This window comes from Ipomoea nil, unplaced genomic scaffold (genome assembly GCF_001879475.1).
Source record: "Ipomoea nil cultivar Tokyo-kokei standard unplaced genomic scaffold, Asagao_1.1 scaffold1971, whole genome shotgun sequence".
Classification (NCBI taxonomy): domain Eukaryota; kingdom Viridiplantae; phylum Streptophyta; class Magnoliopsida; order Solanales; family Convolvulaceae; genus Ipomoea; species Ipomoea nil.
In genome coordinates, this window is record NW_017618399.1 from 859,045 (window position 1) to 931,133 (window position 72,089).

General features: G+C 33.3%; 4 protein-coding genes across 4 annotated transcripts; 2 read left to right on the forward strand and 2 right to left on the reverse strand.

Moving 5' to 3' along the window:
- Positions 1-5,513: 5,513 nt before the first annotated feature.
- On the reverse strand, positions 5,514-6,901 carry LOC109147036 (probable amino acid permease 7). The gene is made up of 4 exons (XM_019294675.1): positions 6,715-6,901; positions 6,223-6,313; positions 5,766-5,980; positions 5,514-5,624 (listed from the first exon to the last, which is right to left on the reverse strand). Exons 1-4 carry the CDS (start codon positions 6,899-6,901, stop codon positions 5,548-5,550), a joined length of 570 nt encoding a protein of 189 aa, XP_019150220.1. The 3' UTR covers positions 5,514-5,547.
- Positions 6,902-24,887: 17,986 nt separating this feature from the next.
- Positions 24,888-31,912, forward strand: LOC109147037 (pentatricopeptide repeat-containing protein At2g27800, mitochondrial-like). Its single transcript, XM_019294676.1, has 5 exons — positions 24,888-25,000; positions 25,774-26,069; positions 26,623-27,977; positions 28,129-28,359; positions 31,264-31,912. Exons 1-3 carry the CDS (start codon positions 24,888-24,890, stop codon positions 27,975-27,977), a joined length of 1,764 nt encoding a protein of 587 aa, XP_019150221.1. The 3' UTR covers positions 28,129-28,359; positions 31,264-31,912.
- LOC109147038 (increased DNA methylation 1-like) lies at positions 30,085-39,526 on the reverse strand. Its single transcript, XM_019294677.1, has 9 exons — positions 39,337-39,526; positions 37,901-38,445; positions 37,018-37,120; positions 36,841-36,932; positions 36,362-36,603; positions 36,100-36,186; positions 35,709-35,808; positions 35,365-35,493; positions 30,085-30,162 (listed from the first exon to the last, which is right to left on the reverse strand). Exons 1-9 carry the CDS (start codon positions 39,524-39,526, stop codon positions 30,085-30,087), a joined length of 1,566 nt encoding a protein of 521 aa, XP_019150222.1.
- A 9,246-nt stretch (positions 39,527-48,772) lies between these two features.
- LOC109147039 lies at positions 48,773-51,924 on the forward strand. The gene is made up of 10 exons (XM_019294678.1): positions 48,773-48,913; positions 49,256-49,307; positions 49,393-49,489; positions 49,573-49,700; positions 49,785-49,872; positions 49,992-50,124; positions 50,992-51,044; positions 51,154-51,274; positions 51,483-51,647; positions 51,742-51,924. Exons 1-10 carry the CDS (start codon positions 48,773-48,775, stop codon positions 51,922-51,924), a joined length of 1,161 nt encoding a protein of 386 aa, XP_019150223.1.
- The last annotated feature ends 20,165 nt before the right edge of the window (positions 51,925-72,089 follow it).

The window sequence follows — 72,089 nt, forward strand, 5'->3', positions numbered from 1 at the left end:
TCTTCACTTCGCCACTGCGTTTGTTTGGACTGTTGCATTGTGGACTACTGCATTTTGGGTTGCTGCTTTTCCAGGTTGGTTTATTTGTTTATTATGGATGAAGGTAGGACAGTCATGGTGGTGTCAACTCCATCTAAATTGATTGATATGGTGTTAGCACCTGATGGGTCCAATTTTGGGGAATGGAGGTTTTTTAGTTGAAGTTAACCTGAGAGGTATGGGTAAAGCTGGACATTTAACTAAAACATGTCCGGTGGACCCTACTGAAGTCCAAGAGTGGGAGAAAGATGATAACGCCCTATTTTCGCGTATAATAAATTGCATTGATAGGAAAATAATCCTATCTTTACAACATTGTAAAAATGTGAAGGAACTGTGGGAATTAGTAAATAAATGGTTTAGCGGGGCAAATAATTTGAAGTTGTATTAGTTGTCTCAGGATGTTCATCGACCGTCTCAAAAAGGGCGAGACATCAAGGATTACTATTATGACTTCAAAAATGTGAGTGAGACATTGTGTGCTGTTATGCCGATTATTGATGAAGTGGATCAAATGAAAAAGCAACGTGATTAGTTGCATATCTTTAGTTGGATTTCTGGGTTGGATAAGGAGTATGATGTATTGAAATCCCAATTGTTGGGGAATAAGGAGTTGGACTCACTAGACCAAGTTTTTGCTATGGTTCAAAATGCGTCAATTAATCTTAATATTGATGGTATGTTGGAGAAACAAGTCTTTCTCTCACAAGGAGATAGTGGGAATGATAATGCCAATAGTCGAGGAGGTCGGTTTAGGGGACGGGGTAGAGGGCGTGGAGGAGGTCGAGGACAAAGGGCTTGCTACAATTGTGGCGACCCCGGTTATCTGCGCAGCCAATGCCCACAGCTCTTCGACCACAAGAGATTTGCTAATTCTGCCTCTAAACCAAAGGGAACATGGTTATGATAACTGAGGAAGAATTGTCTTTGTTTAATCAATTGAAGCTATCTTCCTCGCAGCCTCCCGCTAGTCCAGGGCCATTGCCGTCTCCTTCAGCTACCTTTGTTTAAGCAGGTAATCCTATTGCTTGTGTTTCATCCTCGTCTCGACAGTGGGTTATTGATTCTGGAGCCAGTAACCACATGTCAGGTAATCTAAGTATGTTTTCTGAATATTGTTCCTTTAAATATGGTCATACGGTTACCTTAGCAGATGGTTCGTCCACCTCTGTTTTAGGTAAAGGTAGTGTGAATGTTAGTTCGTCGTTGCCTCTCACATATGTGTTATATCTTCCAAAGTTCCCGTTCAATTTGTTGTCAATTAGTCAAATTACCCGGAACCTAAATTGTTGTGTCATGTTCTTCCCTGGTTATTGTCTGTTTCAGGATCTGTTGACGAAGAAGGTTATTGGTAAAGGGAAGGAGATTGTCGGGCTATACGTGTTAGAACACCTGTCAAAGGGTTCAGGAGGTGTCCCGGTTGGTTTGTTGGGGAGTATATCTCCATTGCAGTTGCACTTCCGGTATGGTCACCCGCCTTTGTCTGTCTTAAAGAAGTTGTGTCCGGGGTTAGAGTCTTTGTCTACCTTGCAATGTGAGTCATGCGAGCTTGCTAAACATTGTAGGCTTCATACCCTCCTAGGGTCAATAATAGAGTAGAATCTTCATTTCAATTGATTCACTCAGATGTATGAGGTCCATGTCGAGTAGTATCGAAGTCTGGGTTTAAATACTTTGTAACTTTCGTAGATGATTTCTCTAGATACACTTGGCTATACCTCATGAAATCTAGAGATGAGTTGTTTGGGATTTTTTGTAATTTCTATGCTATGGTCAAAACTCAGTTCAATAAAGTGGTACAGGTTTTACGGAGTGATAATGGGTTTGAGTATTTTTCTCGTCCCTTTTCGAGTTATATGAGTCAGAATGAGATGATACATCAGTCGTCTTGTGTCAGCACTCCTCAACAGAATGGTGTGGCGGAACGTAAGAATCGCCATCTGTTGGAGGTTGCTAGAGCCTTGTTGTTTCAAATGAAGGTTCCCAGCGTGTTCTGGGCAGATGTTGTTCATACAGCGTGTTTCTTAATAAACCGCTTACCTACAAGAGTCCTTGGGGGTCAAAGTCCTTGTCATTTTATCTATCCATCCAAACCGTCGTTCTCCCTTCCTCCTAAGGTGTTTTGGTGTACTTGTTTTGTCCAGGATGTTCGTCCTCAAAGGGGGAAACTCGATCTTAAGTCATTAAAGTGTATTTTCGTGGGGTATTCGAGTACTCAAAAATGGTATTGTTGTTATTCCCCGGATTTGGGGCGATACTTAGTCTCTGCTGATGTCTCCTTCTTCGAGAATACTTTGTTTAGTGAAGTGCTCCCTGGTTCGTCTGGGTGTAGTTCCGAGCCAGATGATTTTCTAACATACGTTGTTATTGTCCCTTACTCCGTGGGAGAGATTGAGTCTAGGCCTCCAGTTACGCAGGTTTATCACAGGCGGCCGAGGGAAGTTGACACACATGCAACCCCACCGGTTCCACCAGTGAATCCTCCCTTACCAGAATCTTTATCGATAGATCAGGATGTTCTTATCGCCATTCGGAAAGGTAAATGTTGTTGTGTTCATCCCATTCAGTCCTTTGTGTCATATACCAATTTATCGTCATCTTCACGTGCTTTTGTGTCTCAGTTAGAGTCTATTCCTGTTCCAAAGTCTTTGAGTCAGGCTATGTCCCACGATGGTTGGAGGCATGCGATGGTAGAGTAGATAAACGCTCTTGAGGAAAACCAGACCTGGGATCTAGTACAGCTTCCACCTGGTAAGGTTGCTATTGGGTGCAAGTGGGTTTATGTGGTTAAAATGAACCCGGATGGTTCTGTAGCTCGACTCAAAGCACGCTTGGTGGCCAAAGGGTACGCACAAACGTACAGTATAAATTATACCGAGACGTTCTCTCCAGTAGCCAAGTTAACTTCTGTGCGTATATTTATCTCTTTGGCAGCTTCAAGTCATTGGCCCTTGTACCAGCTTGATGTGAAGAATGCCTTCTTACATGGTTATTTGTGTGAGGAGGTCTATATGGAGCAACCGCCAGGGTTTGTTGCTCAGGGGGAGTCTAGGAAAGTGTGCAAGCTGAAGAAGTCTTTATATGGGCTAAAGCAGTCTCCGCGTGCGTGGTTTGGAAGGTTTAGCAACGCGGTTGTTGAATTTGGAATGAAGAGAAGTGCATATGATCACACTGTCTTTTACAAGCATACTAACTATGGGTGTGTTTTGTTGATAGTGTATGTAGACGATATTGTAATTACAGGCAGTGATGCAGGTGGAATCGAGGCTCTCAAGTCCTTTCTCGGAACTGAGTTTCATACTAAGGATTTGGGAGTGCTGAAGTACTTTTTGGGAATTGAAGTGGCGCGCTCTAAGAAGGGCGTATTTCTCTCATAGAGGAAATATGTGTTAGACTTGCTCGGTGACACAGGGCTGCTTTGGTCAAAACCGTGTGACACGCCCATGGAACAAAGGTGTGAAGTTGTTGGCAGGAGAGGGGGAGCCGTTTGAAGATCCATAGAGGTACAGGAGGTTAGTAGGAAAGTTGAATTATTTCACAATTACTAAGGATGGCAATGTGCCCCGTCCCTGATGGGGATCCCCGATCCCCGCCCCGACAGAGACGGGGATGGGAAATTTTTTGGGGAACGGGGACGGGGACGGGGAATATGTGTGGTTCCCCGCCGGGGACGGGGATGGGGATACCCCTCCCCGCCCCGCCCCGTCCCCGAATATATATATATATATATATATATATATATATATATATATATATATATATATATATATATATATATATATATATATAATTTATTTATATAGTTATATATTTATATATATGTACTAGCAGCATAATGTCGCCACTGTATATAAGCAGTATACTATATATATAGTTTAGTATTTTAATTTTTGAATAGATTTTAAATTTTTTTATTGTTAAAAATTACAATTATTTAAAAATTTGACTAGCAGTTGACGGGGAATGGGGAGTCCCCGTCCCCACCTAATTCCCCGCGGAAACGGGGATGGGGAATATTTTCAATTTCCCGTCGGGGATGGGGACGGGGACGGGGATGGGGGCAGGGTTGCGGGGACGGGGACGGGGAGTACACTCCCCGCCCCCGCCCCGCCCCGTTGTCATCCCTAACAATTACTCGTCCGGATATTGCGTTTCCAGTGAGTGTGGTTAGTCAGTTCATGAGTGCGCCTACACAAACTCACTGGGAAGCAGTTATTCGAATTGTAAAGTATCTGAAGGGTGCTCCTAGAAAAGGGATTCTTTACGCTAACCACGGGTATATGCGTGTTGAGGCGTTCTCTGATGCAGACTGGGCTGGTTCACTGAGTGACAGAAAGTCTATGACGGGCTATTGTGGTTTGTAGGAGACAACTTGGTATCGTGGAAGAGTAAGAAGCAGAATGTGGTATCGCGCTCAAGTGCAGAGTCGGAATATAGGGCTATGGCTCATGTGGCAAGTGAAATCGTCTGGGTGCATAACATTCTAAAAGAAGTGGGTGTTGAAGTGAAGTTACCAATAGATTTGTGGTGTGATAATTGTGCTGCCATACACATCGCGAGTAATCCGGTTTTTTCACGAGCGGACGAAGCATATTGAAGCTGAATACCATTTTATACGGGAGAAAGTGGAGCAGAAACTAATAAGCTGGCTGATACATTCACGAAAGGGCTTTGTAAGAGTCGGGTGTTATATATATGTAAAAGTTGGGCATATTTGATATCTATGCTCCAACTTGAGGGGGAGTGTTAGAAGTTTGTTACAGGGTTGCTCTCAGCTACCCATTTGAATTTCAAATGAGTGGCCAATCTTCTGTTAGACTATGTATATATAGGCTTCTCTGTACAGCTTATCATTTATTCAGTTCAATATATACATACACTTCACTACAAAGTTCTACAATATACAACCAAACCCGCCACAACATAGGTAGAAGAGAGTTGTAAAGCAAACTGCTATTGTTGACGCTTTTTTCATGGTCACCTTTTCTGGAGGAGTTTCCTTCAATGTATCCTTCACATATTCGATGTTTTTTCAATCATATAATTAATTAAACATTTCACTATCGGTTATTCTTGTTCAAGAGAAAATGTTCAATTCTCCATGATAGCAAAATTGGTGCACCTGTATGTTTAAGAAAACAAGAGAGAATGGGAAAGCAAAGGCAATTGGCCCAGTTTGGTAAAAAATTGGCCTATAGGCCAATTTTAGCCTATTTGACAACTATTAATTGTTTGATTTAGTTAAAATATCAATATAAATATTTGGTTAATTAGCTTTTTGCAACTCTAAAAGGCTAAAATTCAAAAAGCTACTCCAAGCAACTTTTTCAATTAGCTTTTTGAAAAAAGAAATTATACCAAACAACTATCAGCTAATTTACCAAACACTTTTCTACAATTAGCTAATGTTATCAACTATTTATACCCTCTAATTAACACAATCAGCTAACAGCTAACAGCTAACAGCTAACGACCATTTTACCAAACAGGGCCAATGTCTCCAAGCGCTTACGCAACTGACCATACTTTCTCAACCGCATTGTCAGAAGGCAATCCAGTAATGCTACCCTTTATTTCTCCATTCTCTGAAAATTAAAATTCGCCCAACGTGTAAGTTTAAGTGCATGGAACGCCCATCAATTTTAAAATCTGGCAAGGAAATTATTGTAAATTTCAAAATGAAGATGGTTAGGTAATGAATGATTGTTTGGACATGGATAACCTACCAATTACTTTCGCTAAGCCTAGTCCTGCTCCAATGAATGAATATGTGAAAGACACGATTGCTGCAACTACGGAGAGCCACTTTGTGTTCTGAAAATCACGAACCTGAGACACTAGAACTTGAACCGCTACAAATATAACCATATGTATTGTAGTTGAATAGCTACAAGCAGCAGCATGCCCTTCATAGTGATAGCAGTTAGACTTGAGAATTGCTCTGCACTAAAAAGAGGAATATATCACTAAAATTATCCAAAACGTACTAAGAAAACGAAGCCATCATTTCAAAAGCACAAAGTATGGCTTTATCTAGCTAGGACTAGCAGCCGATTGTTTTGAATGCTAAACTTGTTGCTAGATGAATGAGATTACATGGAAAAGCAATTCGCACGTCCTAAAAATTCAGCATCCAGTAGCTGCAAATTATTGTAAAGGAACAGCATATAACTTTTGGCATACCCGATACTACTAGCAGTGGTGATTGTATACACAATTGCAACCTTGATGAAGTTAATTTGAACAATGATGCCACAAAACCAAGCGTTTTTCTTTCATGATCATATAGAATAAAGCACGTTAAGTCATAATGGTTTAAGTTCTGTTACACTGCATATGCAATACACTCTACCAACAAGTTTGAGGGCTCTTACATTTTGTAAGAAAACATTTTCGGAGAATGGCTTGGGATTGTTCAGACTTGATAAAAGTAATAAGCTTGAACTTAGGCTTCAAACTAGATACTTATGTTTTTCTCAGATAGCAAAATTTAGGATTCAAAGTAGATACTTATGTTTTACAAGTGAAACAACTTGATCTTATACGTTTAAGCTTGTCTAAAGTTGCGCATTCACTTGTAAAACATAAGGATAAATTAGTGTTTATCCTGATCCCGAAAAGTTTTGGAGAAGCAATAGTACCAGAAAGAACTGCCAAAGGCCTAAAGTTTCATACTTTCATCAAGCTCATTATATTGCTCACCTAAAATTGACCGAACTGCATCAAGGTAAGAGCCATGGCGGATGGTGCACTCTGGGTCAGTGGATTTGTGGCAGTTGCAGAGAAGAAATGCAGAAATAAGCGTTACAGAAGCAAAACACAGCGTGGACAATGGACCTGCAATCCATCCTAGTTGTGCCATGCTCCAAGCTAATGATAGCTCTAAACCTTAGAATCACACATTAGCACATAACAAAGGAAATAAGCTATAAAAATCTAACCTTTCACTTCTTGCATAGACTGCCTACAGATTTTATTTCTTGAAATTGCTCTTCGCTTTCATCAACTAGACCTGCAAAGCAGTATACATTTAGAACTACCTCAAGGGTTTGTTCATCTGGATCACATCTTTCCTTTTCCATACAATGAGAAAAATTCTGCCTCCATCTTTTTCTGCCAAAAATTGAAAGTCAATATCAGAAAAAAAAAAAAAAAAAAAAAAAAAAAAAGGTAGAATTATCAAGCAGAGCACAAATATTATATTATATTGTCAAAAGAGCATTTTCTGATTAATATCATTCAAAAAGCTTTATGAAACAGTTTCATACAACAGATATATATTATTACCTAAGCTCTATATCTCAAGGACTCTACTGCATTCTTAGTGAGCAATGGAAAGGGAGCAATAAAATTTGATTCATTGCCATCATTTTCTCCTAATAAAGATTTGACCTCTTCAATAATTTCAGCTTCTTCTGGAGAAACATGTTTAAGCACAATCATAAGGTTTTAAAATCTGTGGATAGAAAAATGTTGGGCAATGGCAAATATAGAATTTATGAACTACAATTGATACATTGAACTGCAGCTAACCTGGTCTCAAGATATTGAAATTGTAATTCTTTTTTTCCTGTACAATCCAACCAATATAATCAACTCATCAACACTATCAATCTTTAATTCTATCAACACTTTACTCCAATGTCCAAACTTTCTCAACACTTAAAACATACTATATTGCACACTACGCCAAATTTTATCAACATTACTTAATTAATCAATCAACACATATAAGTATCAAATAACAGTGAGTGTGAGCATATAACCATTAATGTGCAATCTAACTATTAGCTTAAGCTTTTGGTTGAGATGGAGCATATGCTTCAATTTGGTATCAGAGCCAGACCAAAGGTCATGAGTTCAAATCTAAGCATATAAGCACATGCTTCAATTGTGAGAAACATAAACATAAGATTCCTTACAGCAGGGAAGCCGCCATAATCCCATGGCTCATTTATATGCTTGGTGACACAACTATTAGCTGCTAGCCTGACCTGTAGCCCAATTCAATAATTATGTTGGTTATCTATCATGTATGGATAAACGGAATAAGAGTGCATTTATAAATTGCAAAGCATGGTGATAAAAAGTTTGAAAATAAACCATTCAAGAAAATGGAAATGCATATGAATATTTATTCAACCACAGATAGTAATTATTGAATGAAAATAATAATAATTTAAGTAACTACCTTTGAGGCAATGCATACATCATCACGAATTGCAACTCTTCCCACCATAGTTACATAGTCACCTATGTTGAAAGAAGCTTAAAAACATTTGCAGAGATTGTGTAGCCAGAGGCACATTTGCATTACAAACAAGTAAACAGTGCACATTTGCATATAGATAAGAAATGAGATTTACAATAACAACCTTTAAAAGTATAAGCTACAGGCAATGGACTTACTTTGCACCCATATTTTTTTGATAGTTGCTTTAGAACATCCTCACATGTCAAATATTTAAGTTGAGAAAACATCATTAAACCACTGTTGCACAAAACCAAACCACATTGAATTGTGTATTGAAATGATGATATGAAAACACTTGTAAAACCATATTTAGCAAAAAGAATATGTATTTACCTCTGCTCTGTATACTTCTAAGAATAGGTGTCATAGCAATATAGTGTAGCATTACAGTGGCTAGCAAAACTAAGAATAGGTGTCATCCTATCAATGAAATTTTTATAAGGAAGCACGCAAATTAAAATATAGCAACAACATTACAGTGGGTAGCAAAAATAAGAATACATTGATTTCCATGATTTGAGTAACTGGTGGTAACCAGAATAAAAGCTAAACTAAGGTATTGCAAACTATACTGAGGAACTTACACTGTTATCTCAGAAAGAGATGGCAGTACAAGAGTGAGTTCCAGATTCAATCAGTTGATATATTTCAAAATTTTGAGTTGTCCCTTGACTTTTTCTGCATTATAGCCTGTGATTAGCAAGCATAAAAATTGATTCACAGAAAAAGAAATAGTAACAAGTCATGACTCAAAAAAGATACATCTATCTATCAAATGATTTCATTACTAGCTAACACTTTTAAAGATGGTGATGAGCATTATTGCGTGATGTCAATCGGCAAAACGGGCAGCTTCTCTGTTTCTGGAGCCATGAAGCAATGCAATTATGGTGAAAAGTGTGAGAACATGGCAATAGCGTAATATTAACTCCCACTGAGAACTCTTCCAAACAAATCGAACATTCCTCCTCTCCATCACTCTTGAACCTTTCTTGTTTTTAATCTCTTCCAAATTCAAACCCCTTTTCCTCCTCTCCATCACTCTTGAACCTTTCTTGCTTTTAATCTCTTCCAAATTCAAACCCCTTGGTGGCTCCTCGTCGTCCTCTTCATCCTCATCATCCTCGTCATCATTACCAAAGTATAAGATCAGACTACTCCATCATCATCATCAAAATTAGCCCGCACGCCCGTTGGTAGTCTAGCGTTGGGTGCTTGGTAGTCTAGCGTTGAGTGCAGTTCTGACTCCTTAATCTCCACAAAAGCAGTGGCTTTGTATGTACCGCCGCCATTGAAGCGGCGGTGCCCAAATGCAACTTGTTGCGCGTACACTGCGAAGATTCGTCGGGAAAGCTGGGCGCATAAGGAGGGAGACAATCCCGGCAGCCATTGACGAATTTGGTCTCAAGTCACGATACGACAACCTAGGATAATCGAAACAAGCCGCATGAGTAGCTTAACTGATTATAGAGGTGAAATTTTGAAATAATAATCAGGGATCGAATCTCACTAGCGGCAGTGTGGGAGCAACCTCTCAAAGTGAGGGGACTTCTTGTGCGCAGTGAGCACTGGTCTAGCCTCTATAGTTCATGCTCACCATGATTTACATTCTCCCAAATGCTTTGTCGGACCGAGGTGTGGGTTCATCCTTTTGGAATAAGGATAATCGAAACAAGCGTGGGAGTCGGAGCTTGTCTCGTAGAAATCAGATTTTGTTAGAAAATATTTGCAACATCAGGCACTTTTAAGAAACACGAACACATAATTAATTTTTTATATAAATATGATGCATATAACTTGAATGTATCATCATCATAATTAATTTTTAAAAACACCTTTGCTCCACAAATATAGACACACTACTAAACCATTTAAATCTTAGAATTAATTTCACTTTTAGTCCCACGACTTTTGATATTCTATCACTTTTGGTGCACAACTTTAAAATTTTTTAATTTTGGTGCCTAACTTTGTTATTTTTATCAGTTTTGGTCCTTTCGGCCAAATTGACAGCGAAATGTTGTTGGATTTTATATTTTTAGGGGTAAAATTGTCATCCTAAGGAAGCATCTTCAATATCTAAACAAAATCACTTAAAATCATATCTATAGGTGTTTGATCGATGAGAATAATGGGGAAGACGGGCAGAAACCAGACAGATCTATGGGATTTATAGTTTCAACCATTGGCAAACTCTTTTTTTCCTTTTAATATGATTTTTCTTTTGTTTAAATATTGAAGATCTTTAAATTGGATGACGATTTTGTCCCTAAAATATAAAATCCGGAAATATTTTACCATCAATTTGGCTGGAAGGACCAAAACTGATAAAAATAACAAAATTAGGCACCAAAAGTGAAAAAATTTAAAGTTGTGCACCAAAAGTGATAAGAACTCAAAAGTCGTGGGACCAAAAGTGAAATTATTCTAAATCTTATGTCCTTTTTTTGTTTGCATATTTATTCTAGATTTTTTTATCTAACGTTTCTGATCTCAACATATATCGAAATGATACTATAGTTGTGTTGTAATGAAACTATAGTGTATATAAAATGAAACTTGAAACTGAATAACAGTTTTATATATTTGAGTGTATAATGTCGAATGAAACTGTAGTTATATCGAAATGAAATTGTACTTGCATTGAAATAAAACTATAGTGTATATGAAATAACTAGTTTTTTACGCGCATTGCGCGATTGGGATAATGCCCAATGCTTTTTTTTAAATAAGTACTTTAAAGTATATTAAGGCAAGATTATATTGAAATTGTTCATGCATAGATAATTGAAGGTTGAATTTGCGTATTTAAATAGGTTGAATGGGGTGGGGGGATGTTCCTTTTTCTGTCTGACTACCTTCCATAAAATGACAGTAGTAGTCATGTAGCCTAGGAGGAATGGCCTTCTGCCTTGTTGACCTCCTAGGTGGTGTGTGGCCATGTGACTGAATAGTAGCTTCATCATCTTGAATATGAACAGAAATATTATCACTGACTGAATCATCAGTATAACCATTGGTTTCATGACCATTAGTTTCATGAGAGATAGGCACTATATCATCATTGTTGGCAATTGCCTGATCAAGCTCTTCAGTGGCCATGGCATCACTGCACTCAGGATTTCTGTTATGGTAAGATTCCAAAGAAGTTATCTCTTCTCTTAATGTGATAGGAATCACAGGCAGTGAAGGACCAGAACTATCTTCTGCAGTAGGCTTAGAAGTATCTGTTGAGCTTTGACACTTAAAAGGGAAGATTAGTTCATAGAATCTAACATCCCTTGAAACAAAAGTAGTTTTGTCATCTACATCATATAGGATATACCCTTTCACATTGGCTGGATATCCTAAAAAAAATGCACTTTCTTGCTCTAGCTTGCAACTTGTTTCTGCCTTGTGGAGTAGTGGCACCAAAACACAAGCATCCAAAAGTTCTAAGCTGCTCAAAATCCACATCCTTCCCAGTTAAGGCTTGAAATGGAGTCTCCCCATTAACAACATCAGTAGGCAACCTGTTAATGAGATATGAGGCATGTAACACACAATGCCCCCAAAACTGAATAGGTAAACCAGATTGGAATCTCAGGGACCTAGCAACATTCAATATGTGTTGGTGTTTCCTTTCCACTACCCCATTTTGCTGAGGGGTATATGCACAAGATCTCTGATGAACTATCCATTTTTCATTGAAGAAAGAATTCATAAAAAATTCTGTGTCATTGTCAGTCCTAACCACCTTGATCTTAGCAGAAAATTGAGTTTGCACATAACTATAGAAATGTTGGAAAACAGTTTTGACTTCTGATTTACTTGTCATCATGTGTAACCAAGTAAACCTGCTATGGTCATCCACAATTGTCAAGAAATAGTGTTCGCCTTTAAGGGAAGCCACAGCAAAAGGACCCCAGACATCCATGTGAATCAAATCAAAACAGTGCTCAGCTCTAGAAGTGCTAAGTGGAAAAGATGACCTCTTATGTTTGGCAAAATGACAGACATCACAAACAAAATCAACACATTTCTGACCAAGAGTATGTTTTATTCCATTCAAGGTGGGAATTTTATTAATAGGGTAATGCCCTAACCTGTTATGCCACATCTCTACTGACAAGGTATTACAATGAAAAACACCAGAATTTCCAACAGTTTTATCAATGGACTGAACCTTCTTCTTAGTAGGGGGATCATTGACTAAGTACAATCCATGTCTTTGACTAGCAAAACCATCCATTATCCCAAGCTGACCCTGAACAGCACAAGAATCAGATGCCAAGACTAGTTTACAGTTGGATTGCCTAGTCAACTTACTGGCAGAGATAATATTGAAGGTGAAAGATGGGATGTATAACACATTTTTCAGTAGAATGTTTTCATTAAGCCTAATTTGTCCAATGTGAGTAACATTGACAGTCTCATTGTTAGGCAACTTAACAGATATCCCTTCTACCTTTCTGCATATATCAAAATAATCCAAAGAACAGGTGATATGGTCTGTAGCCCCTGAGTCCAATATCCAAATACCATCTGAGCTTAAAACAACATTAATATGATGTTTGGGAGAAGAACTACCTTCATTTGGAGTCCCAATGGAGTCTCTGAAGGTTGGTTTGATTCCTGGAGCAGTAACTGTTACAGCTGCATTACTGGAAGATTGAGCTCCCTTATTCTGGTTCTGCAAAAGAGAAAGAAGCTTTTGAAATTGGTCAGCAGATATGCCTATGTCATTCATTTGGCTAATAGAAGCATTTGATGACTGTTGTCCATCCTGAGGCTGTTTATTCTTGGATTTGTACCCTGCAACCCAACCTGGAGGATATCCATGTTTCTTGTAGCATTTTTCAACTGTATGACCTAGCATGCCACAGTAAGTACACTTAGGTACATTTTTCCCTCCATTAGTGAACTTCTTTTTACTGTTGGAAGGTGCCATTGCTATTAATGACTGCTCTTCTCCAGTTTGAAGCTGGTCATTGTGAACTGCATTGGACTGAATCAGATCACTAGACTTCTGCATAACAGCTCCTTTGATCTTCCTTTCTACTTTTAATGTCATGTTAAGGACCTTTTCCATTTCTGGAATTGGATCCATGACCAGTACTCCTGACTTAATAGCATCATATTTCTCATTCAAACCTTCTAGGAATCGGATTATCTGATCCTCTTCCCTTTGTTTTCGCATCCTACTCATCAATGTGCAGGAACATTTTGGAACACATTCGCACAGAAGCAAAGGTCTTAAGGCATTCATCTGCTGCCAAAGAGCATTGCTCTTGGTGAAATACTCATTCACAGTTAAGCTTCCTTGAGTATTCTTAAAAATCTCGTTCTGAATCTCAGAGATCTTATGTGGATCTGACAGAGAGTACCTCTTCTGCAGTGCACTCCAAATGTCTGAAGCATTATCGAAGTACATTACACTTTCTGCAATGCTAGGATTCACAGACCTCAAAATCCATGAGCAAACTATCCGATTGCATCTATCCCATGGTGCGAACTGTGGATCATTCTCTGCTGGCCTCGGAATCACACCACTTGCAAGTCCGAATTTGTTTTTGACCTCCAGTGCGATCCTCATTGATCTACTCCAAGAGGAGTAGTTGAGCTCAGACAAAGGGGGTGAAACTAGACACAAGTTCGGATTCTCTGTAATATGTAAGTACAGAGGATTATCAAACTCATCATTTCGTTGTGCTTGATTGGTGGAATTCGAAGAGGCTCCTGCATTTTCTGATCCATTTCCGCCACCATCTGCTCCCATTATCACTGCTCCGGCATAGCTCCGGCGCTGCTCTGATACCATGTTGGATGAGCTTGGAACATTCACACAATGCAGGAGAGGAAAAGGGAAAACATGAATTGATTGATGGAAGGAATGAATATGAGAGAGTGTAAGTATGTGGGTGATACACATCAAGCTTATATATGAAGCTTAAGGAAGCAAAAAACGGTTATAACTAACTAAACATGTGAAAGGACAAAAAAGCCCTTAGAAGGACTTAGGCTCCTGAAGGATGTTGCTGCTATGCATGCTACTGCTTGTGTTACTTCATCAGTGACCCAAATCAAAAGTGTACCCCACTAATAATTGTACCACAAAATAGCTACTTAAAATGCCATTTTAATGCTATTTTTCCAACACTTTATATATTGCACTAAATCCATTTGTTTTGTGGTTTGTTTCTTCCATACTCATCATATTTTGGTGTTCAACATTAATTAGATGCTTCACAATTCTTAAACACATTTATTTAAGAGTAAATACTCAAAATCGTCTCTTGACTATTAACTTTTTTTCTCTCTATATTTTCTCTAACTATTGTAGCACAAAGAGTTAATACCCTACCCCATCATCGGAGTTTGATCCTGTGACCTTCAAAGAGTCACAAAAATGGTATCTGAGCACAAGATATTTGGCTGGTATTAACTCTTTATTTAAAATATAAGCTAAGAAAGAAATGTTCCTTAATATAAGGGCAGAGAAATGCGGCTTTGTAATACATCAATTGTGGTTTTTAAGAATTTCGGGTGTAACTTATATTCATTGAGTGATTATAAATGAATAAAATGATGTAATTTCATATACTTGATTGTAATCAAATAGTAAATGCATGCCCAATTAGAGTTACGTGGGAATTTTAGAAGAAATGTATAGTATTATAATTTTTTTTTTTTTTATGATTTATAGTTAATCTTTTATCACTTAAAATATTGGAGAAAATCAAAATATTGTAAGATTTTAATTATACTTATTATTATTATTATTATTATTATTTTAAAAATAAGAACTTAATGCATTAAATCGGAAAGAATACAATCAGCAAGATAAGGGAGAGGGTCATCAAACCACCCTCCGCAACCTGACATAGAAACGGCTTCCTAGATAACTGGTCTTAGATTCGTGTTCAAAGACAAGTAGTAAACCTTTCTCTTCGATCTTTCTATATTGAAAGTCTTTCTTTTATAAGTTTAAGCTTATTATTGGTCTATATATCTTATTGGACAACTCATTCTCTTTCAGTAAATAAAATTAATTTTTTAATATTATTTTCTAACATTTAATTAAATAAAATAAAATACATATTAATAATACATATTTTAAATAAAAAAAATACATATTAATAATACTTAGGAGGAGTACATTGTAGCTAGGAACTTTAAATATTTGGAAACAATGTCTAAAAAAATAAAATTAGTTTGAAAGTTTATAAAAATACATTGTAAAGTTCTTATAATAAAATTCGTTTTCTTTAATGTTGCCCCAAAGTGTTTAATTAAATAAAATAGGAAGCATCCTATCCTATATATAATAAAGTTATATGGTCTTGTGAAAATTGAATGTTGCATTTAATTTTCACAAGACCATTTGGTTTTAAGATGTGAAAGTCTTGTGAAAATTAAATGGGCTTTAAGATGTGAAAATTACTTTAAGATGTGAAAATTAAATGTTACATTTAATTTTCACATCTTAAAGCCAAATGGCTTGAAGAAGCATGCATGCAACCCTCAAAGTTCATAAGTTTGAAATTAATATATAGCATAGCTATGTGGCTTAATATTTAAGATTGTTGATGTGCATATTAAGGACTACGGAGACAAAGATGCGTTATTCGTGGATTCATCGGATACTATCCAACAACACTCTCCAACTTAATTGACGTGAAGTAGGCTTAGTAACATTAAGATTATATTCTCGAATTATTAGTTCTCCTCTTTTATTGATTACACACTTAATTCGATAGTATTTGGAAGAAAAAAAAATCAATGTTCTAACTAAGATTGTGATTTTGGTCTTTAAAGGTCAATTGTATGTTGCTACATCTAGAGTTAGAAATCTCAAAGGTCTAAAAATTTTGATCCGTGGTGACTCTAAAATTGTAATTCAATTACTATTGTAGTTTACTAAGTTCTTAAAAATTTATAATATTAAATACTATGTACTAAATTTTTAATATAGTTTAAGATTTGTAGTAATCACCCACCTTAATATTATTTTCATTGTAAATATATTTATGTTCATAATTTTATCATAGGAATTCACAAATAATAATTATTAAATAACAAAAATTTTATATATGAATAAACCTTATATAGTGTATATTTTTATAACATATTTTCCGTACATCGCACGGGACAAATACTAGTATTAATAAAAGCGTTAGAGTAAAATGTTTTGTTTCTACATGTTTAATTTCTTAAATAAAATAAAATAAACATTGATAAACAAATGTTATAGTAGAGGGAATAAAACTTGCAGTCGTTATATCGTGCACCGCGGTGCATAATCGATTATGCACCGCTTGTTAAAACGGTGTCATTTCTGCAGTTATAACAGAGTGACACTACAGTGTGTCTAAACTGATCGACACTGTCTCACGTATTATTTTTATATTATCAAATGAAACTGCAGTTATATCAAAATGATACTGTAGTTGCGGTGAAATGAAACTACAGTATATATAAAATGAAACTGAATAACATTTCACATATTTGAGTGTATATTGTACAATGAAGCTGTAATTATATTGAAATGATCATATAGTTGTGTTTTAATGAAACTATAGTGTATATAAAATAAATTAAATAACATTTTCACATATTTGAGTGTATAAATATTGAATGAAACTGTAGTTATAACGAAATGAAACTGTAGTTGTGTTGAACTGAAACTGCAGTGTATACAAAATGAAACTGAAGAACATAGTTATTTTTTGCGAAGATTCTGTTTCTTTTCATTAAACAAAACGACGTTGTTTTGATGCGCGATGCATGATCGATCATGCACCGCGGTGCACGATATAATTTGCGATAAAACTTGTCAGAAGTTCAGAACACAAGGTGTCCCGTAAATTATTCTGTGGACCCAGGTCCACCTTGTAAGGTGGATCCAGGTCCAAATGTTTACAATTTACACACTAAATGTTCATAATTTACCTTTTTAAAAATTCACAATTTGTATATTACGAACACACAATGTTAACATATATGTAATTTATTACCTTGTTTTGTATTAACAAGTCCTTTTCAAATATCACAGTCGCACAATATTAACAGATTAGGATTTGATGACCCTGTATTGTATTCATCAGAAATTCCTTTCTACAACTATTATGTGTTTTGACTAAGAAACGCAATTTATATATATTCTAGAAGTTCACAATTCCAATATTAAAAAATACACAATTTATATATTATTTATGACTAGGATCCACCTTGCGAGGTGGACCCTGATCCATGATATAACAACTCAAGGTGTGTCTTAACTATAGTTGACACCTTTAAGTCTGTACCAGACTCAGACTAATCCACATTCGCACCATGCAACCCAATTAAGAGACAAAGTACTTAGCGAGGTGTATTCAATCATGACTTTTGTAGAGTTTTAAAGACTTTTAAAATGATAGATTTTAATAAACTTTGATTGACTTTCATAGAGTCGTTCAAAACTTTTTAAAACTTTATAAGACTCTATAAATGTCTATATGAAAAACATTCATAGACTTTTATCAACTTTTTTATTTTAAAAAGATTACAAAAGTCATTGAAATTCTAAATTGGATACATCTTTACAAACTTTCAATGATTTTGATTCTTATCATTTATAATTTTCTTATAGAACATTTATAATATATCATAAAATTCTTCTTACTATATAGTACTTCACCCACATCAACATTCTCAACATTATTATTTTTATCCATAGTATGCTGAGACTTATATGCTAATAATTACTTTTATATATATATATATATATATATATATATATATATATATATATATATATATATATATATATATATATATATATATTATTAATAAACATCAATAAAAAAAAACTATTTCATTCGAAATTCATAACAATATTGAATAATAAAATTTATAATAAGAGAATTGATCAAATAAAATATTTAAAAATATAATTATAAGTTGCATAAAATAATTTTAAAAAATATAATATTAATAATATATATAAAAAATTATACTTGATATATATATTGCTAGGCATCACACAAAGAACTATTATTTGCAATAGCAATTTTAGACTGCGAACAACAACAAGGTGCTACTGTTTGCAACTCCAAATTGTTGTTGCGAACAGTAGTTCGCTAGTCACAGTAACATGTTGTCAAAATATATATATATATATATATATATATATATATATATATATATATATTACGAATATAAACATAAAAAGAATAAAAATTAAAATATATAAGTATTTATATGAATATTATGAAGCATATACTAAAATTTGACTATGAAAATTTTACTTTGTTCATGTATTTAGGGAGAATTAGAGAAAATTAGGAATAAAAAATTCATAAAAAAAATAAAAATCAATATAAACAAGCAATAATGAAGTAAAAATAATATTATTTTGAATTTTTAGAGGAAGATTGCAAAGTTTAGGAGAGAGAAAAATTGGTAGAGTTTAGATATGAGGAAAATATAGGATAATGAAGAAAAAAATAATTTTATTAAATTTAGATAGGTTTATAAAGTTTAAATATGGAGAAAAAAATAGAATTTAAATAGAGAGAGAAAACATTCAAAGTTGTTAGAAAGAAAATTTTGAAATCTTGGGGTTGATGATTGGATTTCAACTATTTATATTTGAGAAGGAAAAGTCTACAAAAATCCTAAAATTAAAAGTCTACTAAAGTTCATAAATTGTTGAATACCACATGACTTTTAAAGACTCTTTAAAAGTCTTAATTGAATACCACATGCACGACTTTTAAAGACTCTTTAAAAATGTTGATTGAATACTAGCTGACTTTTAAAGAATCTCTAAAAGTTTGAATTGAATATCTCCAAACTTTTAAAGTTCATAAAAGGAAAATTCTATTTGCACAACTCATTTTGCTATTTACACCCCCTATTTAATAGGTGTAGTAGCTTTATAGGTGGTGCAAATAAAAAAGTGTTATTTGCACCACCTCATTAAATGTAGTCAAACATTAATCTTTATTTTTTTTATTTAATAATCAATCTCTTTTTACTAATAATAATAATAATAATAATAATAATAATTAATAATAATAATAATAATAATAATAATAATAATAATATTATTATTATTATTATTATTATTATTATTATTATTATTATTATTATTTAATGCCTAATTATTTTGTGCAATATCTTTTAAGTTTTTATTTTCAATGCATATTTTTTTTAAGTTTATATTTTCAATACATCTTTTTTTGTTCAATAGATATTTTTTTTAAGTTTATATTTTCAATGCTTATTTTTGTTTATATTTTAATTTTAAATAAAGAGAAATAATAATTAATTTTGTTATTCTAATATTTTTTTATAACTCAAATTTGTTGTATACATTATTTTAATTAAATTGATTTAACTATACATTGAAATATAAAATGATTACTAGTGATATTTGAAATGAATAAATATAAATTGATTTTGTACCTATCTTTTTATACTGTAAATACTGTAACAATTTTATAAAGATATATGTGGGTTAGAGTTCTAACAATTTTGATGTAGTTAAAATTCTATAAAGATATGTGGGTTAGAATTCTATTGAGACTTTGAAATGTAAATTGATTTTCTACTTATCTTTTTATACTGTAAATACTGTAACAATTTTATAAAGATATGTGGGTTAGAGTTCTAACAATTTTGATGTAGTTAAAATTCTAATCATAAAATAAGTGGAGGTCAAAGGCTTCTAATCATAAAATAAGTCTACTGCATGCCTTCCTACACTCTTTCTATTTTGAATTTTGTATTTATGGTTGTCATTTAGTCTCTGTATAATAGTTTCCTACAATTGTGTATTCTTTGTAGTATATATTGCTCTATGTACTCAATATTACTCAATAAATTAAATTTTTTACCTATCTTTTTATACTGTAAATACAATAAATTAATTAATTTACAACTATATTCACAACAAATTAAATTAATTCAATATATAGATAGACTCACCAGTCACCCAATAAATAAAATCCCAAATTCAGTACTCTTTATACTATAATTTTCTCTCTTGAAATAGAACAAAGAGATTTTTATTTAGTCAATTGAGAAATCATATCTAATTTAAATGAGTCCTAATTACCTAGCAAGCAAGAACAAAGTGGCTTAAAATACAAATAGCAACACCCATAGAAATAAATAACAATTCATTAACAATTCAATTCTACCTATCTTTTTATACTGTAAATACAATAAATTGCATAATTTACAACTATATTCACAACAAATTAAATTAATTTACAACTATATTCACTAAATTGATTAATACTATAATTTTCTCTCTTGACATGGAACAAAGAGATTGTTATTTAGTCAATTGAGAAATTATATCTAATTTAAATGAATCCTAATTACCTAACAAGCAAGAACAAACTGGCTTAAAATACAAATAGCAACACCCATAGAAATAAATAACAATTCAAATTCAAATAACAACTTAAAATACCTCATAATGTCCTTGACTTTGATTTTGATCATTGTAACTAAGTAACTGGCTTTGATTCTGATTATTGTATCTAAAAAAATCTTCTATCCAATCATCCATGACTTATAGATTGTGTGATACATATACATAACACACACCCCACATATATATAGAGTCATATGAGTCCAATTTGTATTCTCTGCCATCCAAATTATCAGTAATTTCATCTCACAAACATCAATATTGACTAATTGTTTTAAAAAATATGTATTGAAATTATAAACTTAAAAACATGTATTGAAATTAGAAACTTAAAAAAATGTATTAAAATTAGTAACTTAAAAAAAAATGTATTGAACAAAAAATATATATATTGAACAAAAAAAAAAGATGTATTGAAAATAAAAACTTAAAAAAAAATATTTATTGAAACTTAAAAAATATTGCATAAATAATGGCATTAAAACAAACAAAAACAAAACAAAAAACAAAAAACAAAAAAAAAACAAAAAACAAAAACAAAACAGTGACTGGGTTCATTTTTTTTTAAATAAAAATAAAAATTAATGTTTTAATTAATTAGGTTTTGAATTAAAATATTATTAATTATACCTCATAAATGAGGTTTCGTCAAGGTGGTGCAAATAGCAAAATAAATTCTTATTTAGCTATTTACACCACCTATGCAATTATTAAAAGTTTTCACCTTTTTACAATTTCAAGATATTTTATATCCACTTTTGGTCAAAGGGTGGTGCAAATAGCAACACCCTATTATTAATTACACCTCATAAATGAGGTTTGACCAAGGTGGTGCAAATAGCAAAATGAACCCTTATTTGACTATTTACACCACTTATGTAATTATTAAAAGTTTACACCTTTTTACAATTTTAAGATACTTTATACCCACTTTTGGTCAAAGGGTGGTGCAAATAGCAACACCTTACTCTTATTTGACTATTTACACCACTTATGTAATTGGGTGTTGCTATTTGCACCACCCTTTAGTCAAAAGTAGGTATAAAGTATCTTGGAATTGTAAAAAGGTGAAAACTTTCAATAATTACATAGGTGGTGTAAATAGTCAAATAGGGATTCATTTTGCTATTTGCACCACCTTGGTCAAACCTCATTTATGAAGTGTAATTAATAATTTTTTAATTCAAACTTTAATTAAGAGAAAATTGTACTTTTTCCCCCTAAGTTATATACTTATAGTACTTTTTACCCCTGAATTATTCATGTTAGCATATTAGCTCCCTCAATTATTCTAAAAGTGACGATCCCCCCCCCCCCCACCCCCACCCCCCATGTATTAAATTGACATTTCTACCCTTAAAGTAAACATTTTATTTATTTTTCTTCTCTAAACGTATAGATGACCACGGTTTGGTTCTAACTAAACCGGACACTATAGCAATCGAATTAAAAGTTTCCGGTTAAGGGAAAATTGTACACTTTTTCCCTCTGAGTTATATGATTATAACACTTTTTTCCTCTTAGTTATTTGTTTATCCACATTTGCTCCATCAATTATATTAAAAGTGGCAGGTTTTTTCCATTTTATGTTAGGTGAACATTTTTGCTCTTAAAACTAAATATTTCATTTATCTTTTCTTCTCCAACAAATTATTGTTTATGTGTACGGATGATTATGGTTCGCTTCAAACAATTTTTTATTTTATTGCCAATTCTAAATTTATTTATTTATTTATTTATTATAAATTCTATTTCTTATTTTTAAAATAATATAAATTTAATAATTATTTTATTTTATTTTATTTCATTTTTTCGGTTCTGAATTGTAAGTATAAGAAAATAAAGTTATGTTGTGGTTTCACAATTAGTTTTATTTATCCTATATTTTCTTAAACATTTTTAACCCTAAGAATCTAAGCTCTACTCCCAAGGTTCGGACCTATGATCATTTATTTGAAATGGTAATTGAAATGTCATCATATTACATCATATTACAAGATAGTTGGCTCAATCATATTATATATAATAATTATATAAAAACCAATTGTTGTTAAATCAAAGTAGTTGTAGATTACTAGTATATATGTCATCTAAAGAAGGTGTGCATTCCTCAAAAAGAGAGAAATCAAATATAATCTTAGATATAAAATCACACTCCAAAATGCCATTGGAACGTAATGGATTGTCAACTTCAATATGACAGCGAAAGCCTAAGAAATCAATATTTTCCCCCCTTTTTAACTGGAATGAAGTTCGGAAGAGTAATATATAACACGTGTGATTGCAAATTAAAACAAGAGTAAATACCCAAAATGGTCCCTCGACTATAGCTAAATTCACAAATTGGTCCTCGACTTTCAATTTCAACCAATTAAGTCCTTAACTTTGTAATTTTAACACAATTTGGTCCTCTGTCTATTTGACCGTTTGTTGACTGTGATTTTTGATGATATATATGTAATTTCATGGTCCATCGTCAGTTTTTTAAGGTTCCGGTTGCATTTCCAGACCGCACTGTTACATTTGAATCCACTGCCGAAAGCAATCTACCAAATCCGGTCGCCTTTCTTCATCCTCCCTTTGGATTCAATGTAGTTGAGTTCAAACCAGAGCGAAGAAGACGACGTGTTTCCGAACCGGTGCAACGTCATCCTGGAAGCCTCCACATGCTCCGACGAGAGCTGAAGGTTCTTCTGGAGATTGTTTGATCACGGTCAACAAACGGTCAAATAGATGGAGGGCCAAATCGAGTCAAAATTGCAAAGTTAAGGACTGAATTGGTTGAAATTGAAAGTCGATAACCAATTTGTAAATTTAGCTATAGTCGAGGGACCATTTTGGGTATTTACTCTTAAAACAAACTCCCTTTGGATTTGCTTACGATTCAGAACCGAAAAAATAAAATACAATAAAATAATTATTAAATTTATTTTTTTAAAAAAAATAATAAATAAAATTTATAATAAATAAATAAATTTTGTACTGGCAATAAAATTAAAAAAAAAATTGTTTGAACTCAACCGTGACCATCCGTACATATAAACAATAATTTGTTGGAGAAGAAAAAATAAATGAAATATTTAGTTTTAAGGGTAAAAATGTCTATCAAACATAAAAGGAAGAAAACATGCCACTTTTAATGTAACTAGGAGGCAAATGTGGATACATAAATAACTAAGAGGGAAAAAATGTTAAAAGCATATAACTAAGGGGAAAAAGTGTCATTTATAATAAATATTTGTTAAAAAATAATGTTTGACTAAAATTAATGAAGGTGGTGCAAATAACAATTTTCTATTTACACCACCTAAAAGTTATCACACCTATTAAATAGGTGGTGTATATAGCAATTAGAGTGGTGCAAATAGAATTCCCCATGTAATTATTAAAAGTTTATACCTTTTTACAATTTCAAGATACTTTATACCCACTTTTGGTCAAAGGGTGGTGCAAATAGCAACACCCATATGATAAGTCACACTTCTTTTTTTTTTTTTTTTTTTTTTTTTTAAACAAAAAAAACTAATTTGGCACTTTATATATTGCACTAAATCTATCATTCTCCTGCATGATTCCTTTTGTGGTTTGGTTCTTCCATCCTCATCATACATTGGTGTTTTGAACATTAGTTAGTTGCTTCACAATTTGTAGAAACATTCTAAAAAATGCTCTCAAATATAACGGTAGAAAATATATACTTTTAATAATTAACTTTTCATGGATTATTATAATCTATTTCATATGAAATATTGGAGAAAACCAAAATACGAAAGATATTTGTGTTAATGTGTTATCAGCCGTAATAGCGTAATTGGTTAGAGCCAGCTTTCTTTTAATACTAAAATTCTAATTGGTTTAAGATTAACTTAGAGTTTCCCAATCATACTGAAATCGTTAAACATAATAACTAGCTAATACTATATAAACCCTTGTTAGATCGGAGATAACATTATTCATCATTCTTCAAGCTATTTAGATCATTCTTCAAGTTGTTTAGATATAATAATTAATCATATTTTTCAAAGTTGCTACATTGATCTGGTTTAATTTCAGAAATATGGACTTTACAATTCTATTCGTGTTTATAGGTATCATTATAGCTTTTCAATTTATTGTGGTTATTCTTTACTACTTCCACTTCTCTCACGCCGATGATTATAATGATGATATGAATGGTTTCAATTTATGGAGGTTATCCTTTCCTGCTTCTTCCACTTCTCTTCTGCCGATGATAATGATTATAATGATGATACTGATGGTGGTGGTGGTGGTGATGATGATGATGATAGCGATGATGAGTAGGTATACGATATTGTTTCTAATTCTTAGTTAGAAGTTATTAGATTTGTACTAATTATATTAATAGATAGATTTTATTATTACATTTGTTTCATAATTGTAGTTGTTATTTTTTATAATTCTATTCTTAGAAGTAATTCATGAGTTATCCTAGATTTGTTTTATGAATATTTATTGGAGTTGAATTTGAATAATTTGTTTGCAAAATACTTATTACTATATGTTTGATCAAATTTAAAAACAGCTGATATTTATTTTGTACGTTTTGTTATGGTGCTCATATCAGCTTCCATATTTAATTTGATGCCTTTAAAAAAAGTAAATGGAATTAATGGAGTGATTCAGACATGATCAGATAAGGATGCATGTTATATGTAGCTATCAAAGAAGTTAGCAATCTTTCCGGGTTGGAATATATAGTGGGAAAAAAGGGTTATGTGAAAAGTTGGAACTGAAAAATATTCAATTCTGGAATTGAGGGATTGATTTCTGAAAAATTAATGTTCGAGACTAATTTTTCGGATGAAAAATTAACTCTTTAGATGGTTAAATTGTTCGGAATGGAAAACAACTCTTCGGATGGTGTTAAGGTTCCAATCATAAGAATTAAGATTGCTTCATACTCTCAATGATCGAACTAATGATAATTTTTAAATAATATATCAAATATTAAAATTTTAATATATTACAAATAAAATTTTAAAAATTAAATATTCAATTACTAAAAATAAACATTAATTATACTAAAAATGAGGGTAAAATGAATAAATAGTTGTTCAGGCGACCAGTCCTCTCTGTATTATGTATTCTCCGATCTTCTACGCAGCTCTTCAGTATCCACGGCTTCAACCTTCTACCGCATAACCCACATTCAAATTTCAGCAACCATTCAAGCAAACTTCAAGGAGAAAGCCGCCGGACCACTCCGTCTTCACGGAATCACAGCCACACCGCCGCAGGATCGCGGCGGCCTTCGCCGTGTATTTGTCTCAGTCAGCAGCTCCCTCGACCGCCGTCCACTTCGACTAGTCGTAAATCCTACAACAGCAGCAGCTTGCAGCTCCTCAGGTTCGAACCTCTACCCTACTTCAGTAAATCCCTAAATATTGTATCAAATTTTCTTATTAAATTTGTCAAAAATGGATTTGTGGTATTTATTTAGAATATATTAATATATATGATCATAAATTCTTAATTGGTGAATTGGCTAATTGTGAAGTGTTAATGCTTATTTGTAAATTATTATATCTAAATAATTGGCTAAATAAGCTCTTGTCAAACCGCCTTAATCCTAATTTAAAATTTTTTAAAGATCATAATTAATTTGTACTCAGTAGTTCAGACCTGTGACTTTGTCTTCAATCTCTATCATCTTCCCCTCTGAGCGTAATTGTGAGCAATTGTTTACCTTTCGCATCAGCAGTAGCTAGAAAGTCCATATCATTCTAATTCTATCTTTGATAGTTTAGGTTGAAGTTTCATCCAACACCTAAAAAAGCATTATTTTGTATTCTAGATTTCTAGCTGTCAAAGTTTAGTTAGCAATTACTCCGTAATAGTATTTATCTCATTCTTCAGAAGTTTTCTTGATAAATTTCTATTCATTTTGATATGCTCTCAGTGTTTAGGCATTGCCTCCAGCTGTTATGCTCCAGTAAAGTAACCATGTATCGGGGTATGGTAATAGCAAATCATCCAAATGTATGTGTTTCCTTGATCTCCACATGTGAGAATTTATTTATAAATGTCCATTCCCATTACTCAAGTACATGCCATTTTCAGCGGCAATTACACAATTCGTCAAAATCTGTAACGCTTTTGGCGAAAGAATGTTTTAATGCATCTATGATAAACTTTATTCCAGTTTCTTTCTATTCTTCTGATGCAATCCGACGCCTGAGGGCCCCCCCAACAAGGTCTCTGAGAAGGAGGATGCGCAAAAGAGCTTTGGCTGCTGCCAAACCTGTTCTTGATGAATCCTGGGTTCAAAGGGCAATATCTCAACTTCCACCTAGATTTACCCCTGAGGAGCTGTTGAATGTCATGAATGTAGAAAAAGATCCTTTGGTGTGTTTAGAATTGTTCAACTGGGCATCAACTCAACATAGGTTCAGGCATGATGCCTCAACGTTCCACATAACCATACAGAGGCTTGGTGCAGTGAAAATGTATCAGGAGATGGATGATGTTGTCAATCAAGTGCTTGCTGTTCCCTCTATTGGTTCTGAGGCACTTTACAATACTATGATATACTACTTCACAGAAGCTAGGAAGTTGACTAGAGCTGTAAATATATTTAAGCATATGCAGAACAGTAAGAAATTGGATTGCAGGCCGTCAATAAGAACTTACAATATTCTTTTTGCTGCACTTTTGAGTAACGGAAAGAATTCTTATATAAGTCACCTGTATATGGAGACCACTCGTAGCCTATTTAAACAGATGATTAATGATGGGGTTGAACCAGATATCTTTTCCTTGAATTCTATGATAAAAGGATATGTTCTTTCACTTCATGTGAATGATGCTCTGAGGATATTTCACCAGATGGGTGTTGTCTATAAGTGCCATCCAAACTCTTTTTCCTATGATTATCTGATCCATGGATTGTGTGCACAAGGTAGAACAAAGAATGCCACAGAACTCTGTGATGAAATGAAAAGGAAAGGATTTATTCCCAGTAGCAAATCTTACAACTCACTGGTGAACGCTTTAGCTTTGGGTGGAGAGGTAGAAAATGCAGTAAAATTATTGCGGGAGATGAATGACAATCAACGATCAGTTGACTTCATTACGTACAAGACAGTGGCTGATGAAATATGCCGGCAACAGAGTGTACATAATGCTATGAGTTTTTTGAAGGAGTTGCATGACAAGGATCTTATCGATGGCCATACTTACAAGAAGCTTTTATATGAACTTGAAGACAATTATCCCAATTCCCAAGACAAGCGTGGGCGTGGAAAATTGTTATAGGTATTGTACCCAAAGTGACTGTTAGTTTTCTTTAGCAGGAACGCCACTGGGTTGAAATACTTTATGACACAGTTGAGAAATTGTGAGTAAGATATAACATATATTGATGTATAACAGATAACTAATGATTTTGTTGATAATCCTCTGGTAGCGGTGGTAATGATTCCTTTCTTCATGAAATTCTGCCAACTAAGCCACTAGGTTCATCTGTAGACTCATTAGAAAATCACTTTACACATCTCAAATGGTGTTTGAACTGAAGATTGGATTTCATTAGGCTTGGTGGGTTGCGGTTCAAAGTGGTCCTGCAACTCGTAATGGGTGGAAAACAGGCTATCGTTTGCAATCTAATGATGGTGGCTTGGATTCATTGGCTAGCCTGGTATGTCTCTTCATTGCCTTTGTTGTGTTTGAGTTCTCATGCCCGTTTAGATATGCATTTTATGGTGCGCCACTTATTAGTTAACTATTTTTTAAACTACTTAGTTGTATGTGATTTTTTGCTGTTGTGGTAGGACTATGACTATATATATGGTATCAGCAATTTCAAGAGTTCTGATATAGCTTTTATTCTATGCCTACCCATATTTATTATTCTTTAGATTATTTTAAATTACTCTTACTGAGGTGAAATACTTCATTAAGCTGTGTGGTGTTTGGATGTGATCTTGCAGGACACATTAAAATCTGACTTTTGATAGTGTGGTAAAAATTTTCTATCTTTTTTAGTACTATTCATTAATGTCATTTAAAATCTGAGTTTCATAGTATCAATTAGTAGTATTATGAGCCTTGTGTAACGGGTGTTAAATAATAGCACTTTCTATTATTTCTCTTACTTTATCCATAACTACACACTGCCATATACTAGTATTTTTTATGCGCGATGCGCAAAAAATAGGTGCCCAATATTTATACATTATATTAAAATTTTAAATTTATTTAGATTTTAGATATTTAAATTATTCTAAATAATAATAATAATAATAATGTAAATCATTTTTATAAATTTGATATTTATATTTATGTAATAATTAAACATATAACTCAAATATTTAATGTGTATATATTATTATTAATGAAGAAGATAAGAAAATATATGGTGGATGCCTGTGTATGGTAACAATAATGGAAAAGATAACGGAAGTTATAACGGTAGGGGTATGTTTGTCCAAAATATTTTAATGTACAACCTTTATAGCATAATGTACAAAAAAACTTAACGGAAAAAACGGACATAAATCAGGGGTATAACTTTCATTCACATTTATTATGTTTTTAGATTAGATTTTTAGATATATATATATATATATATATATATATATATATATATATATATATATATATGCTAAACACAATGTAGAAGACGGCCCTTCACATTCCTACTTTACTATCCATGACCCTTCACATCCCTTTGGCTTTTCATATGCCTTGGCCCTTCATATCATCCCTACTTTATTCACTTCTAACACTCCCCCTTAAGCAAGCTGGAGCATAGATATCAATCATGCCCAGCTTGTTACAAATATATCACATGAGCCATAGGACTTCACATCTTGAGTCATAACCTTCGAGATCAACACCCATGTCTCGAACCACTTGAACAATCTTCAAACCACGCTGTGCCAAATCAGTCCACAGTTCAACTTGTTGCACCAACAAAGCTTCCACGAAGCCAAAATCAGGCCAAACACCACAGCGCACTGCGCACCTGCCACTCACACCCCACACCGGTATCAACACTGCTTAACACCACAGTGCTCCTGCCTCTTGCACCACAAGCCATTATTAGCGCTGCCTAACACCAGTGTTTTTCTTGTTTTCCTGGTGCACACAAATTGGTTCATCTGGAACAAATTCTTCTTCAACCATCGGCCTCCCATAATTGCCGTGGCATATGCCAGGTCCGCACCCCTCCTGGCATTCGTGTTGCCCATCACTACAGCACCCCGGACTGATTCACAATGAACAAGCTGGACTGACTCAACTCATACCAAAATATGAGACTAATCCTATGACCCATAGCCCAAACAACATATAAACTAAACTTAATAAGGCCACAAATTATAAAGAAACAACACAAAATAACATAAACCCTACTACCCAATTATTCTTTCTCCTCTTCTCCAAAAGCCAAACCACCGCCTCTTCCTTTGTATGCAGTGGTGGTAGTAGAAGCAGTAGCCTGCACAAGTAGCAATTTTACAGCAGAAACAGCAGCAGCACAACTGTCACAGGCTTGGAGAACACCAAAATCTCTCACTCTTCACCTAGGTCGACTCTCCTCTTCACGGCGAAACTCCCGGTGGAGTCGCCGTCTAAAAAGGTCGTCAGAAAAGGCCTCACGCGCTCTCACGCGTCGGCGCGTGGTCACTGGAGCTCTGGTCAGCGGCGGCGCGTGGAGGCTACGTTGGTCGCTCCCCTTCCTCCGGCGGCGTCGCCTCCTTGCGCCGATCAATGCCCAATAGGCTCTGATACCATGTTAAATAATAGCACTTTCTATTATTTCTCTTACTTTATCCTTAATTACACACACTGCCATATATATACATGCTAAACACAATGTAGAACACCCTTCACATCTGTACTTTACAATACATGGCCCTTCACATCCCTTTGGCTTTTCATATGTCTTGGCCCTTTATATCCATACTTTATTCACTTCTAACAATGGGCCTAGAATCCGGCCCAGCGTCCGTGTGGCATCCCGGGGCCTCTCCCACCTTGCGGACCAGCCTTACCCCTCATATATGCTAAAGTGGTTTCGCCCTACCATGGGCTCATCAAGGAAACGACAATAGCTCCCGACCAGTTGTGCCCTTCAAATCACCTCGGTCCCCTTCATAGTCAAGTCCAAGACTAGCACAAGCTCCCCGAACTTAAACGGATCGGCATGCCTAACTCGGCAAGACCTTAGCATCTAAGGCAGAACAACCCTTGACGTTATTGTCGCCCCCTACCCATTTTATGGCAAGCTAGCCAATTGGCCCGTTCATTCATTGGGTCTAACACGGTCACGCAAACGGTGCGTGACACTCGGCTCAGATAGCTCTGCAAACAAACATTATTCACATGTGTGATACGTAAGGTAATGAAGATATATACTTAAAAGAAGATGAGCATTATAATGATAAACAATCATCACCCTTCTATTTTTCAGAAACATGATGTGCATTCATGTAGGGGCCGAGTATGCATGCTTGGTGACTTGAAGTTCATCATTCATGATATAACTAGCAAATATATGTATAATGTCTGAAACAATAAAATTTTATCTGTGTTTCAGTGGGAACTGATACAGTGTTCGCGTATTGTTCGGCATCACTGCTTTGGATGAATGGCAATAAATCCAGTAAAGTCGAGTCCAGAAAGATCTGATGGACCCTTTCTCTTTTCCTCTGCAACTTTGTTGGTTGTGTGAGAGCTTGGATTGTGTGGAGCTAAGTTGGTTGTGATAAATTACATATCTTGTTGAATGCTCTCCCATAAACTTTTTGGTGATCCATATCTACAAGTTGCCATGTTTCTATAGATGATGCTGAGAAACATTTTTTTTGGAAAATACCACATGCACTCCCATTTCTTACTCCCAACTTGTACTTCCTTTCACAAATTCTTGATGTAGACACATTCTCTGGGACCCACATGATGAAAATATCCAATCTTTGCTTGTCATGTCATGGAATAAAAGTGAGGGAGTAAAATTTGGATGTACATGTAGTAAAACTTTTTTTTTTATGCCTGAAGAGTGATAGAGGATACCAGTCGTTGGAACTGGCCATAATCCTGAGCACTTTTTACTAATATGCACTATGTGACGTTTAATTTTAAATTATTTACATTGTTGCTTATTATCACAATTGTAATAGTAATGGTGATATTCATTCATTGACTATTCGGTTGTGTTATATAATAGGTTTGATTGTGTTATATAATACACTGTATATGTGCCGTTTTGAAAATTGAGGGAAAATACAGAAGGATGTAAATCATACCTTTGCTAAGAGCCCCCTCACTTTGAGAGGTTGCTCCGGTACTACTGTTGGTGAGACTCGATCCTTGATTATTTTTTTTCAAATTTCATCCCTATGACCACTGCTTATGTGGACAACTTTTTTTAGGCAAATTATGCTATGGACACATTGTACATTCATAATTTCTATATTGTACATTCATAATTTTTATACTGTAGATTCATAATTTCTAAACTGTAGGTTCATAAAATTTATAATGTAGATTCATAATTTCTATACTGCACATTCATAATTTCTGTACTGTAGATTCATTATTTCTTTAATGTAAATTTAAAAAGTATGAATGTACAGCGTGTCCACCATGTCCACCATGCACATGGTGGACACGGGTCCCAGGCATAACGCTCCATTTTTTAAAATCATATTAACGTACTTAGCGGGCTGTAGCTATTGATGTATTCATCTGGTCAACCAATTGACTCTAATAATTCCACCCTCATGGTAATTCAAATCTAATTGAATACAATCATAATTCAAATAAAATTGAATACAATCAAGACCATAACATGTAAACATTTCCCTATCCTACGGACCTATTAATCTTTTAGCAACAACACATTTTCAAAGAATCTGCTATATAATCAAGCATTAATCATACACAATATAAAGCAAATCTTCTAACATAACTATCACAACCTAATGAGTTCAAGACACTTCTTGACTTTCAATGAAATCTGCTTCTTCTTCTTCATTATCGGACACTTCTTCTTCATCAATTGCTCCTTCAATTCATATTCAATTAATTAGCTAAGCATAATTTCAACTAAAATGTGGTGAAAGAATCCATACCCAATAGGCAATTAATTAGTTTAAATTTTATTATTTTCATTTAATGGAAGCCTAAATAATCAAAATACCTCTTGTTAATGTTTGGTCCATTTGTTGCAACGAAGGAGGATCTTTTGCAGTCTAAAAGCGTCACGGAACATCAATGTGTTGTAGTTTATTAGCTGTTTCTTTGTTTCATCATCCAATACACCAAATTCATACTTTTTCTTCCAACTTTCTTTCTTTTCTGGTGTAGATAGGATGATTAATTTTTCGATATTGGGGTAGCAAAGTTCCTGCATAATATATATATCACCGCTATGCATGTTATATATGTTGAGAAATCAAAATAATTTTATTATTTACAAAAAAAAAAAAAGAAAAGATTCGTATAGAAAAATAAAGGTGTTAGCTTGGTCATACGGAAGCACGTGCAATATGCGTGTATGACGAATTACTTTAAGCGGGAAAGGAAATTAAAAGTAAATTACTTATAAAAATATAATTTTAAAAAGAAATTAACTTACATATTCAATAGCAATCATAAATTTTCTACACATCTCTTTATGTCTATGAGTAAAATTGGTAGCAATAAAAGGCATTTCATAAATCCTTTTGTCATGGATCCTACTATAAATTTAATAAACATTATATACTTAATAAGCTAAGGAGAGAAAAAAAGGGGAGGAAAGAAAGAAAAAATGAGAAAAAATAAAATCTTTTAATTGTATTAACGTACTCAGTGGGCATGTGTAGTGCACACGCCTACTGAACGTTGGGTGCGTGCGACAAGCACTAGCACCTCTATCTTCTTCTTCTCTCTCTCTTTTTTTTTTTTTTTTTTTTTTAATTAATTATAAATTTTTACGGGGTCCTCAAAAAACAAAATTTCTACAGCAATTTGCTGTGATGGATTGGTATTACAATTAATTATATGGTAATTATTCATTATATTACTTGATATTTTATAGTAATTAATATATTAAATAATTTTCAATAGTATATATAATAATTAATTTTTACTCTAAATTAATCAAAAAATTAATTTTTACTCTAACTTTGCATCATGTGGCAAATTTAGGAGGAAAAAAAATAGGATTACTTTTCATACCCATAAATATAATTGGATTACCTAAATATTAAACCTAATTACTTGTATTAAAAAAAAAAAACTAATTACTTACGTGTAAAAAATTTGTTTTAAATAACATTTTCTTGATTAGCTTTACACCTTTGTTGTATTAAGATACAACTTTTGAGAAAACATTTGTCTTCATATGTTCTTCATATGTTCATTTTTGTTTCAATTACAGAAAAATCACAGACAACTATGGAAGCTACTAGAATGTATTACTATTCCTAGCTGAAAGAAACCATACGAGTGGATTATAGAGTAGCTTCCTTAAAGCAACTACAATAGTTACATTATATTGTTCTGATTAGGTTTGTGTCCAACAAGGAGAGAGAAGTGGGAAAAAAAGAAAATGAAAAATATCACAGTCAAAATAAATTAAAATTTTATTAATTGTATTAACGCACTTAGCGGGCATGTGCATTGCACGTGCCCAACAGTAGCTACTGGTGTAATCATTTGGTCAATCATTTGACTCCAATTCGACCCTCATGGTAATTCAAATAAAATTAGAAACAATCAAAACCATAACATGTAAACATCTCCCTATCCTACTTACCTATAGTAGGAACAAGAATGTGTAGTGTGGCTCATATGTGCTCTACTCTTTTAGCAACAACACATTTTCAAAGAATATGCCATATAATCAAAGCATTAATCATACACAATATGAAGCAAATCTTCTAACATAACCTTGCATGATCACAACCTAATGAGTTCAAGACACTTCTTCTTGACTTTCAATGAAATCTTTTTCTTCTTTTTCTTCATTATCAAACACTTCATCTTCTTCAATTCATCAATTGCTCCAATCCTTCAATTCATATTCAATTAGCTAAGCATAATTTCAACTGAAGTGAAAGAATCCATAGCCAATAGGCAATTAGTTTAAATTTTATTATTTTCAATTTTTTTGAAAACCCAAAAATCCAAACTTCATATTAAAGCAACGCTGAAATAAAAGATGGGGGAGAACCCTCCCTGTACATAGACTCAGACTGATCACTAATTGCCTTTGCCAAAGCATGGGCAACCAATTCACAAAACGACTAATATGATAAAATTCTAAAGAAACAAAAGAACTACGCAAAGAAAGACAAGAATGAATAACAGAGCCAACATAAGTTCTATCAATACGATCCCCTTTTAAAGCTAGCACGAACTAAATTAAGACAATCAAAACCACCCGTATCACCTCCACACCTCAAGCTTTGATCCAGGAAAGTGCTTCCTTACTGCCCCCAGAAGAGAATTATAAACACAGTCCAATAATGGTCCATTAGTTGCTGTCACAAACACCCCATGCCTGTCAAATTAACACGCCCCATACGCTGCCTTAGCCGCTGCAGCCGTGAAACCAGCATCAAAGCAGCAGTAGTAGCTTAATGTTTGGTCATTTGTTGCAAGGAAGGAGGATCTTTTGCAGTTTAACAGCGTCATGAAACATCAATACATTGTAGTTTATTAGATGTTTCTTTGTTTCATCATCTAATACACTAAATCCATATTTTGTCTTCCAACTTTCTGTCTTTTCTGGTGCAGATGGAATGATTAGTTTCTCTATATTGAGGTAGCAAAGTACCTGCAAAATAAGTATATCACCGTTAAGCATGCCATATATGTTGGGAAATCAAAATATTTATAAAAAAAACATTCATATAGAAAAATAAAGGTGTTAGCTTGGTCATATGGGAGCACGTGCAATATGCGTGTATGACAATTAATTTAAGCCAGAAAGGAAATTAAAAGTAAATTACTTATAAAAATATAATTTTAAAGATCAATTAAATAACTTACAGATTCAATAGCAATCATAAGTTTTCTACACATCCCTTTGCGTCTATGAGCAGAATGAGCAGTAATGAAAGGCATTTCTGCAATCCTTGTGTCATGAATCCTATAAATTAAAACAACATTATATACATAAAAGCTTCAACATTTTAATTATTTGATATAACATAGCTTGAACCAAACACTTCTAAAAACTTGAAGGGGAGGAGGAATGAGATTCTCATTAATATGATAAGAATTTCGCATTGTGTAAAGAAACTCCGCATGCATTCCCTTAAACCAAATAAGAGCATATATGTTCGAATGTTCACATTTCAGAGATTATATTATGTGATATACTATGAATCAAATTGACACATATAACAAATATATACCATATATGTTTGATGATTATTACCTTAGAGCTGCAACACAAACTATTTTCCCATTTGTTTCCAAGACAGCGGTGTAGAAGCCTTTGAAGTCAATTCTATTGAAATTTGAACTGCAAAAGTTTAAATGATGAAACAGAAGGTGTCTATCACTATATATATATATATATATATATATATATATATATATATATGTCAATATAAGTCATAATTCAAAAATGAAATTTATTTTATAACTTTAGATTCATGATGTTATAGAAATTTTTATAATGTCTAGCTAGTACATACCCACAGTTGTAAATGACATTTTTGATAACGTTAATTTTTGTGTAGCTATCAAAAACTTGTCCGAAGGAATCCTCCATTAATCTCCAGGCAACAGCGAGCTTGGAGTGACAAATTGTTCTTTCATAATCTTCATCTATGTACACTCCGTGCTGATGATCTAATTGACGGAGTAAAGTCCATGAATATCCTTCTTCCAATTCATTCTTTAATCCTACCAATGTTTTCTCCAGTTTCTCAGAAACCTTATTTGCAACAAAAACATAAAATATATCATTAAAATCTTAGTTTTAGACCACAAAACATTATTAGTAGTAGTTAGTCTCTTCATTACAACTTATTTGACCTTATGATACAATGCAAACATTTTAATTTGCCCACATCTCACAATACACTTATCTTTTTGTAGAATCTATATATATATATATATATATATATATATATATATATATATATATATATATATATATAGGAAAGCTCACCTCTATGCAATTCTGGTCACAGTAAAGAGCATGAGAGAGCATGTTTAGATCAAGTTCTCTTTCTTCCAACCCTTGACAGCACTTCAAATGATCTGTTCAATAACAATGAAAATTTTGTTTAACTTATAATTTTGGTAATGAGAGTAAATCAAACATTGACTTAATTTAATTGCTTACATTTCCTGCCACATTGATGACATTTGTTCATCAAATCATCATCCATTTCTCCACAGAACTTGCAGATACAATATGGACAATACCATGAACCCTCTGGAACCCCCTGAAATTGGTGAACAAAAAAAGAGTTATTTGCTTGGTGTTTTATAGGATCAAACACTTACGACTACGCCAAAAGTTACTAGTAATGCTGGACAACTATCACATATTCAAGAACTAGGGTGTTGGACTACCCTTTACCTGCCTCCGCCCAACAATTCTCCTAGTCACATGATGGACTCGACCCTTTACCAACCTCCACCCAATAATTCCCTAGACATATGGTGCTGGATTTGGCCCTCTACCACCAGCTTTCGTCCAACAATATAATTCCCCTAGCCACATGGTGTTGGACTTGACCCTTTAACAACTTTCGTCCGGCAATTCCCCTAGCTACATGGTGCTGGACTTAGCCCTTTACCAGTCTTCGTCGAACAATTCCCCTAGCCACATGGTGTTAGACTTAGCCCTTTACCAGCGTTCGCCCAACAATTCCCCTAGCCACGTGGTGCTAGACTTGGCCCTTTATCAATCTTAGTCCAACAATCCCCATAGCCACATATATAGTGTTGGACTTGAGTACTTGACCCTTTACTAGCCTCCGACTGGCCTACAATTCTCCTAGTCACATGGCGCTGAACTTGGCTCTTTAATTACCGGCCTTTGTCCAACAATTTCTCTAATCACATGGTGTACTGTTGGACTTGACCATTTACTAACCCCAGACAATTCCCCTCAATACATGGTGCTCGACTTGGCCCTTTTTGGCTTCCGCCCAACACTTGAAAACGAGATAATAAGAGTAGAAAGAAATAATATTTGTTTTGGATCTCTATGATCTCACCGTAATATCCATGCAGGGCTGATGATAGGTTGAGCTACAGCCGTCGCAACAGAGGAGATCACCACCAATGGCGCAAACAATGCACCCAGCATCATGCCTATCCTCTGCACTGATAAACTTCGTCTCACGATTCTCGCGCTCACTAGGATCACGCAACGCCTCATCCATACACGACAACATAGATTTTCGCGAACTACCTGCGGCGACGAGGATTCTGTCGTAATAACGCTCTTGATCCGACGAGGTTCCTCCGGCGTGAGCGTGAAATTCTTGAGGTGTCAGTGTTTTTGTGCAGCAACGACACAATATCCCCTCCCTCTTTATCTTCCCTTTCTTCTCTATGTTCCCATCATCCATAACTTCTCCGTTTTCTTCAACTGTTTTAGAGTCAATGAGCCATGAAAGGATGGTTGCAGGTTTCAAAGATGACGATGGCCTGCTGATATTCCTCCTACAACGGACCCTTGGAGCTTCAGGTGTCGTTTCATCACAGTTTTCACTCGCGGAACGGTGGCGCTTGCGTCTCACGTTAGCAACTGGTGGCTCTGCAGAAGAAGGTGCAGTGGCAAATGAAATATATATTTTAATTAGAATATGAATGGATAAAGCTTCAATAATATAGCATCATGTCATTTAATATAATAATATAATATGAGTTGATACCATCTGAGGTCCTCCGAGTATAGTGGTCTTGCCACGTTTAATCCTAAACTTTCAAACTCACCATCTGTGGTCCTTTGACTTTCAAATTTAGCCATTCGTGGTCCTAGTTAACCACCCATGGTCCTTCAACTATTAAATTTTAACCAACAATGGTCCTTCCAAAAGGACCATGACTGGTTAAATTTCAAAACTTGAAGGACCATGGGTGGTTAACTTGGACCATGAATGGTTAAATTTTAAAGTCGAAGGACCACAAATGATCAATTTAAAAGTTTAGGACTAAACGTGGTAAAACCACTATACTCGGAGGATCTCAAATGGTATTAACTCAATATAATATATATCATACCAATTGTATATATATGTTCGTATGAGACAACTCTTTTTTTTTTTTTTTTTTTTTTTTTTGGGTAATTAAAAAAAAACCTATAATATGAGACAAGTTTGTCATATACTTATGTCACTTTAATTTTTATAATGTTACTCTCAATTTGTAATTCATTTTTATTACTCCCTACTTAGACAACATCTGTTCAATCAATAAAATCATGATACTGCGGCACAGACTTTGCGCAGTGATTTATTAGTAGGCACTAGACAATATTTGAAAGAAGAAATCAAGGTGTGGGGTTATGCCCAAACTTACATAGTAACCCATCAGTAAATACATAGGTCATCATCACATCAATATGATCAAAATACTAATGTATTTATTAAAAGACATTCCAGAAAATTCATATTTTTAGTGATAAAATATACACAACCTTATATACCTGATGTTTGTTCTTGATTAGTATCCCTAATGGGAGGAGGATTAAGGTTTGAATAATGTCTTCTAGACGACAACCTTATTAGTTGATAATCAGGGTCTTTAGTTCTGTCATCATCAGATGATGATGAGTCATTGGATGACACTCTACCACTTTCCCTTTGTTGCCTCCCTCTACTTGAATTCTCAGCCATCATATATTGCTTTCTATATCTGCTTCAAATCAATTAAACACACAAAAAAAATGGTAAAAATTCATTCACTAAATTATAAAAAGGGAGTAATTGCACTTTATATCCCTGAGTTATAAGATAATTGAATTTAGTTCATATGTTATAGTATCACAACTTTTAGTTCTTGCTGAATTGTCAATAAAGTGACGTTTTCAGACCTTCTATGTCAAAAATTTACTATTATTATTCAAAACAAATAATATGATTTTACCTTTTACTTCTCTTTTTTCATCAAACCGACACTCCAACTTTACCAATCACTTGCTAGATAGAGTTGCAAAAATAAATATTTTTGACAAATCCATTAACAAAAGGATCAAAAGCGCCACTTCATTATATTGACAAGCCAAGAATAGAAAGTAGTGATGCTCTAAAGAAGTACAACAAAATGTTTTTACAAATCCATTAAAATATTTATATATGTAGAGTGAAGTTGGAATAGATTACCAATTAAGTGTGCAGCTAATCCATTTAATTTGTAAACCATGTACAACAATTCGTTTACACCATTGTGAGTTTTGTGCAGAGAAATTTAAAAATGATGATTCACATATCTATAGATATCAATAATAATATATTCAAATCATAAAAGAAATGATGGTTATCAATAACGATTTATATAAAAATTCATATCAATTTTACAAACATCAAGTCAATTGCTACATTTGCTGATAGATATCCATTTAAAATAATCAAAAGATTGAAAATTTCACATGAATAAATAATGAAAAGAATCACAAACTTTAAAGACCTATATACTTACTCAAGAATCACCGTCGTCTACTATATGTGTTAGGGTTTTACCGGCTAGGAATAGGAGTAGATTGCAGTAGCTCCTTTAGTTGTCCGTCTGCGATTTTTCTGTAGTTGTTGAAATAAGAATGAAAAAATGGAGAACAGGCGAAGACAAATATTTTCTCAAAGGTGTAAAGGCGCGTCCGTCTGCGATTTTTCTATAGTCGTTGAAATAAGAATGAAAAAATGGAGAACAGGCGAAGAAATATATTTTCTCAAAGGCGTAAAGGCGCGTCCTTCTGTGATTTTTTTGTAGTCGTTGAAATAAGAATGAAAAAATGGAGAAAAGACGAAGACAAATATTTTTTTCAAAGGTGTAAAGGCGCGACGATAATCAAGAAAATGTTATTTAAAACAAATTTTGTACACCTATCTAATTATGTTTAATATTTAGGTAATCGAATTATATTTGCGGGTATGAAAAATAATACTAAAATTTTCCCTCCTAAATTGTCCTCATGATGCGAAATTAGAGTAAAATTCATTTTTTGATTAATTTAGAGTAAAAATTAATTATTATACAATTGATAGTTATTTACTATATTCATTAGTATCTAATATATATATATATATATATATATATATATATATATATATATATATATATATATATATATATATATATATATATATATATATATATATTAGTATTTTCGTACGTGCGTTGCACGGGATGAATTGTTATAATATTTTAAAAATATTTAGATCGATATATAATTGTATAAAATATAACATCGAATATTAAATAATATAATTGAAAAATTGAGTTGTACCGATTCTGTTTTCTGATGTTATCATTGCTTGAATTCGAGCAAATAATTGCCAATTAATAGCTAACGTGTAGATATACGCATTCAGTGCTGCAACTTTAGAGATTTTATATATCAGTGTTTATGATTTGTATTAATTGGGCTAATTAGCTCATTGTCTAGCAACTCAGTTATAGAAATTATTTATACGGAATATATATATTTTTTATGTAGATATATAGCAATTTTGTCATCTTTGTATATAAAAAAAAAACATAATATCACTGTCTTGAATTACACATTATTGAAAATCTCTTTGTAGAGGACATTGGTAGTAGTAACAGAATTTTATCCATCCTCGTCTAGAGTTAAAACCATCAGGATGGGTGACTCGGTAAAAAAGCCACATACAATTAACCATTTAACCGTGATTAAAGATTGTTTTTTTTTTTTTTTTTTTTTTTTCAGTTATAACTCAACGTGAGTTAGTGTTTGACCCTGACTTTTGTTGATAGTTATGGCATATGCGAGCATCAACGTGAATTGTTTTCGTTAGAACTTGAAGTGCAATCTCGTCTCAAAAGGGTGAAAGATATTTTAATTGAAGATTTACTTTTATTAATAGTATAAATTATTATTTCCTTATAAAATTACATAGAATTTCAAATGGATTTTCCCATTTATTACACAGAATTTGTTTCTGTTATTCTCACAACTATAATGGTCTAATTATTCTCAGAATTTGATAACCATTTTGACTTTAATCTGTGGTAACAATTCATTAGATATAGATATTAATTTGGGCAGGAATGTGAAAGAGGAGGATTTTACTTTTACTAATAGTATAAATTGGTGTTAATAATAATTAATAAATTATTTCTTTATAAAATTACGCATAATTTCAAACAAATTTTTTCATTTATTACGCAGAATTTGTGTCCATTATTTTCACAATGATAATAATTTAATTATTCTCAGAATTTGGTAACCATTTTTTATTTTTATGTACATATTGACTTTAATCTATGGTAACAAATCATTAGATATTAATTAATTTTCATATAAAATTTTGTTACCAATTAAGCTTTATTAATTTTGTACTAATTAATTAATATTCATATTAATTTGGGCTAGAATGTTGTAAAGAACGATTTTACTTTTATTAATATTATAGATAGATTAATTTCATTTTGAAATCATTGGTTCACATATTTCAATTATTTATTTTTTACTTTAATTATTCTCATTGTAATCATAATTGATATTGCAATAATTGATTTATGATATTTATCAAATTGAATATTTTTTTAAATATAAAATTTTCTCATTTTAGGGGTTAAAATAATATTTTAAAATTATTTTTATTTTTAATATATTTTCCAGCAACCCAAACACTCACTTAGTTTCGCATAAAAAAACTGATAAAGAAAAGTCATTTAACTAAAGAAATTAAAACAAATTAAACTAAATCTAATCATGCTATATTTATTTCTAACTGTATATTAATTTCATTTTGAAATCATTGGTTCACATATTTGAATTATTTTTTTTTAATTATTCTCATTGTAAACATAAATGATATTACAACAATTAATTTATGATATTTATCAAATTTTATTTTTTTTAAATATAAAATTTTCTCATGTTTAGGGATTAACAAATATTTTAAAATTATTTTTTATTAGTAAATATTTTTATTTTTAAAATATTTTCTAGCAACCCAAACACTCCCTTAGTCTCTATAAAACACTGATAAAGAAAAATCATTTCATTAAGAAAATAAAAACTAATTAAAGTAAATCTAATCATGCTATATTTATTTCTAATTGTATATTAATTTCATTTTGAAATCATTAGTTCACATATTTGAATTATTTATTTTTTCTTTAATTATTATAAACAGAAATTATGATATTTATCAAATTGTATTTTTTTAAAATATAAGATTTACACATGTTATGAGGGGTTAAAAAATATTTTAAATTTATTTTTTATTAGTATGTATTTTTATTTTAAATTATTTTCCAGCAATCCAAACACTCCCTTAGTCTACCATAAAAAAAAACTGATAAAGAAAATTCATTTCATTAAGAAAATAAAACTAATTAAAGTAAATCTAATCATGCTATATTTATTTGTAACTGTATATTAATTTCATTTTGAAATCATTGGTTCACATATTTAAATTATTTAAAAAATTCATATAATTAAGTTGATTTATTCCACCAAGACCACGTGGTCTAATGGTACCCAGGTTGGACTTTCATTTAGAAGATTGTGAGTTCGAGCCTTAATGGAGGTGTTATTGACTTTCTGATTACTGTATTGTAATAGAGACAGTAGCATTAAAAAAAAGTATGAAAATAGTATTTCATATATATTTTAATTCTAAAGATATGAATAATACTAACTAAGAGAATTGTACTTAGAAATCAATAAAAAAAAATGTAAATTCTAAATTTTGCATTAATAAACTTAAACTTTAATTGGACACATTTCCTTATATGAGTGTATAATACATTGTATATACACATAATATTTATTAATATGTATATAAGAAAATTCAATTCTATAATATAATTTCATTAATTATAATTTATATTGATAGATATATTTATAATTAAAAATTATATTTAGAAATTTAAAAAATAACATTTAAATTTTGTATGATTATTATAGTGCATAAGTGTATGTATATATATTTTTAAAAAATTATAAATATTCATGTTTTGTTAACTTTCTAATTTCATTTATTTAATTATATTTTATAGTATATTAATTATAATTTAATGAAATTGTCACAAATATTTTGAAATCTTATATTTCTCAATTTCATTAATTATATTAATTATAATTACCAAATATTGTGGAAATTACTATAATAATTTTATTAATTATATTAATTATAATATTTGTTCTCTTCCAATATATAAATACATTGCCATAAAATTACCATAATAATTACACAAAAGAAGGAAAGTAAAATTATGAGAATAATTACCTTTAATAAAAATTAGGAAATTATATTAAAAATTAATTATATATTAAGGTAAGTATAATTTATTTTGTACCAATAATATTATATATACATTAAGTATAAAAACTATATATGTATACAAATTATCATAATATATAATTACACCGAGAAAGGTGACAAGACATAATTATTAGACAATAATATTAATAATTAATTATTAAAGCAAGTATAATTAATTTTGTAGTAATACTATTATAAATTAACTGTGTGTATATATATATATATATATATATATATATATATATATATATATATATATATATATATATATACTTTTAATTCTATTTTGATAAGCATAGTCTGTGTATATATATTCATTATTAAAAAGGAGATATAATTTAAAAAGTAAATTATTAATTTGATTGCCTAATATAATTGTCATACTAATTGATTCCATGCTACTATGTATAATTCATATATTTGAAAACTTTTTAAAGCTAAATACCGATTAATTACCTTACTAATTAAGATAATTTTTAGTCAATCAATATTTAATAGTACTAAAAGTATTATTTTAAATTTTTATAAATAAGGTATAATATTATTAAACCAAAATAATTAAAAATAATGTGTACATATTACCAAAGATTTTATAATAGTAATTTTTATTACCTAATAGAATTTGTCAATTATTAAACATTATTTATGGTAATTATTGTATGACATTTAATGCTAAAATTATTAGATAGAATTTTTATAATTAAGGTATATGATAACAGAAGTTATAACGGTAAGGGTATTTTTGTCCAAAAATTTTTTATAGTACAACTCTAAAAGCACAATGTACAAAATGGTTAGCACTAAAAACATGGAAATAACTTTATTGCCTCTTATTAGTGTATACTAGTTTTTTTTACGCGCTTTGCGCGAATGAAATAGTGCCGAATGCGTATTTTTGAATAAGTATTTCAAAGTATATCAATGCAATATTATATCGGAGATATTCATGCATAGGTAAATAAATATTGAATTTATTTATTTAAATCGGTAATTTAAAGTATATAAATGCAAGACAATATATGAGAGATTGATTTTATTGTCACTAAAATAAATGTTTGCAACTTTGTAATAACACTAGTCTAAATACTTAGTCTAAAAATAATAGTCTAAATAAATACAAATTTTGGTTTAAATTTCTCTAATTTTTCTTAATTCTCTTTTGGGCTGGGTTGGGAAAAATCCCAACCCGTATGGAAAACGGGCCGTCCCGTCCCGCCCCGTATTCTTCCAGCCCGTGACGGGCCAGCCCATATGGGACGGGCTGGCCCGTATTGACAGCTCTATGGGTAGCATTGTCATTGTCTTCATCTTTATTATTATTATTATTATTTTTTTATTGGCAGTGTGTCATGTGCAATTGGAATACTGGTGATATCATAGATGTATTCATCGTGCAATTAATGAGATTATGGTGTAGGAAGCTTTAGATTTGCCTTGTTGTGTATATGATGAGATCTTAGTTGTACTATTAACTCTTTATCTTACAAGCACCTATTGATTTGTGGTAGTGATAGTTTTCGCCCTACATGTTTCATGCGTTGTGAGATGTGTGTGTAGTAGGTTATCACGTGAAAGTATTGAACAAAATATTAATATTTATTATATTTGTATAAAATACTTGGTAAATAAATGTATAAAATATATTTTGTATTATAACTTTAATATTTAATTACAAGATAATGTAAAAATAAGACAATGTAGAATAAATTAATAAATTTGAAGGTAATGAATTTTGAATTCTAGAAAATAAAGATAATATAACTAATGAAATTATATCTCTTTTTAAATATTTTATAATGTATATAACCTATCTAATTATGTTTAATATTTAGGTAATCGAATTATATTTTCGGGTATATGAAAAGTAATACTAAATTTTTCCCTCCTAAATTTTCCTTATGATGCGAAATTAGAGTAAAATTAATTTTTTGATTAATTTAGAGTAAAAATTAATTATTATACAATTGATAGTTATTTACTATATTCATTAGTATCTACTATATATATATATATATATATATATATATATATATATATATATATATATATATATATATATATATATACATACACACACACACACACACACACACACACACACACACACACACACACACATATATATATATATATATATTTAAATATTTAGATCAATATATAATTGTATAAATTATAACATCGAATATTATATAATATAATTGAAGAATTGAGTTGTACCGATTCTGTTTTCTGATGTTATCATTGCTTGAATTCGAGCAAATAATTGTCAATTAATAGCTAACGTGTAGATATACGCATTTAGTAGTGCAACTTTAGAGATTTTATATATCAGTGATTAGGATTTGTATTAATTGGGCTAATTAGCTCGTTATCTAGCAACTCAGTTATAGAAATTATTTATACGGAAGATATATTTTTTATGTAGATATATAGCAATTTTGTCATCTTAGTATAAAAAACAAACATAATATCACGGGCTTGAATTACACATTATTGAAAATCTCTTTGTAGAGGACATTGGTAGTAGTAACAGAATTTTATCCATCCTCGTCTAGAGTTAAAACCATCAGGATGGGTGACTCAGTAAAAAAACCAAATACAATTAACCATTTAACCGTGATTAAAGATTAGTTTTTTTTTTTTTGTTTTTTTTTTTCCAGTAATAACTCAACGTGAGTTAGTGTTTGACCCTGAATTTTGTTGATAGTCATGGCATATGCGAGCATCAACGTGAATTGTTTTCGTTAGAACTTGAAGTGCAATCTCGTATCAAAAAGGTGAAAGACATTTTAATTGAAGATTTACTTTTATTAATAGTATAAATTATTATTTCCTTATAGAATTACATAGAATTTCAAATGGATTTTCCCATTTATTACACCGAATTTGTTTATGTTATTCTCACAATTGTAATGGTTTAATTATTCTCAGAATTTGATAACCATTTTGATTTCAATCTGTGGTAACAATTCATTAGATATAGATATTAAATTGGGCAGGAATGTGGAGAGGAGGATTTTACTTTTATTAATAGTATAAATTGGTGTAAATAATAATTAATTTAGAGTAAAAATTAATTATTATACAATTGATAGTTATTTACTATATTCATTAGTATCTAATATATATATATATATATATATATATATATATATATATATATATATATATATATATATATATATATATATATATATATATATATATACTAGTATTTTTGCACGTGCGTTGCATGAGATGAATTTGTTATAATATTTTAAAAATATTTAGATCGACATATAATTGTATAAATTATAACATCGAATATTATATAATATAATTGAAGATTTGAGTTGTACCGATTCTGTTTTCTGACGTTATCATTGCTTGAATTCGAGCAAATAATTGTCAATTAATAGCTAACGTGTAGATATACGCATTCAGTGCTGCAACTTTAGAGATTTTATATATCTGTGTTTATGATTTGTATTAATTAGGCTAATTAGCTCGTTGTCTAGCAACTCAGTTATAGAAATTATTTATACGGAAGATATATTTTTTATGTAGATATATAGCAATTTTATCATCTTTGTATAAAAAAAACATAATATCACTGTCTTGAATTACACATTATTGAAAATCTCTTTGTAGAGGACATTGGTAGTAGTAACAGAATTTTATCTATCCTCGTCTAGAGTTAAAACCATCAGGATGGGTGACTCGGTAAAAAAACCACATACAATTAACCATTTAACCGTGATTAAAGATTGCTTTTTTTTTTCTTTTTTTTTTTCTAGTAATAACTCAACGTGAGTTAGTGTTTGACCCTGACTTTTGTTGATAGTCATGGCATATGCGAGCATCAACGTGAATTGTTTTCGTTAGAACTTGAAGTGCAATCTCGTATCAAAATGGTGAAAGGCATTTTAATTGAAATATATATTTTAATTAGAATATGAATGGATAAAGCTTCAATAATATAACATCATATATCATTTAATATAATAATGTTAATTATAATAAAGCCATATGGTCTTTTGAAAATTAAATGTTGATATTAATGGTTAAATGTTGGTATTAACAACATTTAATTTTCACAAGATCATATGGTAATGGTTAAATGTTGGTATTAACAACATTTAATTTTCACAAGATCATATGGTATATATATATATATATATATATATATATATATATATATATATATATATATATATATATATATATATATATATATATATATATATATATATTAAAGCAAAACAATCGGAGCAAAAAAATCCTGCCCAAACCGAACGTCGATGTTTTGGACAAAGCCGCTAAATTTATTGTTTTTGCTTCGGAAAACCAAAGGTCTACGCAGTATAATACCTAAAGTATATCGAAAACCTAATTTTTTCAAAATATCTACGACAGATCATTCTCCCATCCAATGGGATTAGAGAATGTATTTAAGGCAATCAGTTTTTCATATGGGACATTGAGCCCACGAACCCATACCTATTCTCTGGGCATTTATTGATGATGATGATGATGATCAATAACGAAAGGTCATCAGACCTTATATATACAACACATATACAACTACTGAATACATTCGCAATCTCCCTCTACAACAGCCTCTCTATTCTTCTTCAATAACAAAAGATGTTTGTCCTTGCTAGCCAGATATCTCCGATGAATACCAGGCAGGCTCTTAGACTACGGGTGGTGCGAGCATATCAGATTCCTGAGAGAAGTGATCCATCGAAGTTTAGATCAAAAGAGATTGTTTTTCATGATGAAGAGGTAAGTACTCTTTAAAAATAGATAGACAGTCGTTTTACTTATACAGTTCGTATTTTTTTCCGATATTCAAACAGAGATTATATATATTTTACAGTCCCTATTTTTGTTATTTACACATACACATGGGTCCTTCTTGCATGCTCATATACCCAAAGAGTACGTGGAAAAGTACCTTAGCAGTTTTGATGAAGGTTCAGTATATGCTATAAAAAATTTTTGAGTTATCACCAATTTTTACTCATACAAAACCAGCCCACAGAAGTACATGATAAAATTTAACTATCAGACTATGGTTAAGGATTTAAGCATGTGAAATTTCCTATGAAAATGTATCGACTGAAGACCTTTAGAGAGATCAAGTCTAATGAAGGCCTTGATGAGAAAATCTTATTTGGTAATCAGTGCTCTCATTCAATCTATGGTTTCTAATTATTTACTATTTTGTCTACTATTCTATATTCTAAAGCATTATTTTGTAGATGTTATTGGCCGAGTGATTGAAATACACTGCCCACAGGAGAAACTAATCAATGGCAAGAACTCCAGGCTGATTGACTTCACCATTGAAGATACTGAGTACTACTGAATTCCAGTACCTATGGTTTATTTTCTATTTTAGAGATTTCTGAGTTTCTAATATATTTTCTAAATATTTTTAGTGGAATACAACTAATGTGTACTTTGTGGGATGAACACGTAAGCAAGATTGAGGCATTCTACAATTCTACTACACAAGAGCCATTATTGGTGTTGATACAGTTTTGTAGGGCTAGGGTGTGTCTAAAAAGTAAGTAGATTAAATCCTATAACTGCTCCTAACTTATTCACCAATAAGCCTTTCTAATGTGTATTAGAACATTATTTCCTAAAGGTGGTGATGTCAAGATTTGTAGCTCCTATGATGTAACACAGCTGCTTTTCAACCAAGAATCTCCCCCATTTGAGGAGTTCATGAAAAGGTATTTGCATTCTTTTTTTTTTTTTTTTTTTTTTTTTTTTTTTTTTTTTTTTTTTTTTTTTTTTGCAGCTGCAATTTTACATTTAATATTAATTCTGATTTTATGTTATCATTTTACAGTATTAGCCAAGAACAGACTCCAATGCGCAGTATAATTTCCCAGTCAAGTTTTAAGGAATGTAGCTCCTATTCAGTTTCCCTATCTGCTGATATGGAAGTTCGTACTATCAATGACATCTACAGAGACAAGGAGGTAAGACTGTTTTAAGGGATGTAGCTCCTAAGACTGTTAAAACAGCAAATGATTATATTAACCTAAACATTAGACCAAACAATTCGTATAATGTTTAGATTTTATAGATGGAATTTCCAATTAATAATATACCTCTGTGTCTTTACTTTGTTGCAATCCATGTCGCAATCCATGTTAGTACAGAGTTCTGACATGTTTAACCTGCAATTAATGTAAAGCATGAGCTACATAAATAATATCACAAATCTGCAGCCCTCTATAGTATACATTAGACCCAACACCTTTAAAATGTTTAGAGGTTATATATGGAATTCTGCCACTTAATAATATACCTCTATTTCTTTACTTTGTTGAATCCATGTCTTTAATTTGTTGCAATCCATGTTAGTACAAACTTCTGGCAGGTTTAACCTGCAATTAATGTAAAGCATGAGCTACATAAATAAAGACACAACTCTGCACCCCTCTATAGTATAGAGTTAAAAATATACCTCTATGATATTACTTGATTGCAATCCATGCTTTCAGTTCTGCTCAAAGTTGCACAATAGATCCAATTTCTTTGCTGTTTAACCTGTATTAGCTAATAAGCATGAGATGGAGAAATAGTAACACAAATGTGGTGTCCTATATAACTTATTCATATTAATCAGTCCACCAGTGTGTACTTATCTCTTTCAGGTCTGGTGTTAATTGTTTTGGTAGCAAATACCACCTGTTAACCCACAAACCTGCACAATCAAACACATATTGATGGTTTAATTAATGTTAGATAAAAATTGATGGGAAGATTTGTACTAAATAATCACACATATACTGATTTCGGCTATGTTATAAACTCTGTTAACAGTCAAACATATTATGCAGTTTGGCGATTTTTGGGTGGCAGCAAGGATTGTATTCATTGATGATCCAGAGTGGTACTATGCTTCGTGTAGAACAAAGGGTTGCAAAAAAAAAACTGAAACTCAAAGGAAAGTGGCTATGGTGTAGTACATGTGACAGAAATTGGGGTGACGGGACACTCAGGTACAGAATTAAGGTTAGGGTTGTGGACTTGGATGGCAATGCTCCTTTCCTTCTATGGGACAGGGAGTGCCTCGATCTACTTGGAATTAGCGCGGATGATCTGAAGGATACCCATACTAAGGTACAAAACTATATTTCAATCTTAGCTAGACTATTAACTTAGTATTACCTGAACCAGATAAGTTGTGTTTTCAAATACTGTTTCACATATGGTATATAGGAAAATTAAAATCTATACTAACTTTTTATGTAGGGAAGGAAGGGTCTACCTAAGGAGCTCGAGACTCTAATTGGACAGAATCTCCTATTTCGAATTGCCGTTCGCAAAGAACAGTTCCAGAATTATCTCAATGCATGCTTTCCCTGTTATGAGGATCATCACTGATGAAAAGATTGTAGAAAAGCATTGCCCAGAACTAATAGGAGTAAGGGACAGGGATCTCAGCTCAAAGTTGGAGTTGGAGCTTACAGATGAGGACCTATGGGATCTAGAGGTATACTTGGGGTTACCGAGTAACATGTTGTACCAATTAGTTTATAGTTTATTATTATTGGTGACTTAAACATTTTGAACTTCTGATTTTGTAGGAAACAGACCAAGCAAATGAAGCTGAAAGTCCACTCCAAGTTGTTGCACAGAGACTCAATGCAGAGAATAGTGTTGAGAATGGAACAATCAAGAGATCACTAATCGATGAATTTTCAAGCACACAAAGTTCAAAAAAAAGCAAGGAATGTGTGGTCAAGATTGAGAAGGAAGCAGATGTGTAATGATTTTAATGATTGACAATGTGCTCTATTGGACTCTTTTTTGTAACAATGGTTTTTATGTTGACATTTTGGTGACTCACTCAAACAGCTAGACTGAAACTTTCAATCATTTTGGATTATATTCGTAGATCATTGTTTTTTTATGAATTCTCAGAATTTGTTCCTAGGAGCTGTTATGGGTACTGGATTTGTTATATTCCTTTTACAGATTTTTTTTTCAGGGAGTGGGGCACAATGATGGAAAATGAATGCAGATGTATGGTAAAAGACGTCAAGAGATGGCTGACATGACAGAAAAAAATGAAGAAGATGGAAGAGATATCACTAAAAATGGAAAGTGATGGCACATAAATCACTTGAAGATACAGATAACATCTAGCAAACAGACCATCAAATTGTATTTGTAGCGAAATGTAATACAGGTAAAGGACTACTTTTTAGATGCACAACATTATTGTAGATTAATGTAATGTCATTTTTAATGGTAAAATATTATTCTATATTTTCCAAGCTCCAGCTAATAATTCAAATCCTCCATTTTGTGCCATAATTAACAATTCCCTTACATTAAATACTAACAGCAAATCAACTCATTGTCATCCAAAATTAACTCCACAAATAATGTAAACAGAATATCAAATTTTAATAGTGTATAGAAACCATCAAAAGTAATAGTGCACTCTAACTTGAAAATTTGAATGTAGTATTAAAACAGTACAGTTGCAACCCTTGCTGACTATGCAACACCCTTAGAAGTTTGATAAAGTAAAAGTAATTAAAATAGTTTTAAAACTAAGTGCTTAAACATATTTTGTTAATGAATATATAGATTTTATTCCAAGTAGGCATGATTATACCTGATTATGCACTTACCAGCCTCTGTCATCTTAAAGCTCACTTCAAAGTCCTTTTAAGTGAACTTCCAGGTCCTTTCTGCATGTCCTTTTAAGTGAACTGCCAGGTCCTTTTAACTGAACTTCCAGTTCCTTTATGCAACATTTGCTTTATAGCATCCTACCTGCAGTTTAACCAAAAAGTGATTGATTAAAAATATTAATGGCAGCCACATCGTAGTCAATTTCTAACACATGTATTAAGTTCACAAAGTTAATTGTGGACTCAGTGATGAATAGTGAATTACCCTTTGAATTCACCAACTTTGTGATTAGGAAGCCTCCTAATTTAATGTTAGTTGAGGACCGTTGGTGTAGCAGCTTACCTGCAGTGGCCAAATAGTGAATTAAAGAGATAACTCATTATATACACCATCTAATTTAGTAACAATGAAAGGGTATTATTGTTGTTAATCACATTATATTGAGCATTTCTAAGTCTATTAAAAATTATCTTTGAGCCGTGCTTAGTAACTATTTGGCCAATAGTCTTGACAGCTTCTTTGTCATTAGGAAGACTACTCAAAGAATTATAGTTGAATACAGATTGTGTATATCAAAACTGCAATTGGAGAATTTCAATTCACTGAATTAAATCTTATAAACATCACCTAATGTACGAACACTGAAAGAATATTATACTCAACCTAAAGAACATTATATTAGAGGATTTGATAAATGTAAAACTTATCTTTTGCCCCAAGCGTAACAACCTCTTTAGTACAATTCCCATTATGTGCTAAAAACATATCACAGCATCTATTAAGTCTGTGCTCTATTCCACTCAGGGTCATCCAGTTAATAGTTGCTTTTGATGTGAAACCCAAAGCAACTTATTGGCATAAAAATTTAACTCCCTGACATTAGAGCACCCAACTGTTTGGTACCTGGAAAACAACATATATTAAACAACATATATAAAAATTTAACTCCCTGACATTAGAGATAGTAAACATTATTAGAATCCAAACAAAGTTGTGAATTCTAGTTGGACAATGAAAAAACAAGTAGTCAGAATATCAATGAGCTAATATATTGATGGCACATTGCATTAAGTAGCTGATCAAAACCTGTTGGTCCCAAAAGAGGTAAGGTGAAAGTCTAGAGGGGGGGGGGGGGGGGTGAATAGACTTTCAAACTTTTTCACACAGCACAACAATTGCTAAAACAGAGATAAACCAAAACTCATAACTAGATTGTTAGAGTATGGTGCACATCGGAAATAATTAAACATAAAGTGTGTGTGAAATTGTGTGAGCAGTATATCTTCGTGAGAGCAAATATATAAAGAGCGGTATGTAAAGAAAGCAGTAAAGAACACAAGACAATTATAGTGGTTCGCGAGGTGGTGTAATCCTCCTACTCCACTTGCTCTTTTCTCCAAGAGCCAATTCACTATATCTACCACTCCTTGGTTCCAAGATACAATGAATTCCGTGATCTAGTGCTTTGATCACAAAGCCCGCACTAATCACGCCCAGTGACACCACACTGCTGCTTCGGGTTTCACGTCGCCGCGCTACTATCCCAGGATTTCACGACTCCGCGTTACTTTCCCCCCGTCTTCCACACTCCGGTAGAAACGTATCCCGTGATCTGGTGCTTTGATCACCAAGCCCACACCAATCACGCCCAGTGCCTCCGACACTGCTGCTTCGGATCTCACAGCTCCGTGTGACAATCCAGGATTTCACAGCTCCGTGCTACTTTCCTCCCTTCTCTTGTTTTGCTCCAAAACAAGTGTTGTCTTGCTTCCAACTTCTGAGACTCTGTAGTTGATCTTCAATGATGCGCAGGTCTCTTTGATGAAGATAAACACTCTGGAAAGATTTCTCCTGATAGCTCTGAGTGTTTTCTCTCTTTGAATATATCAAGTAAAGCACTTGATATTTTTGCTCTGCTTTGCTCTGTTTAAGAACTCTCTGAATATTTTCTTTGAAGCTCTCTGAGTTCTTTTTCTCACACTTGAAGATTTTAGCTCTTAGAATTTTAGCTCTCTGCTCTTTGCTCGTTGTTCCCCTTGCTTCTTCAAGTCTTCACATCTTCATCATTTTATAGCTGGTAATGAGAATCCGTCCGTTGAAAAGAGACGCTCTCATTTTTGAAATCTTGTATCTTTTGTTAGAGATCTTATCTTATCTTCTGCAAAAATGTCAGAAAGAGATAAGCTAGCCGTTTGATGGATCTTCTTCTCCATGTAAATGAGCTCCCAAACTTCATCTGATATTCCTCTGGTTTTACGTTGAGTGGAAATATCTGGGTCTCAGTTTTGGTGTAGAATGGCTTCTCTGATTAGCTCTGAAGTGGTCCTTGTATCTTTGGGATTCAAAAATAATCTTTATTTTAATCCCATACTAGTTAGACTAGTATTTTCCTTGTGAGAATATTTTTCACTGTAAGTTCTGCTTCATCTTCTTCATTCTCACGTCTGGGTGTTCTCAGACTTCAAACTGGATTTGAACTTCCACCCAATTTGAATTTCTCCTTTGTAATTGACACCCAATTTCAATTGGCTTTGAACTTCCACCCAATTTGAATTTCTCCTTTGTAATTGACACCCAATTTCAATTGGCTTGTAATTGGCACCTAATTTGAATTTCTCCATTGTAATTGGCTCCCAATTGATTTTGACTTGCAATTGGCTCCCAACATCTCTTCTCAATGTTGACTTCGAAATTGGACTTCTCTTTGAATTTCATCTCAATTCAATTGCTCCTCAATGTCTTCTTTTAATTGGTCCCCAATCTGAATTGCATCCCATACTACAACTTGAATTGGCTCCCAATTTCAATTTCTTTTAATTGGTCCCCCCTCAATGTCTTCTTTTAATTGGTCCCCAATCTGAATTGCATCCCATACTACAACTTGAATTGGCTCCCAATTTCAATTTCTTTTAATTGGTCCCCAATCTGAATTGCATCCCATACTACAACTTGAATTGGCTCGCAATTTCAATGTACAATTCTACCTTGGCTCCCAACTTGAATTGATTCCATTTGAAACTTGCTCCCAATTTCAATTTCCCGAACTAGCTCCCAATTTCAATTAATTTTAATTTCAACTAGCTCCCGATTTCAATTAATCATACTTTCAGAGAATTTCTCTGAAACTGGCTCCCAATTTCAATTGCTTCGAACTAGCTCCCAAGTGAAATTGCTTCCCAATTTCCACTTGTAATTGGCGCCCAAAGCTTAAACTAGCGCCCAACTCCATCAGATTAATTTAATTTGAATTCTCAAATTTTACCTTGTAAAATTATTAATGGTGAGTTTCGAACTTGAGCCATTTCAAATAATATATCAAGCATCATCCACTTCGTCCATACAGCTTTTGATTAAATCTCCAATCATATTTGATGTACTTCTTTCTTTCCATAGATGCTTGATCTCCAAGTCAATTTCATGCATTCTTCCAACATTAATTTTCTTCACGAAAATTCTTCTGGGATATCTTCTTTGAGTAGTAGCGACGTGAATATTGTATCATTCATCTTCTTCTTCAATTTGTCATTTTCTCCAGACAAATTCTTGATTTTCGGCTTGATATTCTCTTCTTCCAATTTCATGCATCTTCCTCTGTTTTTCTCTTTTGATAATTAAATAATTTCCCGATCATGGTCTAAGACTCTACTAGACCTATGAAATAAAATTGGGGGATCTACAAATACAAATTTGGCATATCAAAACCATTACACTTTATTCCTAACAATTTCCCCCCTTTTGATAATGCCAAAACCTATACTCAGTCATTGGCTTTAAGTCTTTGAAAAATAATCTTTTTGCTCAATTTTATTTGACAAAGCCAAGATGAGTTTAACAAATGGTTTTCTAGACACAATCAAAAGAAACTTGTGAATTAAATTTTTAGACAAGCTCCTAAACGCATCTTGAATTATTTTTATTTTGATCATCATCAATTTTTAATTTTGTCGTGCGTTTGACATATTTCTTGTCTTTTAATTCACGAAAGTCTAATTACATTAAACAAATAAAATTAAAGACTCAAAATAGACCATGGGAAATTATTATTGATATATTTCGAATTTATAGAGAAAAACGCAACAGAGGTTCGAAAATAGAGAATATATCAGCTTAAGAGAATTTTCAGATTACCTTCTGGGTTTCTTCACACCAAAGTCTTTCTTCAAAATTTCCTTGACATGTTCTCTGAGCTTGAAGAAATCATCTTTGAACTTCGCATTCTGAAATTTCTTTGTAAGCTGTCCGGCCATATAGTATCCATAAGCTTCTTTGATATTGTTGCCCGGAAGAACTCCGTTTTCCCACCATAAGACACATTCTTCGAAGCTTCTTTCTTCTCCAAGATTCATGCCCATATTTCCAGTGAAATCTCTTAGTTCATACCACATCTCGGTTCTTTTCCTTTTGCCTTCTTCTTCTTTATTCTTTTCCGAGATCCATTGGGCTTGATCGGCTGCAGGCCATTTCTTGATCATGCTTGGTAAATTTTCCTTGGTCCATATTGTTGTCTGAGTGGCGGTACCCTTAGAGCATTCGAGCCAGCCACGCTGTTCAGCAACCTTCGATGTACTTGTAGCAAGACTAGGATTCGCGAACTGAGCAAAACCAATCTGAGATGGTCCTTGTGAGGATTGTCCGCGGCTTCGGCCTCTACCTTGAGTAGACACTACTGGCTGTTGTTGACTTCCAAGAATAAATTCTTGTTGTTGCAAAGCCAAGTGACTGAGAATTTCTTCCCCTCTTTTGGCGTTATCAACCAAAAATGCAAGGGTCTTAAAATCTCGGTCTTGGTTTGCCTTCACAGTTTCAACACTGTTGTGCGTTTCAATTGAAACGGTTTGTACGTTGTCAAGCTTGTTTGTTGTAACTGCGAGTTCAGCTTCAAGTTTGTTGATTCGGCTTTCTTGATCTTGAATCGCTTTGATTTGTCTCAAGTGACGTTCGTTGTGAATCTTTTCAGCTGCTTCACGCTCCTTCTTCATGAGCTGAAGTACTTCAAGTAAGCCTTTTGTCAATTCTCTTTTTAGAATTCTTTCTGCTTTGTCAATATGGGTCTTCAAAATATTTTGATGCTCCATTAATTCCTTCAGATTGACTCGTGTATCCGTGTGTTGTTGATCTAGCTTTTGGTTTTGTTCAACCAATTTTTCTCCAATTGTTTGACAAACAACATCACTGGATTCGGCCACTTTGGCAAATAAGGATGAAAATATGTCATCTTCTTGTTCATCCATCTGCACAAAATTTTGAGGGGATCCGAATGGACTTTTATTCGGATCTGTGAGAATAACTGTGTCAATAAGTTGCATCCCTTCTTCTTCAGGTGATTCGGCTTCTTGATTGAGATCACCAATTTCTTCTTCTAAGACCTCTGTTCTTGTGTAGTTCTCTGTAAATAAATCTTCATTTTCTAGAACAGGGTCCATGATGTGCATGGTAGACTCGGTATTGTGTACTGGCAGTACACTGGATAATTGCTCCATGTTCTCAATAGCAACTTCAACTGCAACTTCCACTGGTATATTTCCTCTTAAATCTTCTGACACTTCTCCTCTTAATTCTTTTATTCTTTTATCCCTTTTGTAGCCATAATATTTTTTATTTCTTTTATTATTTTTATTATTTTATCTTCCTGGCTACGAAACTTTTTCTTCTTTTTAAAGGACTTAGGGATTTTTCATTTTGCAGGAGAGACAGAAAGATAGAGAGAGACAAAGAAAACCAGTAGCAAAAACATCCCTTTTTCATTATTTATCTCCTTCTTAGGGAGAAAGAGAGGGATAACATTTTTTTTTTGGAACACATCACATATTCAGGCTTCATCGATAGAGAGACCAGCACTGTGATCAGTCTCAAGATCAGCATGCGGTGGAGACGGAGAGCTTGATTTCACGGCATAGACTAATCCGGGTTCCATTGAGAGTTGAGCAGATCGCTTGAAGCTGCGGGTTAGAGGACGAGAGGACAGTGGTGATGGCGTTGAACGTCGTAGCTGCACTGCTGAGACCTTCGGACTTCTTTGAACTTGATCCTTGGTCGGTGGTTGTCCTTCCTCTTCTTCAGAGAATAGGATGAGAGGATCGCTAGGTGTGTCTCCAACTTCATGTCCTCCATTTGCAGCACGTCGAGCCCTCAGCATCGCTTGTCTTGCTTGCTCGGCCACTCTCCTGGAAGATCTTCTCTTTTCTTGATTCTTTGGAGTCATCGAAGCCTGCAAAAAAAATAGATACAAACAAAAGAAATCTCCACACAGATTTGTTTGCTTCAGGTCCTAATTTATAGGCCTAGGAAGGTGCTAGAACCGTGTGTCCTAATGATGAAGAGGTTGAAAGGTTTTCTCTGGATATAGCCGACGTTTGGTTTCAAGAGGTGTGATGAGTGCTTTCGTGACTCTTCATTGGTCGAGAAAGCGGTGGATGTGATGGGTAGCGGTTTCTAGGAGATTTAATGAGGGATTAGGGTGACGATTTGAGTGAGAACGAATCGGTTGGGAAGGGTGCTGATATAGGAGAGGATTATGGGGGGGGGGGGGGGGGGTTAGGTTGGGTGGAGGTTTAGAAAGGGTAGGAGTTTATGGGTGGAGGTTTGATGCCCAATTAAACTCTAATTTTCCTCCTTTATCTCCTGATTTCCTTCTCAAAATCGTGTACCACAAACATAATAATACTCAAACATCTCGTTAGTAGCAAAAATTGCTCCACAAATAATTAATCACACATACCAAAATATTAAACACATATACACGGCATTCCTAATTAAAATACATATAATTTGGAAATTAACACAATTAACACACATATTCCTAATTTATAATTAGAAACAACATTATATAAAATTTTACATCCTAAAAACAGATTTTAGAAACGAAAAATATTAACTTAAAGCATTTTAACACATTATATCATATATATGCACGAAACACATAAAACACGGTAAATCACATTAGGCACATATATAATTAAACAAACACGGTAAATCATATTTTAGAGCAAATTGTTCATGCAAAAAAAAGTTAGTTAATTTACAGAAACATGAACACATACTCAAAAATTGATTAACACATTAAAACATGCAATTTTAAACAGATTATCAAATAAATCACGAATTGCATATTTCATGAAATTAATTTGCATGGCATATGATCTCACGTTAAATAACACATGCAAAAACACAAATAAATTTCTAACACATATTGCAATTTTATCACATAAAAATTTCGAATAAAAACATGCATAGAAACACATAAACAATTTATCCATGTAAAACAATTAATTTTGAGCACAAGTATCAATTTAAATTGAGAGATTAAGATCAGTGATACTTAGCTCATTTCGATCATTCCCAACTCGTGCCTTAAGGTTGAAAATCTCGTTTCGCATAAAGGCTTCGTGAGAATATCAGCAACTTAGTTTTCCGTAGGGATATATTCGATCTTCAGATTTTTCTTTTCAACGTGATCCCTTATGAAGTGGTGTCGAATGTCGATATGTTTGGTTCTTGAGTGAAGCACCGGATTGTGAGTGATAGCGATTGCACTAGTATTATCACAATAAATACTAACGTCATCACAATTTACTCCGTAATCCTTCAATTGTTGCTTCATCCACAAAATTTGCGCACAACAACTTCCTGCAGCAATATATATTTGGCCTCGGCGGTATTAGTTGCGATGGAATTTTGCTTTTTGCTGAACCAATAAACAAGCCTTCCCCCCAAGAACTGGCATGTCCCGGAAGTGCTTTTTCTGTCTATTTTGCAACCTGCAAAATCCGCATCTGAAAAACCTGTTAGAGTAAAATCTGTACCTTTTGGATACCACAATCCAACATTGATTGTGCCTTTCAGATATCGTATGATCTTCTTTGTTGCGGTGAGGTGGCTTTCTTTTGGATTTGCTTGGAATCTTGCACACACTCCCACAGCATAAGAAATGTCCGGCCTGCTTGCAGTAAGATATAGAAGTGAACCAATCATTCCTCTATATTTTGTTTGATCGACATCCTTTCCATCTTCATCTTTGTCTAGCCTTGTTGATGTGCTCATTAGAATTTTGATTGATGATTTTCCATCAAGGCCAAACTTCTTTATCAAGTCGCGGGTGTACTTTGCTTGATTGATGAATACTCCTTCTTTCAGTTGTTTGACTTGTAAGCACAAGAAGTAATTCAATTCACCCATCATGCTCATTTCGAATTTATTCTGCATAAGCTTCGAAAATTTCTCACACAAAGAATTGTTAGTGCTTCCAAAAATAATATCATCAACATATATTTGCACTAATAAAATATGATCACCATCTTGAATTCTAAATAGAGTTTTGTCAACAAGGCCTTTGGTGAATCCACAGCTTATCAAGAACATTGACAAAGTATCATACCAAGCTCTAGGTGCTTGTTTCAACCCATACAATGCCTTTTTAAGTTTGTAGACTTTATCACCTTCGCCTTTTACCTCAAAACCTGGGGGTTGTTCGACATAAACTTCTTCTTCGAGTAGACCATTCAAGAATGCGCTTTTCACGTCCATTTGATAAACAGTGAAATCTTTGTGTGCGGCGTAGGCTAGGAAAATTCCGATTGCTTCAAGTCGGGCTACCGGTGCAAAGGTTTCATCAAAATCTATTCCTTCTTCTTGAGAGTATCCTTTTGCAACGAGCCTTGCTTTATTCCTAACAATCACGCCTTCTTCGTTTGCTTTGTTCCGGAAGACCCATTTGGTTCCTACAACATTGTGGTTCGGCGGTCTTGGAACAAGTTCCCAAACATCATTTCTTTTGAATTGATCGAGCTCCTCTTGCATAGCATTTATCCAATCCGGATCATTAAGAGCTTCATCCATTTCTTTCGGTTCAATCTGAGATAGATAACACGTGAACAATGCTTCCATGGTAGATGATCTTGTTTTTAAGCCTTCATGGATATTCCCAATAATTAATTCTGGAGGGTGATTTTTGAGCCATCTTAAATCTGGTTGAAATGGGTGCATGGTACTGGGTGGATCCATTTGTTGTGAATTTGCAGTGTTGGTTCGAATTTCATCAATTAAATTGTCTTGAAATTGATTACCAACATCACATGCAATTTGATCATTAATTGGATCACCAACTTGTACTGCATCTCCATTCCCACGTGAGGCATCACTCCCAAAATTATTATTTAAAGAATTTCCAACTTCTTCTGGGTGAGGGATGGGATTTTCTAGAGAATTAATTTCCAACTCATCCATTCCCTGCAAAACATCATCTTCACACGTATCATTAGTATCACAAAAATCAATATGACACTTGTTACCATTTTGTGCAATTTCTTCGTCTAGAGCGTCATTTTTGATTTGTGATTTTTTATCAAATACCACGTGTATGGATTCTTCAACCACCATTGATCTTTTATTCAGAACTCTGTACGCCTTGCTGGTAGCTGAATATCCTAGAAAAATTCCTTCATCTGCACGCTCATCAAAAGCTTTTAGATGCAATTTATCATTAATATGAATAAAGCATTTGCATCCAAAAATATGAAAATAACCAATATTTGGTTTTCTCCCTTTATATAGCTCATATGGCGTCTTCTTGTACTGCTTATGGATCATGCTTCGATTTTGCGTGTAGCAAGCAGTGTTGATAGCTTCCGCCCAATATCGTTTCGGGAGACCGGCAGCACTAATCATCACTCGTGCGGCTTCTTTGAGCGTCCGGTTTCTTCTTTCGGCAACACCGTTTTGTTGCGGTGTTCTTGCGGTAGATGATTGATGAGAAATTCCATGTGAATTGAAAAAAGCTTGTATAACTCCATTCACGAACTCGGTTCCGCGATCCGTTCGTATTTTTGATATTTGCAATCCTTTCTCATTTTGTAGTTGCTTCAACAGCTTCGGTAGAACTTGCTCAACTTCATTTTTCTTCTTGAGAAACACGGTCCAAGTGTACCTGGAAAAATCATCAACAACAACGAGAGTATATTTCTTACCACTTACACTTATTGGATCAACCGGTCCAAATAAGTCCATATGTAGTAAGCTTAGCGGTCTTGACGTTGACTCATGTGTCTTTGATTTGAATGATGATTTGATTTGCTTTCCGCGTTGGCATGCATCACACACTTGGTCCTTCTTGAAGATAATATCTGGCAAGCCTTCTACTAGATTCTTCTTTGCAAGCTGATTGATAGTCTTGAAGTTTAAGTGGTTGAGCTTTCTGTGCCATTCCCAATTAGCTTCATTCGAATTTCTGGCCATTAAGCACACTGAATCTTTGCTTGTGCTCCAATCAACAACATACATATTCTTTCGCCATTTTCCAGATAAAATAATCTCATTTGTGAGCTCATTTTTGATTAGGCAATTATCTTTAGAAAATTCTACAAGATAGCCTTTATCACAAAATTGACTAGTGCTCAACAAATTAAATTTTAATCCTTCAACGAAAGAAACATCTTCAATCTTTAGACCATTTTTCTTGATTGTGCCAACTCCTTTTGTAATTCCATAATTTTGATTTCCTCCGAATATAACTTTTGGTCCATCGATTTCTTTGAAATTCACTAGATATGATTTATTTCTAGTCATGTGGCGTGAGCAACCACTATCGATGTACCAAACATCCTGCAAAAAAGATTAATTAACTTTAGGTACCCATACTTGCTTGGGTCCTTTACTGTTAGTGATTTTTGGTAACCAAACCCACCTTGATCTTATTGAATTAAGATGAGGCGATTTGTAACCATAAGAGACACGATAATCATAACTCACATTAGAAAATATTTTTGGCGCCGGGTTTTGAAAATTATTTTTATATTTTGGCACCTGGGAAGAGAATGGTTGCTTTGGTCTATAAAAAGTATTACATCTATTGCACAACCAATCTTTTTGAGTGGGATAAAATCTCCCAACTTTATTTCTAGAAAAGCTTCCCTCTTTTCTATGAAATCTTTTTGCACTTGACTCTTTGGCATATCTTTGCTTGTAGAATTTTTGTTGTTTTGCCGTAGTATAAACTTGTTTCGGCCTTTCAACATTCAACTTTGCGTTTGATTGATAGCCAAGTCCTTGTCTCATTGTGCTATTCTGACTTTTAACAAATTTTACCACTTGAACTTTATTATTTAAAGTAGTAGTAGAATTAGTCAAATATTGAGGGGTTTGAGAACATGTGGAGTCATAACCAATTCCGGTTCTATCTCCTGATGGCTTTTGCATGCTCACCATTTTATCTATAATTTTAGACGAATTAGTGAACGTAGCAATAGTAGCTCTAAGATTATGTTCTCTAACCTCTCTTACTCTACACTCTTCTTTAAGATGAATATTTTCATTCTTCAATTTACTCACTTCAAGTAAAGCATCTTGCAATTTTTTATTCATTTCTTCTTTTTCAAGAATTAGAATATTATTGCGCTCCTTGAGTTGAGGATGAGTGAGCATAATCTCTTGACAATCTCGCATTAGATTATCAATAGATTCACGAGAAAAAGAGGAATTAACAGAATTGAAAGAATTAGAACTTACCTCTTCTTCCTCTGCTTCAAGAGCCATAAGACAATCTTCACTTGTACTCAACTCCATTAGCTTGCATATTAGCGCCGTATCATCATCCGAATATGAACTTTCATCGCTCGATGATGAATCCTCCGAATCATCATTTTCGTTTGGTTCGTTGCCAACGAGAGCTTTTCTTTTGTCGCGCTTGAACCTTTTGCTTTCGGATTTATTTGGCGTAGATTCAACATTTTTGCCTTGATACTTGCTAACGATCGGATACGGACAATTTATTTTAAAATGTCCGGGTTTGCGGCAATTGTAGCACAAATCCTTATTTTCTTCGACTTTTTCTTCTTGTGTTATGCGAGAGATGAATTTTCCACGAGCAGAATTTTTGTTTTCGCATAAACCTTCTAAACTTTTTGACAAAAAGAGCAAACTGTTCGTCAGTCATAAAATCAACATTATTTTCTACTGACCTAGAGGTTGACGGTTGTTCGGCCATTAGAGCAGCATTTCGAGCTTCATGAACATCATCATCTTTGGCCTTCATTTCGAACTCATATGCTTTTAGATCACTAAATAATTTGTCTGTTGACAACATTCTTAGATCTCGGTGATCGCGCATAGCCGTAACCTTCATATCCCATGCAGATGGTAAGCCTCGTAGGATTTTGAGATTAATTTCTTTTTGGCTAATATTTTTGCCAAGATCACTAATCTCTCCAAGAACTTTGATCATTCGAGCTTCCATGTCTGCAATACTTTCATTTGAGAGCATCTTGAAATCTTCAAACTTCTTCATGGCGATTGTGAGCTTATTGTCTTTTTCTTGTTCATCTCCTTCGCCAATCTTGATGAGAGTTTCCCATATTTCTTTCGCAGTAGCACACTTTCGGATCTTCGGAAATATTGTATCATCAACGGCTTTGAATAGAATATCCTTGGCAATATTGTCAAGATTATTCCGCGTTCTATCGTCGAATGTCCATTCCGGTTTTGGCTTTTGTACGTACTGTGGAGCATCCGGGGATAGGACAAACGCCGTATTGATTTTTAATATTTCTATAGGGCCAGTGGAAATAACTTCCCACATTTCATCGTGTAAAGCCGATAAGTGTACCTGCATACGAACTTTCCAATCATCAAATTTATCAAGTGAGAATAATAGATTTTGAGCTAAATCTTTCTTCATCATCATCACGAGAAATATGAAAGATTAATCCAATTCACACACTTTGTAGAATGGATCAGCCTAGCAGTAAAAAACAGTTAACCCAGTTGGGTAACGTGTTTAAATACCAAGGGTTGGTATAAACTGACTCAAATAGGCTACAGGCTCTGATACCAATTGTTGGTCCCAAAAGAGGTAAGGTGAAAGTCTAGAGGGGGGGGGGGGGGGGGGGTGAATAGACTTTCAAACTTTTTCGCACAGCACAACAATTGCTAAGACAGAGATAAACCAAAACTCATAGCTAGATTGTTAGAGTATGGTGCACCGCGGAAATAATTAAACATAAAGTGTGTGTGAGATCGTGTGAGCAGTATATCTTCGTGAGAGCAAATATATAAAGAGCGGTATGTAAAGAAAGCAGTAAAGAACACAAGACAATTATAGTGGTTCGCGAGGTGGTGTAATCCTCCTACTCCACTTGCTCTTTTCTCCAAGAGCCAATTCACTATATCTACCACTCCTTGGTTCCAAGATACAATGAATTCCGTGATCTAGTGCTTTGATCACAAAGCCCGCACTAATCACGCCCAGTGACACCACACTGCTGCTTCGGGTTTCACGTCGCTGCGCTACTATCCCAGGATTTCACGACTCCGCGTTACTTTCCCCCCGTCTTCCACACTCCGGTAGAAACGTATCCCGTGATCTGGTGCTTTGATCACCAAGCCCACACCAATCACGCCCAGTGCCTCCGACACTGCTGCTTCGGATCTCACAGCTCCGTGTGATAATCCAGGATTTCACAGCTCCGTGCTACTTTCCTCCCTTCTCTTGTTTTGCTCCAAAACAAGTGTTGTCTTGCTTCCAACTTCTGAGACTCTGTAGTTGATCTTCAATGATGCGCAGGTCTCTTTGATCAAGATAAACACTCTGGAAAGATTTCTCCTGATAGCTCTGAGTGTTTTCTCTCTTTGAATATATCAAGTAAAGCACTTGATATTTTTGCTCTGCTTTGCTCTGTTTAAGAACTCTCTGAATATTTTCTTTGAAGCTCTCTGAGTTCTTTTTCTCACACTTGAAGATTTTAGCTCTTAGAATTTTAGCTCTCTGCTCTTTGCTCGTTGTTCCCCTTGCTTCTTCAAGTCTTCACATCTTCATCATTTTATAGCTGGTAATGAGAATCCGTCCGTTGAAAAGAGATGCTCTCATTTTTGAAATCTTGTATCTTTTGTCAGAGATCTTATCTTATCTTCTGCAAAAATGTCAGAAAGAGATAAGCTAACCGTTTGATGGATCTTCTTCTCCATGTAAATGAGCTCCCAAACTTCATCTGATATTCCTCTGGTTTTACGTTGAGTGGAAATATCTGGGTTTCAGTTTTGGTGTAGAATGACTTCTCTTATTAGCTCTGAAGTGGTCCTTGTATCTTTGGGATTCAAAAATAATCTTTATTTTAATCCCATACTAGTTAGACTAGTATTTTCCTTGTGAGAATATTTTTCACTGTAAGTTCTACTTCATCTTCTTCATTCTCACGACTTCAAACTGGCTTTGAACTTCCACCCAATTTGAATTTTTCCTTTGTAATTGACACCCAATTTCAATTGGCTTGTAATTGGCACCCAATTTGAATTTCTCCATTGTAATTGGCTCCCAATTGATTTTGACTTGCAATTGGCTCCCAACATCTCCTGGTGCTCCAATTACTTCTCAATGTTGACTTCGAAATTGGACTCTCTGAAACTGGCTCCCAATTTCAATTGCTTCGAACTAGCTCCCAATTTCAATTTCTATGAAATCGGCTCCCAAGTGCAATTGCATCTCAATTGTCACCCAAGTGAAATTGCTTCCCAATTTCAACTTGTAATTGGCGCCCAAAGCTTAAACTAGCGCCCAACTCCATCAGATTAATTTAATTTGACTTCTCAAATTTTACCTTGTAAAATTGTTAATGGTGAGTTTCGGACTTGAGCTATTTCGGACATACAGCTTTTGATTAAATCTCCAATCATATTTGATGTACTTCTTTCTTTCCATAGATGCTTGATCTCCAAGTCAATTTCATGCATTCTTCCAACATTAATTTTCTTCACGAAAATTCTTCTAGGATATCTTCTTTGAGTAGTAGCGACGTGAATCTTGTATCATTCATCTTCTTCTTCAATTTGTCATTTTCTCCAGATAAATTCTTGATTTTCGGCTTGATATTCTCTTCTTCCAATTTCATGCATCTTCCTCTGTTTTTCTCTTTTGATAATTAAATAATTTCCCGATCATGGTCTAAGACTCTACTAGACCTATGAAATAAAATTGGGGGATCTACAAATACAAATTTGACATATCAAAACCATTACACTTTATTCCTAACAAAACCTTTTAGTATTCCAAAAGCAATTATAATTGCCATTTTCCAATGACAAAAGCAATTAATTGACTACTTTAGACCTATATATTCAACAATTACATATTATTAACCTCTGTTGAGCACCACACCTACACAAATCCTATACTGGGCAATTCATCTCCCCTAGAGTACATGAGGAAACTTACATCTTCAACTACAATTGGTTCGAAGCGCAAGCATCCCATCAACAACCAAGGTAAATCTATTGACTTCTATCTTTATTCTACTATTCGGTCTTAGTTTATACAACTATTATATGATTTTTTAACTCTACTAAAAAGATTAAAAACGATCTCAACCAATATTAACGGATTGTATGTGTTATCGAAACACAAAATTAATCGCACAAAATAAAACTCATCAGATAGATTTCCAAGTTACCAAAATCGAGATGCATGTCTACCATATTAAGTTGAGATTTACAAATATAGTATATAAACGAGACTTAGATATGAAAACTTAGAACAGTTAGGGTTAGAAATCAATACCGAATTTTTGTTGTGATTGTCCACATCGTGTGTTTGAACAGCCGCTTCTCCAAAATGGTTGACCGCCTGATAACATCGCACACATTTCTGTTCACCTGGGAGATCCCTAGCTACGCATGCACTCCGGCGAACATTAGGTTCACCGGATTCAACTCTATGCCACGATTGACACTAGGAAAACTCCGATTTACTGCTTTGACACTACTATAAACACTCAGAGTGGTAGTAGTTTTGAAAGCTTTGGGTGAGTGAATGCTTCACAGTACCATCCTCTTCATCGTGAATCCATAGCCAAGAGATAGGAAATGACCGTCGAGAAACGATTAATACCTTAATTGAGTCTCACAATTGAACCCTAAACCCTTTATCATGTCCATTTTTAGTGAGAGAAACCACCGTCATTCACCGGCGACTTGGCTCACAATGGAGCCTTCTAGGAGATTAGTAAAGTGACTCCTTCTGCCTACATCACGGTGTGATTGCCAAAACAGTCTAATAATAATAATAATAATAATAATAATAATAATAATAATAATAATAATAATAATAATAATAATAATAATAATAATAATAATAATAATAATTATTATTATTATTATTATTATTATTATTATTATTATTATTATAAAATAGAATTAAAACAGCCCAGAAATTGTTAACTTTCAAATATATTATTAATAATATTAATAATAATATTATTATTAATAATATTATTAACATTTTTATGTTTATTCTTCTTATAATAAGTATTATAATTGTTTGAATAACATTAATCTTCATCATTAATATTCTTATACTAATTTGTTATTATTGCGATTTGTTAACATCAAATGTTTATAACAATACATGTTTATAATAATTATTATATTATATAATATTAAGATATATTATATTAATGTTTAGTATTATTGTGAAATAGTAAAGTATTAATATTAGTTTAATATTAATACTTTAATTATAATTAGGAATAGAATCATTCCGTATGTATCCAAAAAATTGAGGTACCAAACATATCATGTATGGTTATATCATTGTTTTTTTCCTTTACAGAGAATGAGAATTGTACTGTCATGGATGCATCGTACATGTCGTCCATTGAATGCAACAACAATACACACAATCGTACACCCCTACGTGCTGTTTTCCAAAGTTCGCTAAGTACACCTTTAAGTATTGTGACAAATGGTAAGTGTGTTCTATATGATAGTGAAATTATATAATTAATTGTTGCTAACCATATTTTGGTTATGAAATTCACAGCTTCGACCGCAATTCGTACGACAATTCGGAATTCGCCTTTGCAAGATTTGGGTAGCAGAATACCATTAAGCAACATATCCAATAGTACGAACATAAACAATCATTTTTAACGTCTATAAATAATTTTAAAGATGTGATAATTAACATCCTAACAAGTTTTTTGTACGGCTCCTTTATAATTAAAGAAAATATCGCTCGGGTTGACGGGGATCGTGAAAAAGCACCTATTACGAAGCGCCACAATCATTCGATCGACTTAAATAGAACCCCAGATTCACAACTAGGTATCAAAATTTCCACTCCATCGATGTATTTATTCCTTATAGCAATCTACACATTCTAATTACGAATCCTGTAGCCATTTATAATTTTATATTGGTTAATAATAATCGTGGTTGTTGAAATGCACAGTATCTTCTCCGTTACGGATGACCATACATACTACACCAACGCAAGAATTGAGTAGCAGAATGCCATTTAGCAACATATCAAATGGTATGAACTTCAACAAATATATTGTAATAAGATTACTAATGAATTATATATATAGTCAAATTGAATAGTTATTATTCTAACGAATCTTATTAAAAAATATGTATTATTAAAGCAAATTGCGGTCAAGTCAATTTGATCCGCAGCAATCCACCTACAGCTGACTGTCCAAGTTTCTGCTTCGACTTAAATCTATTGCCAGAGTCGCAGATAGGTATAAACATATATTCAAGAAGATGTTATTAATTGTCACACATTTATAATTATTCATTTAATATATAACCAAATTAATTACAATTGGATATTGTTCTTTTAGGGATGGAAAGTAATTGTTGCATTACAAATGACAATAATATGCAAAGAGTCCTGGTAGAGCCGGAGAGTGAAACCATTCCGCAGTACCGCAATTTGTTACCAGACTTTCAGGAAGTTGTTGAACCGTTACATGACAATATGCCCTCAGTTAATGGTGAGTTCATATGAAATGTGGTAGGACAAAAACGTATTATATTTGGACTACAGTAAAATACATTATCATGCTAACTAATATTTTTTTTTTTTTAGATTTTTATTTCGATCTTGGTGATCCAGAGTATCTTTGCGAGCATTGTAATTCAATTTTTTTGGTACAATGAACGGTCAAGCAATTCAAAGTCATGTGAAAGTCCAAAATACTCTGCGTGTTGTGTAAATGGTAAAATAAAGTTGCCATTTATGACAAAGCTTCCTCAAAAGTTGTATGAGCTATTCTTTACATCAAACGATAAAAACAAATGTTTTTTAAAGAATATAAGGTCATATAACAGCATGTTTTGCTTTATGTCGATGGGTGGAAAAATAGATAGAACTATTAACAACGGAACATCGCCGCCGATATTCCGTATCAATGGTCAAAATTTTCATCGGATTGGAAGCTTATTACCTTCACATGGCATTCAACCGAAATTTTCCCAATTATACATTCACGATACAGAGAATGAGATAGAAAATCGCTTAAATTCTTTGAGGTATACTCTTTTGTGTTACTGAAATATTTTTGGTATATCATGGGTTAATACAGAGTATCTTATATTATATATTCTTCCTTTTTTAGTGCCGAAAACAATGGTTTTGCGTTGCATAGTGAGGTAGTACATGACATTAAGCAAGTGCTAGATGAACACAATGTGTTGGTTAAGTCATTCCGAATGGCCAAGTCGTTTCTGGAGTCTAATCCTCAAAGTTAAATCAGAATGAGATTAATAGGAAAGAGGACTAAAGATGCCAGGACTTATGCGTTACCAACTACTTCCGAGGTTGCTGCACTCATTGTTGGAGATATAGACCCTTACATGGGTCAACGGGATATTGTTGTCGAGTGTAGGTCTGGAGCAAACGAATAAATGAATTAAACCTGGCCTATTTACCATTGCAATACCCAATCTTATTTCCATACGGGGAGGATGGTTTTCGAGAAGATATATATTTTGCAACACTTGGTACAAAACAAGATTTTGCAAGAAAGAGTGTTTCACAAAGAGAGTACTTCGCGTTTCGTATCCACGAAAGATCAAATGAGATCTCAACAATAATGTATGCCAGAAGGTTATTCCAACAATTCTTGGTTGATGCGTATACTATGGTTGAATCTTCGAGGTTGCTCTATATTAGGTCAAATCAAAAACCTCTGAGGTGTGAGGCGTACAAAGGTTTGTCTGATGCGTTGACCCGGGGTGAAGTTCAACCCAGCTCTCAAGGGAAAAGAATAATATTACCATCAAGTTTCACTGGAGGAGCAAGATACATGATACATAATTATCAAGACGCCATGGCAATTTGCAGATTCATAGCTTATCCAAATCTGTTTATTACTTTTACATGTAATCTCAAATGGCCCGAGATACAACGATTCTTGGAGAAAAGAAACTTGAAAGCTGAAGATCGTCCCGACATTGTCTGCCGTGTTTTCAAACTGAAGCTAGACTATTTAATTAAAGAAATAAAGAATGGAAAACTATT

Excerpts from the sequence above, each read along its gene's own strand:
- LOC109147036 (XM_019294675.1), bottom strand. The coding sequence starts at position 6,901 with ATGGCACAACTAGGATGGATTGCAGGTCCATTGTCCACGCTGTGTTTT. Across the intron at positions 6,314-6,714 it reads ATATAATGAGCTTGATGAAA|AGAAAAACGCTTGGTTTTGT; the intron begins GTATGAAACTTT and ends TATGATCATGAA. Across the intron at positions 5,981-6,222 it reads ACCACTGCTAGTAGTATCGG|AGCAATTCTCAAGTCTAACT; the intron begins GTATGCCAAAAG and ends TTTTTAGTGCAG.
- LOC109147037 (XM_019294676.1), top strand. The coding sequence starts at position 24,888 with ATGGAGGTTATCCTTTCCTGCTTCTTCCACTTCTCTTCTGCCGATGAT. Across the intron at positions 25,001-25,773 it reads GATGATGATAGCGATGATGA|TTGTTCAGGCGACCAGTCCT; the intron begins GTAGGTATACGA and ends ATGAATAAATAG. Across the intron at positions 26,070-26,622 it reads AGCAGCTTGCAGCTCCTCAG|TGTTTAGGCATTGCCTCCAG; the intron begins GTTCGAACCTCT and ends ATATGCTCTCAG.
- LOC109147038 (XM_019294677.1), bottom strand. The coding sequence starts at position 39,526 with ATGGCTGAGAATTCAAGTAGAGGGAGGCAACAAAGGGAAAGTGGTAGA. Across the intron at positions 37,121-37,900 it reads AGCCCTGCATGGATATTACG|GGGGTTCCAGAGGGTTCATG; the intron begins GTGAGATCATAG and ends CACCAATTTCAG. Across the intron at positions 30,163-35,364 it reads AACATCTAATAAACTACAAT|GCTACTGCTTCTACTACCAC; the intron begins GTATTGATGTTT and ends CTACTTGTGCAG.
- LOC109147039 (XM_019294678.1), top strand. The coding sequence starts at position 48,773 with ATGTTTGTCCTTGCTAGCCAGATATCTCCGATGAATACCAGGCAGGCT. Across the intron at positions 49,873-49,991 it reads TTTGAGGAGTTCATGAAAAG|TATTAGCCAAGAACAGACTC; the intron begins GTATTTGCATTC and ends ATCATTTTACAG. Across the intron at positions 51,648-51,741 it reads AGGACCTATGGGATCTAGAG|GAAACAGACCAAGCAAATGA; the intron begins GTATACTTGGGG and ends CTGATTTTGTAG.